Raw genomic sequence first — 62,458 nt, 5'->3', positions numbered from 1 at the left:
ATTAAATGATATATATATATATATATATATATATATATAAGGCTCCTACAAGCAAAATAACTAATTGAAAAATAAGGAAATAGGAAAGGATAAGAAAGAAAATAAGGATAAAAAATTAGAAAGAAAATAAGAGAAAAGGTGTTCGATTCGATTCTGCCATGATCGCAAGATCCGGATGCCACACTCCTGGCCACGAGATGGCAAGACTCCATACGCTTGCAAGGAAGATTTGCGCCTAAGAGAATTAACATCTCAAGAAACATTTAACTAGAGGTAATGGAGAATGAGGATCTCTAAAACATTAGGATGAGGTCACTATATATGTAAAGATATCTTTGACAATGCTTGCATGAGAGGAGACTGGGTCATACTCATCAAAACCAAAAAACAAAACAGCCTATTATGACTTTATATGTCCACACAAAAAAAAAAAAGTACACTTTGAATATAGCACCCATCATTGCAGAATCGGCTATTAAACTGGTAAGATGAAGCGTCCAGAATTGTGATAACTACAGGAAGAAAACTCATTTTATAATTTCCAATGTTCATCTTTCAATCCCTAATCGCCAATATTTTCCAAGTAAAATTCCCAAACTAGAGGACTACAGCACAAAAAGGATGCCATTTAAAAAAAACAAATATACTTTTTGAAGCACACTTCCATAAGGTTCCTTTGAAGAAAAATATGACTTTTCAAACGCCACAGAAAAATCCGTTTATTGAAGCCAGGGATCATATAGAAATATAAGAAAGCGTATGATGAGGAGCTTTGACTCCAAATATATTCAATAAAAACCGGTTTCAATCCAGATAGCTAGATAAGAACTTGCAACAACTGAATGGCATCAGTCATCATATGGAGCATCATAGATTAGAGAAAATGAAGAGTTCATCCTTCAACTTAGCTTGAGTAGCATGTGCTAGAATTAGGAATGACAAAACAAAGCCAAACCTAATGTTATCTGCTTTACATATCTACCTTTGAAGATATGCAGCTCTTCCATTGCATCGATCCTTTCAAGCGCACAAATGGAACAGTGCTTGAATTTTCTCAATAGAATGATTCAAACTAATCAGTTTTGGCACAAAAGAAATCTTCCTCCAGATGTCTTACGATCGAAGAAGTATGTTATTTTCAAAGCAACAAAGTAACAGAAGTCTAGCATATGTCAGTTTTGACAATGATCAAGAGTGTATACATCATGGATAATGTTTGAAAAGATGTAAAGCCATGCAAATGATTAAAAAGAGCTTCTCTCTTCTACATGACATAATTTAAGGAGCAATGTCGGGTGGAAGCTTTAAGTAGAAATAGAAGAACAAAATGGCGAGATTTCGTGGCACAAGCATGACTAGTACCAGCTACACAACAATGTTCTGCATACATCACTGCTGACCGAAATGAATATAAAAAAAAAATAAGTGCTGAGAGAAAATTGTCAAAAAAGTCCCAAAATTAATAAAAGTGTCAATTTAATCCCAGGCTTATATAATATGAGTTAAAATAATCTCTAATGAGGACTAATTTAGCCCCTATTAAAAGAGTATAGTGACTAATTTAGCACTTTTACAAACTTTGGAACTTGACCAATGCTATGAAACGGCTATACATCAAAGTTTTGCTAGGATAAATTTCTAAACAAAATGCACATATGCAGGTTATAGTTTTTGGATGGCATCACAGAGAATAACAGCAAAAAGAAAACTTCAGATATTACCAATGCCTCAAGCTGTCCAGTATAAGGTTCATTACCACAGGATGGTTACAATTCAGTGTGTTTCCTGGACAACAACAGAATAAATCATCAAAAAGGCTGAAAATACCGGTCCAATTCAGAAAATGGAGAGATCTACTCACAAATGTAAGGTTGAAGAGAAGATCATGGTTATTACGATGATTATAAAATTGAATTCCCATGCTATTTTCATACAAAAAACCATGGTTGTATCAATCAGATTCCCAATTCAAGGGATAGAATAAGATGAGTAATTGAAAAAAATTGGTATAAAATGAAATAGTACAATTTTCCGGCATAAATACCAAATTTCCCTTAACATTTGGCATATATGTCCTATGAATCTATTACATATGTGTTTCCATCATGTATTGGTTTACCGAAGCCATAATTCAAATAATGCTCAATAAGGTAAGAAATGAGATGCTTCAAACACAATATTTTTAGTTCCAGACTGTTGTTCCGGACGAGAAAATTGGAATTAAGCAAATGAATTGCACAAACTCTATAACTTCTAGCCATCAGTTAAAAAAAAAGGAAAAAAAAAGGAAAAAAAAACTTTATACAAAAAATTTGGGGTTAGATTTTTGGATAATCCTCCTTTTTATTACTATAAAGTAATTACAGGTCACTGTTTTAGCATAACTTTGCAAATTTTTACCTGCCTATTATAAACCTATAGCGTTTCACATTCAGAAAGAAGACAAACAAAGGATGTTTTCTGTGATGACAAACAAAATCTCATGAGTAAGTTCTCATCAAACAGAGGTTGCAAGTATGGTCCAAAAACTTTTGGCATAAGGTACCAACTCCTTCCACAAGTGTAAAATCTTTTTACACTAAATTATAACAACTAACATCAAATAAGCAGCCTTATCAGTCTCTTTTGACTTCAGACATGAATCCTGATCTGCCATACATTCTTGTTGTATGTGGTGGGAAGAAAGACCATAATAATTGACTTTAAGCAAAACGTCAAAAACAATTGACTTCAAGCAAGATAAGGTTGCAGTGGTAGGAAGAAAGGCCACAATAATTATATTGATGAAAGAATAATTACCCGGGTTACAATTTGTTTTTGCAGGTGAACAAAGAACTTAATTGCCTTAGCTACAAACAACCCACGCAGCAAAGTAAAATAAAGCAAGTGATGGACACTATTTTTTTTTTTAAATCAGACGGGAAAATTATGAGGCCTACCCAATTTGAAACAACTTTTACTGGTACTATATATGACTTGAGCTGCCCTTCTCTGAACTCAAAGAATGCAACAATACAGGGAAGATGTCAACACAAATCGAGAAAAAGTGGACTATTAATAGTATCATTGGTTTCAGCAATGAAGCAAGATTTAGTACCAAGATAGCCCTTCCAAAAGGTTAAGGCGGCACAACTCAAAGATGACCAAGGAACCAGCACTGAAAGCTAAGTTCGGAAAATAATACAGGGAATTGAATTGAAAGAAGTAAAGATTCAAGTTTCAAAGGTTCAAATATAATTGAACTAGGGGCTGAACCAAAAATTATGACAAAATTTTTAAAGGACATGATAATGATACAAATATGTGACATAAAATAAAGAGAACTAGGTTATGAGTTAAGATGAGCATAAGACCGACAACTTTGACAAGCTTTTAGCAAGTTTATAAGGCCCCCTTTACGGCCAACAATAATGTGAGCATTACAAAATCTACAAGCTAGCCTTAATTAAAAATTCTCTAGGGAGGGAGGTAAGAGAGAGCACAGAGAAAGAGAGAGAGAGAGAGAATTAATCATTTGAAATTATGCCTACGAGAAACCTAACTCCAAATAATAACTCATTGGAAAGAGTAAAATAAGGGACAGACTAAGGTTACATAGGTAGAATATAAGCAAAAAAGGCTTATATGAGCTAAAGCTAACACCTAATATAGCACTCCACATGAACGAAAGAAGGATTCTTAAAACTTACTACAAAGCTAAGAAAGGCTAATATGATGAACAATAATTTAATCACTGACAACATAGCAACTTAGGCACTTAGCATCCAAGTTGTAAAAAAAAGGATGCTCGTGATGAATAATTTGCATTTGGCCTCATATTTTGTATTAAAGTTTTGGTACAATTTCCTCTAATAAAAAACATAGTTACGTTTAGATGCTCTCTATATATCTGATCCTATTTTAGATGAATATATTAAAAAAACACCAGATTTATTAAGAAAATCAACTCATGTGAATTTTTAATAAGATCCTTTTTTTATCCCAGTTTCTAAAATATGAACAAAGTTTGCAAGGTGCATATAAAAATATAACATAATCAAATATCATGAAAGAAAAATTTTAATATAAATTTGCCAAATAAAATTTTGATGGGTTTGATGGAAATACCACAGCCAGAGTAATTAAGCATTTTGGCATTATTTCGCATATCCATCATGTAGTAAACCTACAAATAATAAAGAATACAAAGGTAATAGATGGAAAAAAAAAGAATGCTGTTGTATATCCATGTATTCATGAACGGCGCTGTTCAAAGATTCTTCAAAAGAGGGCCCAAGTCCTGAATTCAGCATATTAGAAAATTACTATAAAGTAATGCCAATACTCACCTTGTTATCAATACCACGAAATGAAGTGGTGTATGGGTCCTTAGCATAATCTACTTCGTTAGTATGGTTGTAAACTACATCCAAAATGACCTGTAAAACAGCATGTTTAATCTTAGCTGAACTGAAAAAAGAAAAATTTACATACATGCCACTCAATTCCTATGTATTTACATATCTAACACCAAATTTTCAATTTTTACATATGTGCCCCCTTATCTATGCATGAAAAGGCATCTTTTACCATAAAAGTTAAAATAGTGGTCTTTTTTTATGTGCTATGAAAGATTTGGGTGGTATTAATACAAAATGTAAAATTTAGGTATTAGATATGTAAAAACATATGAATTGGGTGGTATTGTCAATATTTCGAGCAAATAAGTTGAATGTTTTTTCCTTGCTTTCATTCCAATAAATAATAGTCTGTACAATCTATTTTAGGTACATAATATTCTGTATAATCTATTTTAAATAACTTAATGAATGCATTGTCCTAATCTAAATATTCAGCTAAAAGGAAAGAATCCGTGCAAATATAGTATTTTCATCTTTGCAGCATTGCGAAGAAGAAAACTCTTTATTTTATCTGATTTCATTTATTCATGTTTGATATCCCCCCTCAAATTGATGTTGGCTAATCAAAAAACATCAATTTGTTGACAAGAAACTGATAACGCTGTCGAGAAAGAGTCTTAGTAAATATATCAGCCGTTTAAAGATCAAAAGTAATATGAGGAAGAGATATAACACCATCCTCATAGGCTTCTCGAATGGAATGACAGTCCACTTCAATCCGTTTCAAGTGCTCATGAATGATGGAATTAGCAGCAATCTGGATAGCGCTAGTATTATCTGAATGAAGAAAAGTAGATTCAAACTGAGGAAAAGCAAGCTCAGCCAACACGCCCCGAAGTCAAATGATCTCGGAACAAGAAGAGGACATAGCGCGATATTCTGATTCAGTAGATGACTTGGACACTCGATCTTGTTTCTTGCTCTTCCAAGAGATTAAAGAGTTGTCGAGAAACATGCACCATCCAGTAATAGATCGGCGTGTATCAGAACAACCAGCCCAATCGGCATCACTATAGGTTGTTTAGGCGATAGGAGGCTCCTCAGAAAAGAACAAACCACGATGAGAAGTATCTTTCAAACATCGAATAATACGTCGAACTGCAGTTAAATGAAGATGTGTAGATTTTTGCATAAATTGACTAACTTGTTGCACAACAAATGAAATATCAGAACGCGTAATAGTTAAATGATTGAGACTGCCAACTAGTTGTCGATATAGAGATGGTTGAGATAGAAAGTCATCATTATTATGTTGATATTTGACATTTACTTTCAAAAAAGTATCAGTGGAGCGACCATCTTGAAGACCAGCCAAAGCAATGAATCCCTTCGTATACTTGTGCTGATGAAGAAAAATACCTGCGGCAGAAAAATGAACCTCGAGTACTAAGAAATAAATTAATGACCCTAAATCTTTCATATAAAAAGAACCCTGAAGGTGTTTCTGTAGCTGAGACATCAATTGATTGTCAGGTCCTGTGATGACAATATCATCAACATAAACTAATAATAAAACAATTTCTTTGTCAGTCTTGCAAAGAAATAATGATGAATCATACTGACTTTGAATGAAAGAGAAGCTAAGAAGGGTATTGCGAAACTTTTCAAACCAGGCCCGTGAAGCTTGTTTCAAACCGTATAGGAACCGTTTGAGCTTACAAACATCATGTGAAGGTGTAGAAAATAAGCCTAAAGGAGTCATATAAAAATCTTCTTTGAGATCCCCATGTAAGGATGCATTCTTAACATCCATCTGCTTTAAGAACCAGCCTTTAGATGCAGCAATAGATAACACCAGTCGGACAGTTGTCATCTTAGTCATTTTATCTTAGCCACGGGTGCAAATGTTTCTTCATAATCAATCTCGTATTCCTGTCGATTGTCAAGAGCTATCAATCTTGGCTTATATCTGTCAAGAGAGCTATCAGATCAGAGTTTAAGAGAATAAAATCATTTACAACCAATGGGTTTAACACCTGTAGGACATGAAACAATATCTGAAGTGCCTGAAGTTCTTCTTGCATGGCTTTGACCCAGCAAGTCTGTTTAGCAGCCCGAAAGTAAGATGTAGAAATAGTAGTGTTAGTTAAAATTGCAGAATACTCATATTTATCTCGAGAACAGATACGTTGGGTTGATCGTCGAATACTTATTGGAGCAATTTCTGGATCAGGGTCGGGGAGGCTTGAAGGTGAAAGGGGCAGACGTCTTGTGTATACAATGTCTGACTTGAACTGTTTATCAGCAGAAGAATTATCAAATTATGGAAGTATAACTATATCTGGTATCGACACATGATACTGAAAGTAATATTCATGCTCAAAGAAAATCACATTCCGAGAAATATGTCATCGATTATTAATCGAATCATAACACACAAAACTTTTATGATTAGGATTTTTTATGAACTTTTATGATTAGGATTGTACCCAATAAAGACACATCGTACTGACTGAGTTGCCAACTTATGACGTACATGAGCAAGTAGATGAACAAAACAAACACATCCGAAGGTATGCAGCGTATGATAATTAGGATGTTTATCAAAAATTTGATAGTATTGAGACTCATAGTTCAATTGTTGAGATGGTACACAATTAATGAGATAAACTGTCGTAAATAAAGCTTCAGTCCAAAATTTAGCTGGGACAGAAGATTCTTTTTTTTAAGTATCTAATAGAAGTCAATTTTTTCTTTCAATAATTTCATTTTGTTGTGGTGTATGGGGACATGAACGATGTGAAACAATACCTTTGTTAAGTAGAAATGCTTGAAACTCATGAGACATGTATTTACTGCCATTGTCAGACCGTAAGATTTTAATGCAAAAGGAGAACTGAATTTCAACATATGCTAAAAATGTTTGGAATACAGTAAATAATTCTGCTTTGGAAAGTAAAAAATAGATCCAAATAAATCAACTGTAATCATCAATAAATGCCTCAAAATATTTGGATTGAGCATGTGAAATAACGGGTGTGATTTCCCAAACATCACTGCGGATAATGTCAAAACATTTATTGTCATAAGTGCCTGAAATAAGAAAAGGTAATGCCTTACTTTTTCTAAGTTTACAAACTGAACAGTGAACTACTAAACTCTTATCTCTAGAATAAAAAACATCACTTTTACGTAAATGCTTCAACATCATATCATTGGGATAACCTAGTCTTTTATGTCAGATGCTCGCATCATTCTCAATAACTGAAGATACTAATGAAATATTCCGAGGAGCAGTAAATTGTAATGGAAACAGTTTGCCCACTTTATGTCGCTTCGCTATTACCTTCCCCGGCACCTGATCCTGCACAATATAATCATCACGAGAAAAATGCACGTCACAGTTATTATCCACAATTTGACCAACAGAGAATAAGTTAGTAGATAATTTAGGAGAAAACAAGACATGTCTGAGGAGGAGTTAATATCACCAACTGTCATAATTAGAATATTATTTCCATTAGCAACTTGAATATGTTGAGTACCAGTGTACGATTGTTGGTTATGCAATAGATCAGTTGTGTCAGTCATATGATTTGTGGCGTCTGAATCAACAAATTAAGGAGAATGAACGAAAGTAATAATTTTACCTTTCCCTTGAAAGCCAATAGCAGAAAAGGCAGAGAGGATCATCTGTTGAACCACATCTGGTGTGACAGCTGATTGATTATTGTCAGTAACTGTGGATGTCGTGGCAGGATTGTGAGTGTCGGATATCGTGGCATGAAGTGTTTATGGTTTGCGGTTTTGGGGTCGTGTAGGGCACTCCATAAGAGAATGTCCATTTTGTTTGCAATAAGTACATGTCTTATTTTCACAATTTCGTGCAATATGACCAAATTTCTTGCAGTTGTTGCGTTGCACTGACCATGTCCCTTTGGTTTTAGCAGCATATGTCATGTTAATTATTTAATCCACCTGTTATACTGATAGTAGCTTATGTCGCTAATCTTTGCACTTTGCGTAGTAATTGTCCAAAGCAAACATTCAAACAAGGAACCAGATCTCTATTCAGCAACTCAGCTCGAGCAGTTTCAAATTCAAGTCTCACCTTCATTAAAAATTGATCACGACAACTTTCTTCATGAATAGCTTGAAGACTAGCTAAGTTCTCTTTTGCACCTTAGCATAGATAATACCAGTATATTCGCTCCATAAATTTAGAAAGCCAGAAAAATATTGTTCAATTGAAAGATTACCCTGACTATAATTACTCCTGTCAAGTTCCAATTGGAAACGTTTCGCAGAATTATCTTGATTGTAAACGTGCTTCAAGTATTCCCACATTTTATTAGCTGTTCCCAAAGATCGTAAATTGTTCACCATATGAGCCTCAACAGAGCCTAAAATCTAGGAAACAATCTGAACATCATTTTCTTCTCATTGACCAAGATCTTTTGCTTCAATAGGAGCTGGGGAAGATCCATCAATATGGCCCCAAAGCTCCTTCCCTTTTAGGAACATTCTGAGCTGAAATTCTTATGCGGCATAATTCTTTTCCGTAAATCTGATAGCTAAAATTTCAGAAGACATTTTAAATAGAAATGTCGCTAATCGAATTCAACCAAAAAAATCAAATAAAGCCAAGATATCTAAAAAACATTATCCAAATTGTTGATCTTAAATCAACGAGAAAAGGGCACAGTCGGAAAAGAATGATCGCAATGGAAAAGGGATCGCAACAGACGCGGATGAGCAGACGAACAGGAATCGCGAATGAGCAGACGCGGAAAAGGGAAAAGAACTCGTGAGACGAGCAGAAGGATCGTGGGAAAGCGGGACAAACAGATAGAACGCAACACTAACAGACAAATCGCGATAAAGTGGATCGCAGCAGCAAATAGACTCGAATCGTGGCAGAGAGGATCCGGCTTGGCAGAGAAGCAGCGGTTTTCCTGGGACTCCGACGAAGGTGGACGACCATGCTGCAGAACTCAAGCAAGGACAAGAACGAGTGCTCCCAGCGAGGAAGCGGTCGAAAATGCCGGTGAAAATAACAAAGAGATCGATCGAAGTCTAAGATCCGCTAGCGGCAGAACTCAAACAAAGCGTACAAAGATGCCGCAAAACTCAAACACAAGAACGAGCGCTCCGACGAGGAAGCAGCTGAACGATAGAAAAAACTAGAATTCCAAAGATTCAGACCGATGAAAGCTCTGATACCATGTCAATATTTCGAGCAAATAAACTAAATATTTTTTCCTTTGCTTTTATTTCAATAAATAATAGTCTGTACAATCTATTTTAGGTACATAATATTCTGTATAATCTATTTTAAGTAACTTAATGAATACATATTCCTAATCTAAATATTCAACTAAAAGGAAAGAATTCGTGCAAATATAATGTTTCCTTCTTTGCAGCATTGCGAAGAAGGAAACTCTTTATTCTACCTGATTTCATTTATTCCTTCTTGATAGGCATGTATGTAAATGCCACGGGAAAAAGAAAAAGTAAAGAGAGCATGAAAACAAGTATGCATGGAACAAAGTGCCACTTGGATGATAAGAGATAGGCAGATTACCTCTATTCCAGCACAATGCAAAGCTTTGACCATTTCTTTGAACTCTCGAGCTGCAGCCAAAGGTCCAGCTCCTGTGCTAGCATATCGGCTCATTGGCGCAAAAAAATTTATTGTGGAATACCCCCATGTGTTGATCTAGCAAATTAGCATAATGTTGAATAATCAAATCAAAATAGCAGTAAACATTAGACCACAGTGAAAGCCAATAAAGCTTTACCACCACTACTATATTGCAGCTGTCTGGAATTTGGATCCACAACACAAAATAAAAAATAATTCTAGGGAATAAAGGTTTTTTAGTAAAAAGCAATAATTACTATTTCTTTCATTTTAATTACCATGTGATCTCTAGGATTTGGACGCCTCTGAAATTCCAGCTCATCAAACTCAAAAACTGGCAACAATTCCACAGCATTAACACCAAGCTCCAACAAATGTGGGATCTAAAATGTTGAATAATATTTATTAATAATTATGAAATCCCAAAACGCCTAGATTCAAAAAACTAAATATTCATTAATAAAAGTTAGAGGTATTTACATACATACCACGAAATTCCTATGTATTTACAAATTTGACACTAGAACTTTTGACATTTATACCATCCAAATCTTTCATATAACATAAAAAATGCCACGATTTTAACTTTTAAAAACATGAATACTCCATTTCATGCACAGGTAAAGTGTCATATATGTAAAAATTGAAGTTTAAGTGTTAGATATGTAAATACATAGGAACTGAGTGGTATGTACGTAAATCTTTCTAAAAATTAATATCGGTGCAAAACATGTCTCTGAAAAAGTTAGAATTGCATCTCTATGTAAGATGTGCAAGCATAAACATACTTATGGCTCACATAGTACGTATTAAACGATTGACGTGACTTTCTATACCAATGATTCCAACAAAAAAACATAACCTTTGATATGAAAAAATAAGACATTTTACCAACTCATAAGCATTAAACATTATGGCGAATCACCTTAAACAAGTAGTGCTAAAACCTACTATCATGTCAAAATATTGATTCATAAATCTTCCATTAGCTTTCAATTCAAATTAAAAACAGTTCTTTCAATTGAAAAAAATCAAGCAGGCCCCTCATAATTTACAATTATTACACATAAAGAATAAACAGACCTTCTTTATAATACCCAGATAGCTGCCACGAATTTCTGGATCGAGCCCGCTTGACTCATCAGCCGAAAATGCGCGAACGTTCATTTCATATATAACTAGATCCGTCTGCATGATAATAAAAGAAGTTATAACTTACATAAGGAATCACTCCATTCTAAGCCTAACAGCCAAGCTAATGAATATACCTCGGGTATATCTGGAAGTTTGTAATCAGGACCCCAATCAAATGGTAAATTACGAAAATCGTAAGTACCAAGGAATTTAGACCTTCTTTCTTTGACATCTCCAAAAATTTTGCGACCCGAAACGAATTTTGCATATGGATCTAGAAGAATGTTATTAATGTCAAATCGATGACCTTGATCCCATCGATGAGGACCATCCACACGATATCCATAAAGCACCCCAAAATCAGGCAAACCCTGAAATTTAGCACCAAATTTATAAATGTTGTACTACAAAAAATATTAGTTTACAATGCGTAGACAAGATTAGCAAATTTAGGTCAAGCATCCAACCAACATTACTAAATTGAGTCCTTGATTAAAAAAGCACATAAAATCTAAACCAAGTAATACAAATAAATTAACTAATTTTACTTAATTGTTACTTGATCGGGAGCATGCGTACAATTCATGGGAAAAATATTAATTTCTTCCAAAGAAGAAAATGAAATAATTTGACAAATTAGCAATTTAATAAGACAAGCTAGTGAAAAGAACAATATCTCTACAATGCAAACCTCAACAAAGATATGCCATATGTCTCCAGTTTTGTTCATTTGAGGATCTAATGGAACTTCTATCATGCCTTCAGGCTGTTTCCCAACATCAACCCTATGAATAAAATAATAGAGAAGTTTCTCAGAAGGTTCTAAGTAGAATTTACAGTGAAGCTGATCAAAAACAATCTCACAAAAGTAAACTTGATAAAAGATCCAAAAACTTGACTTTAGCAAATACACTTAAGAAGACCACAATTATGAATCAGAAATAGTTCGTACTAAGCAGTATGGTTTCGGTGTTAACTCTCAATTTATGATCAGCTTTCATCAAAATCGACATCAACTTAGCAGGGCAAAATTTAAAAATTTTATGGGTGCAAATAAAAGAAGAGCAGCATAACCAAGTTATAGGTATCAATGGGTAGAGATTAGTATACCCATAAACCTTCGAGTGATCTAAAAACACATTCAAAAAAAGTAAACTTGATAAAAGATCCAAAAACTTGGCTTCAGCAAACACACTTAAGAAGAACACAATTATGAATCAGAAATAGTTCGTACTAAGCAGCAGGGTTTTCGGTGCTAACTCTCAATTTATGATCAGCTTTCATCCAAATCGACATCAACTTAGCAGAGCAAAATTTAAAAATTTTATGGGTGCAGATAAAAGAAGAGCAGAATAACCATGTTATAGGTATCAATGGGTAGAGATTATTATACATATAAACCTTCGAGTGATCTAAATTTAATACGTCACAATCGGATCATTTTATGAAGAAGTATATGTTTACAATATAAGTGATACCGGAACTAGTATGAAAAATAGTAAAAATACAAAAGTAAACTTTTATTAATAGAGGAATAGGGTCACAGCACAACACAACAGAAAATAACAATACAAACACTAACGATGCAAGCAAACATCTCTAAGGCGTATACCAAGGGCGGTAGAGATCTCCTAGGTGGAGATGGTTGGTAGGCATGTTGGTAGCAAAGGAATACTGATGGTAGTGAACGGGAGGTGAAGAATTGCAGGGACAACAAGTATAGAGGTCGCAGGTGACGCATGACACTCCCCTTGCTTCAGCGCGTCAAGTCGACCCAACTTGGAGCTAGCTGGTCCAACCATTCACGCTCGACCGAACCGATCCTCGAAATTAAAATGTCGATCAATCTGATTCGCTCGCCCTAATCCATCCCGCATTGCATGCTCCCCCCGTGCCTTAATCTTACGCCTCCTCCTAGCCATTGTTGCACATATTCCTCCTCTAGCCGTTGCAAACCTTCCATTTCTCACCTCTTTCCTTCTCAAGATCTTGCTTTGGCTAGCTTCCCTCGCTCTTTTATTTATGCATGTTCTTTTCTGATGTCTAAGCGATATTTTTTCCTTGTGATTTCTGATTTCAAGTGTTGTCCCTAGTGTTCCCTCTATTCGAGTGTTAAATCGTTCGGCAACGTGAAGCTACGGCTGTATCCCGCCAAGATGGTATGTATCACCACTCCATTCCACCTTCCAGTATCATTACCTCTCCACCTCTGCACATCCATGACTCCCCCAAGCGTTGTCTTTCATTCCCGCAGTGTCTCCTATTCACCACGAAACTTCCAATTACCAAGCAGTCCTCTACTAGGCGTAGCCCTCCCTCCTGCCCCCCTTACAGTTAGTACCCGGTAAGTCAGGATCTTCATCCCAACACCCCTCTTATCGCCGCAGGTCTCCCCGATGAACGTCCAATCGTTGTTGACTACTTCCCCGCCGCCTCATTAACTTCTCAGTTGCCCGTCGACGCTAGCGAGGGTTGTTTCTGATATGTTCTTAAGCATATTTCCTGCAATCACTATCTTGCTTTACTGTTTGTATGTTTGTTTTATTGTCTATGTATTCATGTGTGTTGTTTTTTGTGTTCTCACTAGTTAGAAAGCGTCTTTCTAACCGTCTTTAACAATTTCAGCAATAAAAATTAATCGTGTTTGAGTCGTTGTTTGGGTTAACTTCAGAATCATTAGGCGACGCGGATTGGTGGCTAGAAGGTACTGGACTACAAGAGCAACGGGAGAGGGGGTGAGGAGCAGTCGATTGGGAGGGCCTATATGATTGAAAAGCCAAGGAGGCTGACAAGTGTGGGGATGGGGCTGGAATGGTGGGACGGCAAGGGGAAACAGCTGTAGGAGGATAGGCGGAGTGTAGATGGTGGTCGAGGAGGTTGGACATCAAGGTTGATGGCTGTAAGGGAACGCAGTACATGTGTGGGGATGGGGCTGGAATGATGGGACGGCAATGGGAAACGACTGTAGGAGGATAGGCGGAGTGTAGATGGTGGTCGAGGAGGTTGGAAAACAGGGCTGACGGCTATGGGGAGTGGAGGAGAACGGTTAGTGAAGACGTCAAGCATCACCACCTCAAAGTAGGATACAGCCTGAGCACCGTCATCTCCTCAGATACAACCCACAAAGACGAAAAAGACTCCACACAAGATTTCTGAAAGCAAACACAACAAAAACTAAAGAAAACTCTAAGTTTAACACTTCTAATTTATAATGAGGACTAGGACATATTTTAGACAATGTTTAAAATAAGAGAGAAGAACAAAGATAATCAGAATTTCAGATTAGGAAAAATAAGCGAGGGGAATTCATATTTGGAAAGGAAAAAATTTCAAATTTCAGATTTCATATTTGGAAAAGACTTATAATAGGGAGGTGCTGGGAAGGAAAGAAAGAAAAGGAAAGGAAAGAGGGGAGGGAAAGGAGAGGAAGAAAAGAAAAGGGGAGTCAGCAGCCCTCCCCCCTTGAGGACAGCCGGTCTACCCAAGCTGGACCGAACCCTAGGTCTCCTCCCAAAAGCGCCGTGTCAAAAAGTTTATGACAAGTACATGATAAGTAAATGTTCACTACATAAAGTACATGGAAATTTCCATATCCTACCTCCACATATCATTAGCATGTATGTATCTTCTAAAGAGCTAAATTTTAAAATTTTCTCCAACATACTTGATACAAAAAAGAAGAACATGCATAGAGGACAATTCTTATGTATTTACATATCTCACACCTGAACTTTCATATTTGCACATAGCACTGTAATTTTTAATATCAGATCAAAAGTAATAACCACTTTTTTAAAGTGAAATACAGATTTTCATGCATAGGTTTAAAACACCAAAGTATGATGTATGTAAATATCAAAGTTTAGATGTGAGATATGTAAATACATAAAAATTTTGTGCAACGTATGTAAATTTCCCTAAAAAAAGAAAGAATACATGGGTAAAATGTGAGAAAATAGTACCTCCCAGAGATGGATAAGCAGAGAGTAACTGAAGATGCATGCCGAGAAAATAAAGCAAAATTGATTCCACGATCAACTACCGATGCCCCGAGTGGATGAGCCTCACCGGTAGAATATTTCAGTGGAAGATCATTCTCCAACATCTGAGAATCTTTGTCCTGGTACGGTAAAGAATTTCAGCCATTGCTATATTGAGAAAAATAATGAATCATTAAGATGAAAACATTGCATTAGAATACACCCCACAGATACATAATAATTAATGATGACTAAAACAAAAGAAAATGACATTAACTTGCATTAAGAAGAATTTTAAGCTCAAACCGATGATCGTGTATTAAGGAGGTTGGAATGTCCAATTCAATTTCCAATATAAAACAGATGACCAGAATCGAAAAGATGTCAATTGAATTTCTTAACACCAGTATTATCACCACCAAAATCAAATACAGATTCAATGATGGATTTTTGCTAAGTTTCATTATTGCAACTCCAACTATTACAATTTGATGTGATTGTAGCAAAAATTTGTCTTCCTATACTAGAGTAGTTCCTTAATATCTTCTACCAAAAAAAAAGGTTCATAATATTTCTCAATCTATATATAAAATGTAAAATAAGATGGCAAGTGATGCAGGATGGTTGAAGGCTAGGGTTTCTAGATGATATTAATATGGCATTGACGCGAGGGCTCAGGAGGCTGTACTAGCTTATCGCTTCAGATAGATGGACAAGGGCCTAGCCGCCCTTGGTTTAGTCAGTTGATTCAGCTAGATCGACAAGGGCTGACCGGCTCTTGGTCTAGGCTAGGTTGGCCTCCCAATAGGAGGGGTCTCCCCCTTATTAGTTATCTACAACTATAAATATGCTCTTCTGTTTCTTTAAGGTTACCTTTGTGCTATGAGATTTCTGTCAAGACAGCCTTCGGTTCCTCTTATCCCTTTTTAGAGTTGTATCGAACAGCAAGAAGGTGATTTTGTTGTAACTAGTTCAGAAGTTGGTGTGTATCCTTCACTTTATTGCTTGTTGTCGCTCCTCTCTGTCAGATGCCATCCCACCTATGCGCCTCCCTTTTTTGTCTTTGATGACGCCATCCCTCTTGCACACCAACCTACTGCGGTTGAGCCTTCCAAACACCACATCTGCTGCCGCAAGCCCCTCCTGCAGCAAAACCTACTGTCGAAAATCATCTAGTAGCCTAACCTGTTATAGCCAACCCCTCCAAGCACCCCTAGTTGTTGCCGCAACCCCCTCCTACCCTCTACCCCATTGTCGCAACTCCCTCGTAGCCCTTCAGCTCCTACAACCACCTCGCAATCCAAAACCTACCTACTGTCCAACAGTCATCCACCACCATCGCTGTCGCACTTGGGTGTCTTTTATGTTTGTGTTGTTTTTTCTATTTTCTATTGTGAAGAGTTGTTTGTAACCCTATTGAATTTTTGAAATAAAATTTACATTTCTATTGTGGTTTGGGTTCATTCTGGTATCATTTCGTATTAGAGTAAGTCTAACCCTAATCAAATCTTAGGATTTCCTAGCATCCGCCTTACCCAAACCACCCCCCACCAAAAATTTCCTAAGTCAAAGCGAAGAAAGGGATGAGGATCTAAATCTGTTCCATAAGGAAGACGTCAGTGGTTAAGAATATAGGCTCTGACACATTGAAATTCAGTATCAGAAGAGGGCGAGAGAGAAGACCACATATGGGTGACACAGGGATTTCGACATCAAAGTATATCTACCTGAATTCAATGAAGGTATGGATCCAAACGACTTTATCAACTGACTGAAAACTGTTGAGCGAATTTTCGAGTATAAAAAAGTGTCAAATAAAATACATGTAAAGCTAGCAGCCATCAAGTTTAAGAAGAGCATCTCCTTGTGGTAGGAAATCTTGTAGAGGCAAAGAAAGAGAGAATGCAGTGATAAGATTACCAAGGAAAGAAATGTCAAGGAAATACCTACCACCCCATTACTGTCGGGATATGTTTCTGAGGCTCCACACCTGCAACAGAGAGACTTATCGATATAGGAATTCATGATGCAGTTTAGCAACTACAAATGAAGTATGAGTAGGTTGTGCCAGAGAAACATACCATAGCCCTTTAACCGGGGGGCTTGAAGCCTGCTGTTAGCAATCTTATGCAACTACAGTTTTATTGGTTACTAGAATATATCCAAACATTAGCATTGAAGGTGGAAAGAAAACAAAAATAGAACATGAACAACCACCAGTCATGTAGCGACCCGCAATTGGAGACACCAGTAGGATCACGCCCCAGGGAGTTGTAAAAAATGGTTTGGATAAGGACAGTGCCACCCCAAGTAAGAATAAGTCTGAGACGTGAAACAAGCCTACTACAGTACCCGCCAATAAATACTTCAAATGACATGGATTTAGGCACACAGCCTCTAGCTGCCCGACGAGCCTGAGTTGTGTCTTTTACCGGCAGAGCGCAGTGGATAATGTTAGCAATGAGGAGGCAGCTGAGAAACATGATGAGGTGTATCATCTTCCACAGTTTAAGGCAAGATACTCATGATTCAACAGGTCTGAAAGATTGAGGATACGAGGGATGCGCAGTGTCTTCGCCACAATATATTCTACACTCGTTGCACTATGAACAGGAATGTATGTAGTACCATCATCGATGGAGACAGCAATAAGAGTGTGGCGTCTACGCGAATGGCAGAGAAATTTAGTCTCATAACTCAGAGACATTCTCAAACGTATTATATGTTGTGGCATAAGAAGAAGAACAGGCCAAACATTGATCGGAGGTGCCTAGTAGAGTTTTCGATTAGGAGTCAGCCGCAGAATCATATGTGGTGCGACATGGAACCCAAGGATGTCGGTCACCTTTTGTTTGGAAGACCATGGCAATTTGACTGTAGGACTCAGCACAACGGATTCAGAAATACCTACTTCACCAAAGAGGAGAAGCGCATCGTCCTTCTAGCTTTGGTGGAGCCCGAGATCACAGGTCCCATACCAGCAGAGTAGCATAAGTGGGACCGACTTTGGTGACGACTAAGACACCAATTTCAAACATGATACAATCATGACATAGAGCATGTCAGGACATCACGATCGACACCTTACCTCCATGACTACCATCATTTAACGAGGTTCAGGTTACCCTTACTTCATATCAGGTTGAGTTGATCTTAGATTACTTTGAGAGGATTCAACAATATATGCATGAGAGGCAAACCCAACTCAGCTCAGTATTGGACCCCCATAAGGGTGGATCTACATGGATGTATACTCACAAATGGAGAAAACACCTCTAGTATTTTGAGAGACAATGTAGTAGATAGTAGAATCCAAAAGCTCCTCGGGCAGAGGTCGACGATCCTTCAGCCCCGAGAAGTTCAACAGCTCCATCATCATCACATGAAGATAGAAGATTTGATGAATCAGGTCGAAGCTCCCCAAAACCAATGAGATTGATGTTGGGGCTAGGGGAACTGAACCACCTAACCAGTTCAACTAAATAGGCAAGGGCTAACCGGCCGTTGGTCTTGGCTAGGTTTGCACCCAAAGAGAGGGGACTCCCTCTCCTTAGTTATCTATTATTATAAATATGTTTATTTGTTTGTTTAGGGTTTATTTTTTCTTTGAAATTTCTGTCAAGATAGCCTCCTACATTCTTTTTCCCTTTCTAGGGTATCCGACGGTGAGAAGGAACTCTGGTTGTTACTCGTCCTGAGGTGGTGTGTCTTCTTTTATTGATTGTCATCACTCTCCCCTGCTATCTATCATCCTCCCCGTGTGCCATTTTTTCCTGTCTCTGTTGCCACCAGCCCTCCCACACCCCAACTTGCTGTCACTGACCCTTCCAGCTAGTACATCTACTGTCGTCAGCTCCTACACTAGAACCAGCTCCCGACAACCTTCCAGTAACCAAATTTGCTGCCACAAACCCCTCCAAACACCACACATACTGCCACCAATCCCTCCAAACACCGCAAACTACTGTTGTAACCCCCTCCTACCCTCTGCCCTGTTGCCGCAATACCCTCACAGCCTTCCAACTATTGCCACCACCTCCCAATCTAAAACCTATCTGATATCCAACCGCCATCTAGTTTGTGTTGTTTTTTCTATTGTCAAGTGTCCTTATTTGTAACATTATTGAATTTCAGTAATAATATTTTTATTTTTATTGTGGTTTGGATTAACTCCGGTCTCAGGAATATAGTATGACTAGAAGCAAAGAAAATTCAGGATTTATAAATCACAAAAGTCATCAAAATAATTCGACCACTTACTTTTTTTAAATGTAAATAGAAGATACAACAACCACAACCCAACCAATAATGAAATGATTAAAGTAATTTGAGAAACTTGAAAATAAAGCGACGAGCATAATTTTTAAAAGAAAAACCAGGTCTCACAACAAAGCAAACATCAAATTCCCCAAAATTATGTAATCAGACTTTATATTGCACACCAAGCCTTGCATACATAATAATTATTTATAGACACCTCATCCCATATATTAGTATATGTAGTTCACATACAGTCAACTAAAACCATTTTTAACTTAACTCCTAAAAGATAATTTTTTTTTAAATCCCAAACATCCCAGCTATTGTGAACAAACAACAATAATTCTATCCCATCGTAACATGAAGTGTGTACTGCCTGAAGGTTATAACTCTTGGTCAAAAGTACTGCAAAAGCACAACAACACAACACCGTGCATGTGAATGCATACTATACAAAACACCCTACAAAATACTAATTCGCATGAAAAGTCACAAATTCTTCGGGTAAACAGATATTATATGCAAATAATATTCTAAATTACATGGACCAAATGCATAAGGCGTAAACCTGCTTCAAACAGTTGAGGTCACTATTTTATGTCACTAAACACCTTGAACAAGTTCTTCATACCTCTAAAACACTACCTTCAACACCTTGCTTATACCCCTGTCTGATGTGTCGGTTGACAAGGTTGCTTTTCCTAACCTGTCCAAATTAAAATTCAAATGGTTTGAAAAGAAAATGCCGACAAAATAAATTGTTATGGTAGAAGAAGATTACACAAAGCACATGCCTTGCTAAATTTTTCATGAGATTTTGATGAGATTATAGCTCTACACACTCGCACTCTGCATCAACATTTGGGAAAAGTTAGTGCTTTTACAAATATTTTCTCTGAACAAATACGGATAAAAAAAATTTTAAACAAGATATGCCAATGTTGATGTTTAAAGCAAGATTAAACATCTACATAATAATTATGGGTCAGAATTCTAATGATTTTCAGACAAACCAAATCCTATTTTAAATTACAAATGAAAATGCTCATGCATGTTTATCAAACAATAGCATAGGAAAATGGCTGCTACGCATATAATGCCCCATGTGGCACAACCTTGGTGTCTCAATAACGGTTAAATTTAAAAAGGTTTCATGACTTGGGCAAGTCCTGTACAAGAAGAAATCCAATGGTAAGCCCCATTTTATGCTTATTAGTGTTTTAGTCAATTTAACTGTAATCAACAAATCAGATGAAACTTCCTATTAATGAAGAGGGACCTTTACATACAAAACACACAATTCTTATCTATTTACAAATCTCGCACATTAAACTTTCATATTTATACACACAGCACTCAAATATTTAACATCTATTCAAAAATGGAATTATTACCACCTTTTATGAGTGAAAAACACATTTTCATGCATAGTTTTAAAGCACCAATGTTCTATGTATGTAAATATGAAAGCTCGGGGTGAGATATGTAAATACATATTAACTATGTGCTAGGTATGGGGAATGCTGGCAGCATAGCATAAACTTCCTACACTCTGGGGATCATAAACCACACTTCGTTTGACTCTAACTTCCCTTTTTTCCAATTAACTTCAAAAGACCAAAAAAGCTTCGTAGTTACCATCGAAGAACAGCATGCTAGGGTTACTAAAAAGCTCTAATCAAAAAACCATCACACCAGTATATAGAAATACAGTAATTGTACTGCGAAAAGCCTGTTATACTAAGCCAATTCATCCTGCTGCACTAATAAAAGAGAAGCGAGGAAAAAGAATGAAACCCCATGCCGAGTTCGAACGGCGAGTTAGAACCGTGACGATCATTAATGCCAGTAAGGGTCGAGACGATGGAGTTCACTCCATGGCTTGGAAAGCAAAGCAACCCCATGGAAGGAAAACAGAAGAAGAGACCAAAGAGAGGCGAGGGGTCTGCTCCGGCTTCGAAAGGGACCTGTAGATGATTAACCTTTTAGCTCCGCGGTGGCGATCCCGTCACTGGTTCAGCCACCGACCAACGAGGAGGTGGAGGAGGAGAGAAAAACAAAGAGCAACCATTCGACTACTATTATGACCATGATTATTAAGGAAAGATAATCATATTTTGATAAATTCAGATAATTGTAAATTTAAAGTTTATTGCATACAGACCACCCGAGATTTGCTATTTACAAATAAATCTCCCTCTTTCATTCATTTTTTTAATTTGCACTCAAATAAAACCCCAACCCACAATTTTTAATTTTTATCAGATTTTCGGTTGTTCAAAAAATTTATCTAGATGGTTAATTTGTAAATATTAATGTTTCAAATGGTCCATCTGTAATCATCCCAGTTTTTAATATATTAAGTTTGATTAAATGAATTAAATAAGTAGAATTACTAACTCCATAATGTAAATTATGAAGATTAGAGGACCTTGAGATCTCTAAATATTTGAGGTATGAATTGAAGTAGAGGCTAAAGATTTAAAAATATAATTTATTTGGGTTATTATTTATGTATTTAACACCTGCATTTTATTTTTTTTTTACAATTATACCGCCAATTTTTTTCATGTCACATAAAAAATTGCCACTATTAAATTTAAAAAAAGAAATGCAACTTTTATAAGATGACATAAAAACAAAAAAAAAATTATGAAGTTAGATGTGTAAATAGAGAGATTTAGTGGTATGCATGTAAATCTTTCAATAGTTTCATGCCAAAATAATTAATGGCCGCATGTTTATTACTTCATGCTTTTTAAGAGATAACACTCTTTTCACTAGGAATAAGCCAATCATTCCCCATCAAGCTTCAGTTTGCTTTTAGCCCAAAAAACAAAATAATTATAATTATAATTTTCCAAAATAATAATAATAATAATAATAATAATAATAACTAAGGTCATAAACTGCACACATCTCGAATGGGCAGTGACTAAATTTTTACTTATTACCATAAATAAAAAAGAAACCAAATTAAATCAATCTGATTAAAAAACTATGGTAAAATATAACTGTCTATCACGAACAAAAAATCTCACATTTGCTAGATATAGAACTGAAAAACAGTATTTAAGTTCTGGACTGCGCAAGAGATCTTTTAGGAGGTAGCACACCACTCAAAAAAAAAGAAATAGATCTCGATTGGTGATCAAGTTTTCATGTTGGCTGTGTGAAAATATTAATCTTTATTTAGCAAAAATAAAATAATATTTTAGTTGATGAATGTGAAAGATATATTATAATATTCTCTCGTTGAAATAACAACTGAGTGTTAGCATTTACGAAAATACATACCACATAATTCTAATGCATTTACATATTTAACATTTAAACATTCCTATTTACATACATACTACTCAAATATTTATCATATATTGATTCCCTCATATTGGTTGAAAATCCGATGTGCTTGATTCTAATTCGAAGAGCTCGTGCCACGAGATTTGAACCTCCGACCCGAGGGACTTATGCCAGAGGCCGCACCAACGAGTCGGGTCTTTCTCACATGAAATTTTCATATATATATATATATATATATATAATGTAATTATGGGGATTTATCAAATTTTATGAAAAATGTAAATTTAACAACCAACAAACTATATAAAAAAATTTATTTTCAGACAGTCATTTCATCAAGCCATACTGCAGCTATACTTCATTTTTTGAAACTCCAGAAAAATAAAATAAAATGGGTAAATTCTTTCCAGCCATACGATTATATTTTAAAATTTTAATCATTAGGGATGAAAAAAATAATTGAGCAATGATTAAAATTACAGATTTAATAAAAAAAAAATCTCCTAAAAATAAATCAGCTATTGTGGGTAAATCAATATAGCTCGTAGTATCTATAACTGGAAAGTTTCAGCTAAGCATGAGAAGATTGATTAGGAGCACAACAAGATGAGATGTCAATACCAGCAACCTCCATAGCATTGCATACCCATAATGGAACATCGCCTTTAGGAAACTGCTTCTCCAAAAGCACACAAAATTATAGCAACAATTAGAGATATAACATCAGACTTTACGTAAAAAATAAAAAAGCTTAAATTTTCATAAAGTGCTAATTGGGAGCAGTTCTTTCAGGTTATATCTAATATTGCTTCAGAAATATAACTCGTAGGTTTTTATAGAATGAAACTTTTTTTTTTTTTTGGCAATTAGATACAAAGCCAAACTTTAAATAGTTTCAAGAAAGGGTACAGTTAACTGTTATTTTGAACTATTAAACAGCCTATAGCAACTGGGTTGCCTTCTGTTACCAATTACCCTAAGTCTACCTTACAGCCCTGCAAAGAGAAATAAGTTCAATAATGACAATAATAAACTGAATTGTATGTGTTTATAATGTAAATTTATAAATTACTAGTTTCAATTTATGAACGTGGCCTCAATTTCTTGAAGTCGAAGTCTCGGACTTCATTAGTTCAAAGGAGGTTAAATTGTGAAATCGGCCTTCAATAAGAAGTCACATTTGAGCATGACATCAGCATTTAACAAAATCAAACTCTGATGCATCGCTTGGATTTTCAATGACATAGTCATATAGGTGAAAATGAGAATCCTTGCTTGAAGATTTCACAATCACATCAATGGTTTTTATGAGAATAAGTGAAATGATAGCACTGATGAGACTTATAAAATTCATTGCCCATAAATAAGGCTTATGCTTCATTTTTTCTTTTTTTATCTTTGCACCCATTATTATTGTGCTTGTTCTTTTGCTTCTATGTTTCGTATGCCTTATCTTCTCCTCCTCCATTACCCTCCTTCAAAGCTCTTCCAATATAGTTGGCTCAATAATAAAAAGTTAAAAATGAAGAGGCATATCATTGTGGGGCCCATTTACTCAATTAAGGAGAAGAATAAAATACAAAATTCAAAGCAAGGATCCAAATTTTAGAGCAATAATTTCTATGATTTCACATCAGATTGATGATCTAATCATTCCTGATACAGTATTTTTTTAATCTCTACAGTGATCTGAGAATCACAGCAATCAATAATTCTCATGGAGAAATCAGACCATAAGGCTTCAATGAACACAGACTGATGCGAAAATTGTAGTAATAGTTGATATGAATAATTACCTATAAGATCTAATCCCATAATTGCCCATCAGGTCACAACATAAGCTTATGGCAGAAAATAGCATATGGTGCAAAAATAAAGACCATTTTGTCAAACACTCACAAAGGACAGCTCCTATTTTGACCATTTAAGGAAAAACGTACATCATATATAACATAACTCATTCATTGCTAGGACTTCTTGAATTTATATGTAACTGGTAATTAAGAATAATGGTGTCAAATAACAACTATTCAAGTCAAAGTATAAGCTAAGCTTGTAATCATCACAATTAAGACAAACCTGTGTGCGTAGAAATCCTTGCACGAACCTAACAAAAGATCACACAGCCAATAAAAAACCAATGTACAAATATATGTAGAAGAGAGCACCATTAGAAACTTCTAATTAAAACAAAAAGAGCATACTCTGGGAACCGGCCCTCTAGTATTGATGAGTGAAGATCCCGGCTTAGCTGCACGGCAAGATTAATTTTATCATACTGAAACAAAACGAACATAAGAAAATCTATGGCAAAGCTGAAAAAGAAATAATCACAGATATAAATATTTTAAGACAGTTGTTTCTAAAGGAAAACTATTTAAAATGAGCCAAACAGGATGACAATCTATCAAATGTGACATTGGGTGGATCAAACTGGTGTCGAATATAGCGGCATATGTAGCCCAAATTGACCTAATAACTTTGATCAGGGTTTCCTAAAAAAAATCCCCTTTTTTCATACCAACAAAATCCCACAGAAAAAAAAAAAAAAACGTCCCGGAGCTTTTTCCTCAATTAGTAATTGATACTCGTCAAGGAGAACTAAAAAATAGAAAAAACACCTTCCCAAGTATATAATTTATTCTCCCACATTAGAAACCAAGCAGAGCTGTAAGCTTGAGGAAGAAGGAAAAAATTATGCTTACCCTCATCATATATGAAAGATTGTGATATGATAGAAGCTGAGAACCCATGGGATATTTTGTTACGAGACAGTGAATGTAAGCTCGTGTATAATTCTTACATACCTGCAATGAAGTATGTCAAAAAAATAAAGGAAGATTTATCAATTCATATGTATTTACATATATAACACCTACCTATGCATGAAAAGTTGTACTTTACTTTTTAAAAGTTAAAATTGTAGTATTTTTTACGTGATACGAAAGATTTGGGTGTTATAAATATAAAAAGTTTAGGTGTTAGTATGTAAATATATAAGAATTGAGTGGTATGTCAGTAAATGCCCCAAAAGTAAAAAGATGACATGACAAAAATAGATATAATCTATTGTTAGAACGCTCACCATACAAATACATGTACTATCAATTGGACGCTCATCGCTGGCCATTGCCATGTGTGTTAACTTCAGTACACCCTGAAAAAATAAGCAATGGAATAGCTTATAAAGAGATCAAATTATTTCCCCTAATAGGATCAATATCTGGAAATATCTGACGCTGAGGATGAAATAGAAATTTCGGGCAATTACATACAAACCACCGGAAACTTGGTATTTACAAATCAACCAACCTCTTTCATCCATTTTTCAAATTCTCACTCAAATATCAAAATTCCTGGTAAATCCCCAACCCAATTTTTTCATATTTATTAAATTCTTAATAGTTTGATCGTGGCACGCATAAATACATCGGTTTGGTAGTATGAAAAAATCACATGGGTAATTAATTTGTAACTATCAATGTATGGGGTGGTCTGTATGTAATTATCCCTAGAAAATAAGGCATGACATGTTATGAAACTTATGCAGCATGCATTACAACAACAACACATTCCAAAGTTTGCAAATTGTGGAGACCAATTTTCAGTATAAATCCCCACTCTGAAAGTATAAAATAAATCCCTTGTCATTCGTTATGAATGCCACGACTTGAACACAACAATCAGGAAAAAGGCATCAAATCCCTTGGGAAGGATCAATTTTTTGCAACAATTGTGTCGAATTAACATACCCAAATGGATAATTTCTTACAATATATACTAATGGCAGAACAGTGTATATTTTTTTTATACTAGGAAACAACTTCCACATTTTCAGCCCAACCATCGTAAGAAGTGGATCAATTTCTTTGAGGAACGGTTACAATTTTCCAATGGTTTTGCTTGCATTAATGATTTAAATTGCAACCAACAGCTGATACAGGTCAACAGCTAAATTATATTCATTATATCACTTTTTCTATAGAAAATGTAGGTTATTCGCATGGTTTCATTTGAAAACCAGCATGCCACTAATTATCATTGCAGCAACCAATCAACTTTGGATGTTCTTAGATAATTTGCCAACTCCAAATCACTCTCTTTTTTATATATCATTGTTAACTTACAATTTTATAAGTCAACTTTAAAAAATTCTTGTATGCTTGATGTTAATTATTCAAAAAAAAAAAAAGAGAGAAAAGAGTTCACCTCAGGTATGAGTGCTGTGCCAAAGCGGGCAGTACGTGTAGGATAAACACAATCATACATGTCTGCACCTAAAGCGCTGCAAACCACAATATCAAGCGGATAACCAACACCCTGCAAAATAGCACAGATCTATTCTTAAGGCAGATATAGGCTTCAAGGACATCATGAAAAAGTTTATTCATTTTATTAAACCGTTTTCAGATTATAAAAAGAAAGAAATACATATATACCACTCAACTATTATGTATTTACATATGTAACATCTAAACTTCACTTTTTACATGTAAACCACCAATGCATTAAAAGATTTACTTCACAATTCAAAAGTTAAATAGTATTATTTTGCTGTGATATGAAAGATTTAAGTGGTATAAATGCAACAAGTAAAAACATAAGAATTGGGTGGTATGTATATAAATGCCCCTAATAAAAATGCATACCATCACATAACGAGGCTTATCCTCTGGAAGGGCAGCAGTGCATTGGGCAACAACACGCCAAAAGGAGTCTTTATCTTCTCCTCCTGCAAGACCGCCAATAGCATAGCTGTCAAGAAACCAATCAAAAACTGTTCCTCAGCTGTTCCAAATGAGTTCTGTGAACAACGATAAAACATTATCTTTTACCAATATTTTATGAGTGCAATAACGAAACGGCGAATAATCTGTAACATCATTATTTTCGCATTTTAAAATTAAAGGAAATTCACATACTTAGCACAAAATTCTTGTGTATTCACATATCTCACACCTAAACTTTCATATTTACATATCTAGCACAGATACAAGAGTTAACTAAAACTTGAAACAATGGAAGAAGATTTTATTAAGCAAATGAATAGGGTTACAATCACGACTCCAAAATAAAACGAGAACAACAACATCCGGCTAGGGTCGGGTGGGAAAATTCAAGGACAGTGGTCGTTTGGGTGTCGTGGTGGAGGGCTGCAAGGGGAGGAGAGCTCGGTGGGGGGGACAATTAGGTGTGAAAACAGGCGGCTGGATCTGCAAGGAGGGAAAGGCCGGGGACGGCGGCAACCCAGAAGTGTGGAGAATGGGAAGGGGAGTCGGAGAGGATAAACTCCACCTCAAATAAGGTACAGTCGGAGTACCATCTGTCCTCATATAAAGCCCTAGTAGGGGAGAAGACTTCTAGCAAAACTCTGAAATACAACACATACATAGCTCTAATTCAACAAACACATATATAGAAGAGGAATAAATGAAAAATGAAGAAGGAAGATGAATAATGATTGGGTAAATCCCGTGTAATAACCGGTTTTGAGAAAAGTGGGTAAAAATTTTTACAACTTTAAAATTTAACCTAAAATTCGCATTCCTCAGATTTCAGCCGAATCAATTTTATAAAATTTTATCTGTCAAAATGATCAATTCCATATATAATAAGATATGTGAATTATTACAAGATTGGAAGATTTAAAAAATTAGAAGTAATAAGTTTAACTAAACTTATTTAACCCTTAATTAACCCTCCCAAATCCCACTTTACTGTTTCCCACCAACTTACCTCGAGATTTTAACCCTTTGTATGCGTTGAATGGGGAGATCCTGATTCCAAAGCCCCTAATCTCTCTTTCCCCTCTCGGTTTTGCTCGCACGTCCCTCCCTCCCTGTTCGATCGGTCTTGGCAGAAGGTTCTAGCGAGAGTAGTGATCGCGACATTGTATCAGAGGCATGATCACAGCACAACCACGAGCCTTAGTTGCAATCCGCATCAAGCGAGCAGTCCGCCGAGTGCTGCAGCTCACGGTTTTGACAGGGGGCGAAATCGACAAGTGTGAAAACTCATTTTAGAGATATTTTCAACCTTCTTTTCCTGCCTCACATTTCCATCTTGAATATTACTACAAATTGTGCATCTTTTTCATTTATGGTCGTCGTAGTGGAGACGAGGTCGTGTCGAAAGCAAAGAAGTTGGTTTGTGGGTTTCCGTAAGGGCTTCTAACATGAAATCAATAAGATTAAGGGAGGAGTAAACAAAGATAGGAAGAGAGAAGAAGTTTTGGCAACTACAGTAAATTCGTTTAAGCTAATCAATTAAATTACCTTAAGAGCCAAGATATACTTACATTCTAAGTTATTAGAGATTTTAGGTTTTTTGCCCGAGGTAGTGAGTTCAAGCAAAGCGTGTGGAAGCTAGTTGTAGGACGGTTCCGTAAATGTAGATAAATTAATCTTAGCTAACTTAAGAAGAATAATTTGATTAACGAAAATTGTTTGAATCTTAAAGTTTGAGTTTTATTTTATATGTTACTAATATCCATATAAAATTTACCGTAACGTCCAGCTAGTTACCGAAGATTGAGAATCTAGCATCAACCGAGATGAGTAATTATATTGTTAAATTTCAGTAATCTTTTTTTTATTTTAAAACGTATGTTTGACTCCATGTATGCACTAGTTTGTTAAATTTTTCATATTGTTATATAGAAAAAATATGCACAACAAAAAAGATATACAACAAATGCATAAAAGATATATATGAGATGCATGATATGTATAATATACATGATATGCAAGATATGCATAATAGAAAAAAATGTATGATATAAGAGAAATGCATGAGATAAGAGATATGAATGATATGAAAGATATTGATGATATGAGAGATATGCAAGATGATTAGTTGCACAGTAGAATAAGTATGTGTGTTAGTAAATGCATGAAGATGTCTCAGAAGAATGTATGGTATGAAGGATAAAATAATATATATATGAATGCTTGTATGTGCATGTTCAGAGTTCACTCCTAATGATACAGGCAGAGGACTCAAACAAACCCGCGCGCGTAATTTTTCTACCACTCAAAATAATTGTGATGATAATGTCACTAATTGTTATACCGACGAGATAATTCAACCGGAGGCGAATAGACCAGAGCTTACCTCAAACAATTGTGATTTTTATATTGTCAGACGTTGTGTCGACAGGATTATATCGACCAGAGATAGGAAAGGGTCTTTCTATCATAAACAATTGTGATGTTTAGATTATTAACTGATGTTATGACATCATAATATTGGTCAGGGGTGTGTTAAATTTTGTTCACGAAATTATATCGACCAAAGCTAGGAAAATACTTTTTCACTCTAGACAATTGTGATGTTTAGATCATTAAGTGTTGTCCGACGGGATAATATCAATCGTGTGTTATATTTTGTTGACACTAATTCTCAAATAGACAAATGTGTATGTAAATAATAAAAAATAAAAGTAAAATTAAAGCAAATGCATATAGAAGATTTAAATATTTTCATTTAGAAATGTCACTGATATATGCAATAACATATATAACATTTCTTGATATACTATAAAATTTCTTATAGAGATAAGAAAGACCAGCATGCATATTGATATTTTTTCTTTGGGACTGTAGTTTAGAGGTGTTATTACTATTGGGTTATCTTAGATAATTCATTTTGGTTTAATATTTTTTTAAGTTTTAAGCTTTTGAACAAGATGAATAGAAGATAATTAAATGTATATAAAATGATAGAACAATCAGAAATGTACAAATTTCAAATTGTTAATTAAAATATTTTATTTAGTGACTCTTTCATGAATATTTGAATATTAAACTGTTATTGATAGAAATAGAGTAACAGAGAATCGATTTTTACCGTCCGACTATTTGTTCTAGTTTTGATTAATTCCAAGCAACAGGCAGAGTCGTGGCATCCCGCCCCTATGAAGGTCAATCAGTCCAGCAGGAGGTCGGCCATCTAGCAAGATGGTTCAGCCGACCTCCCAAAACCCTGTGTCAGCTACCTGGGGTTGGGGGAGCTTCGAGTCCTCGAAGTAGGATGTCAGTTCTGCGACATTGAATCTGATTGAAATGCTAGAGTCCCCTGACAGATCGATCTTGAATGCATTGTCATTCAGCTTCCAAAATAATCTTAAAAATTCATCTACTCTAGGCTTAAGTTTCTCAAATGCTCCCACTGGAAATCTCTTCTTCAGCCGAATCCATATGAGGTCGCCTTCTTGAAACATAACCTTATTCTTGGACTTATTTGTTTACGCCTGATATGTGTGGTTCTGCTTAGTAATCTCTTTTCCAACCTCCTCATGAAGTTTCTGAATCTCGTGAACCATTCTTCAGCATCCTTACTAACCTCTAATGTCTGCAAGAGTGGTACCAACTCAAGTGGCTTGAGCAAGTTGCGCCCGTACACAATCTCAAATTGAACTTATTTGTTTATCGTCGGATTTGTATTCGATTGACAACCGATGCAAATTATTTTCGTCATAAAATTTTGACATAAATTAGACGAAAATAACATTACAGACTAATTAACGGCAAAAAAAAAAACTGATGTAAATCAAACAAAAATCCATCAAACAAAAATCCAGCGATAACCCTTAAATATCATTGGTTTTGCGTCTGATCTAACCATCGCAAATATGTTTAATACTTGTAGTATGGGTTCAACATTGATTGTCACAAAAGTTAACATATTCAGAAAATTACATATACACAAACAGATGTAAAATTAACATATAGATATATGCTTGTTCACCAAAGAAAAGTATGATGATATCTAGCTTCGTCCTGAAGTCTATTCAGTCATGGAGAATAAATTTGTCAACAAAAAGCTAAAAAAGAAGACAATTGAAGCTACAGAGGCATGATCGACACAATTTAATCTAGCGTTGACTTATAAACCTGTCTGCACAAAAAAATTGAAAAATCATAAAAAAAAATGGTTGAATAAAGCAGGTAAACAAACAGTTGCTAGAAGGGTCGCAGTTTTGAAGAAGTTCCTGATAGCCAAATATCAATTTACTTAGCATTACTTGGATGCAACTATTCAGCTAGCCAATATAGACGGCAACAAACAGATTAAATCTAAAAAAATACAAGTTAGTGATATAGGTAGCAGTTGTCCTTTTATACAAAGCCATCACAAATTATGGATCTGAATTAATAGTCACATTCCGTGTGAGACTATAGTACACAATGCAACTATAAAGAATTTAGACGAGAACTTCAAGAATATAATCTACCTTTTACATTCCACCCCCATTTTGATATTACTAAGAAATTTCATCATTTTGTGCAAAATTTGACGTTCAAACATTGACAAATCCAATAAGGCCATTGAAAAACGACCAATAATATAAGCAAAATACAAGAGCAAAATGAATAGTATATCATACCCAGGTAAATTGCGGCTAACAAGGCCCTTCACACATGTATCTCTGGAAATTTCAGTTCATTAGTACAAGTGAAACAAAAAACCGGAGTCCTGAAATCTCATTAAAACTTCCCAATAATTTTTAGCATATTAAATTCATTCAATCACTGTTAACATCCGAGATAATTAAAATTTACCTGAGAGTCGGATCAAGTCCTCCTTGTACAATACCGAATAAGTTTTGCACTTCAGGTCTTTTATGAGCTGCATTTCGTGCATGCCAAATAGACAAAAAGGTCATCAATAAAACACTATCAATAGAGAATGTCATTGCACTACATCTCCCCTCATCAAAATAGATTTAATAGTTCATAACTGAAAAGTTTGAAAAAAAAAGAAATGGCACCACAAATGAAAACATAACTTTTCATCTAATAGTAATTTTTAATTAAACTAAAATCGAACAATTAAAAATATATCACTAACCAAAAAAATTTTGTAAGTGACCATACCCGCAATGCATCTGTCAATCCAACGAAGAGTTCGATTCATAGCCTCCTCAATTCTAGGGCCAGTGATTGTGGTCCTTACAACATCATCAAGAGCCATTATGATATCAGCTCCAATTTTGTTCTGCATGAAAACAAATAGCAAAATAAAATATAGCCAATGAAATGCTACTCACACTGTCTAATTCGACTTGCTAAGAGAATTACCTGTCTGGCCATTGGACTAATGATTCTGGTAAAACTTGAATTTTAAAAAAATGAGCGATAAGTTCAGATTGGAGTCTTAGCAACTTCAAGTTCACAAAAGAAAGAAACCTGAGGTGCATGGAAGTAATTATATTATTAGCCTTATCCCAGCTATTTGAGGTTAGCTTTATGAATCCTCACTTTTCATTTATTCTAGTAAATCTCCTTTTAGGGGTAAAACAAATTCTTCGTGATTCATTTTGCATAACTTCTATCCCTATAACCTTGAGTTTATCACTTCTCCATCCTAATTCACTAATACCTGATTTTACCTACTTCATGTAATAAACACACTTTTACCCTTCATAATACATATACAAATCACCTAAATTTATTTTTTATTATATTCCCTTCAATATATGTCACTCCAAATGTCCCTTCAATATAATCATTCCTTAATTTATCATTTTCTAGTACTCCTTGCATAAATCATGAAATTATCATTTTTATGATGGTCAAATTAGGAGTGAATGATTTTTTTACCACCAAACATTCAAATACTTGTAACATCATAAACAACCAAATTCCAGATTTTTAAAATTTATCTTTAATTCTATAAAGTATCCCCTAAGGTATCCTCTTAACATACAAAACTATCATGGCATATTTATAATTTAATCGTCAAATCTTAATTATTTAATTACATGATTATTGAAATCTTCATTCTCCAATAATACTAGATCTAAATTACTTAAACATATTAATATGTGTGTGTGTGTGTGTGTGTGATTTGGTAGCTCCATTTTGTTCTCATTTTTGAAAGTATGTGATTCCTATTGAAAGACCATAAATTATTGTAAAATCAAGTATGGTATCTATGATTGCCAGAGATGTGAGCCAAGCAGGCCAATGAACCGGCTCAAGCATGGCTAGAAGCTCTATAAGCTAACAAGTCAGCCCTGACTTAACTTGTTAGCTGATGAACTAGCTCGTTTCAAAAAATATTAACATAAAATATACCTAAATTATATTAATTTTCAATAATTTATCTTTAAATTATTAAAAATATTTTAAAATGATATTTTACATTATATATCAAGTTATTTATTATTATTTATCTCTTAATTGTTCATTCTATTTATCATTTTATTATAATACTAGCTTTAATTAATATTATTTTCTCTCTTTTATAATAAACAAGCTGAGGGTGGTTTGAGCTCAACTTGACTCGACTCGACTCGTTTACACTCCTATTGATTATACTCTGACATACCAGTTCATAACTACAATAAATTATCTCATAGCAATCCTACGAAAACCTATATGCCCATTTAAACTTCCAATAATAAATATCATTTATTCATCAGGTATACATTGATTATGTTCGATAATTCATCAGTTTCTTCCAAAAAAAAAAAGATCTCATCATCTACTAATCCAACTTGAGCAAAAATATTGACCGGATCCATAATGTAAAAATTATCTAAATAGAAAATCACACTATAGCTAACTCCATTCACCTCGACAAATTTATCTTTCAATTCTTATCTCAACTATATTTTTATTGTTAATCTTTTCAATATATGATAGCTTATAATCTTTCCAAATACCCTTTGATTTTTCATCATTCCATTAAGTTTATTGTAAGCACCCAATTTTACTCTTCTTCTAGTTATTATGTCAGTCAATTCTCCAGCATTCTCATTCAACATCTTGAAATTTAATATAGTAAATTGAATCTTAGATTTAGAACAAGTCTAACTTAGCTTACTTCCCACCGCAATCAGCTAAAGTTGCAGTGTGTAAGTATGGGTGACGTTCAAGTCCACCCTTGCCTGCAACTTGGAATCATTATAATGGTTTTTAGATGACCTGCTCCCAATTTAACATCAACACTCAATATTCTCATCCAGGCTACAGCCAAACAATCACGGTTATCAAAGCACAAAAACAAAACTTAAAATGATAATAATAATTGAAAAAAAAAAAAGATGATGCAAAATAAAAAACAAGCTGTTAACCAATGAGTAAAATAACAGCATGGCAATGGTTGTTGAAACAGATGTGATACTCACTCATACACCTTTTGAAGAAGCATTCCAAAAGAGAAATGGATCATGGTCCTAGAAACTTTTCGATCATCCTACATAAAATTTATCATGGTACTCATACACCCTTCAAAGATCAATAATTACAAAGATCACTTGTTTCTCTTCCATTTTCTCATTACTCACATTAAAATAAAAAAATATACATATCCTATATATTTTATCTTCTAAGAAAAATACAATACTAGTTATCCTAGACCAATGAACCTAAACCCATTTTCCACTACACTCGCGCGTAACTGCACAAATTTCATATCAAGATTTAGAAATAAAAAATTCAGCTTCTAATTTCTGATGTAACGCTCTAGCATTATTCACAACTTACAAAATGTTGTTATTAGAGCCGATACTTCAAAACAAAAAATAAGAAAAAAATGATGACATGTTGTTGACTTTATTTTTAGCGAGGTCTAGTTTTCTTATTAAGGTTTAGGGTCTAGTCTTAGGATTTTCTCTTTGACTATCCTAGAGCCTTAGAAATGGGACCCGCCTCATTTTAGAAATTCAACATACTTCTTTACTCTTTTAGAGTTTCGCATGTGTGGTATTGGTCTCTAGCACTTGAGATGTTGAAAACCAACATGAGGAAACCCAAAAGAAATTCCTATAGGACCATTAAGCACTAGGATTGACTTTTTCACATTTTGCACCTCTGGGCACAAACTTCGCGATTCAGATAGTTGACACGTTTGATCACTACAATTCACATCGCCTGCACCGTTATTTGTCAAAAGCTTAAATAAAATTTTTAAAACGATCGATGGGAGACTCAAAATTTTACTAAAATCAAATTCGACGCATTTTTGACTCGATTGTCGACAAAGTTGTCTGGACAACTCCGGATAATGAAACGGACCGCACCGACGCATCCGGAACGTCAATTTTAGCTATGAAGAACACCCATTTTGTTAAGACGTCCAGCACGAATAAGTTGCACGAAATTTGATGTTTTAAAATAAATAGAACAAAAACCTAATTAAATCCATAATCCCTAAACCTACGCTCACGCCTCTCCTTTCTGTCCACAAACCAAGCCAATTCTTGCCATTTTCTCTCTCGGTCGCGAACCGAGCCAGACCGAGTCTCTTCCTCGCGAACGATCGGCCCGAGGTCCCCTCTCCCCGTGCTTTACAAAGCTTCCGCCTACCCTCGCCACGCTTCGGCTTTCTGCTTGCCTCTCCTAATCCTCTGCGATTCTTGTCGCTTCGGCCCCGTCCCTGTTGTGCTCGGTTCACCGCCCAGGTGAGTCGATGGAATGTAACTCCTCTGGCTATAAAATCCCCACCTTAGGGAGGATTTCAGGGCTGAAATTTTTGGTGCCTTGAGGAGGATCTGTCGGATTCGTCACTGATTTCCTTTCCTTGGAGCTAATGTTTTTTTTTTTTTTTTGGTTTGCAGCAAGTGAGGTAATTCTGTCATTTCCTCCTTCGTTCATTGCCAGATTTCTCTAACTTTTTTTTTAGTCGAACAAAAAGTTGCATTTGTTTGTTTGGAAACCACTTGTTGCTATATTATTTCTTTTTTCGGAATTCATAAAAAAGAGCCATTTACTTTAATCGTATTGCTGCACCTCTAAAATCTGCATGAGTGATCTATACAAAACTGCTGAAATCAGTAGAAGCTAAAATCATGCCTACAAATGCATTATTATGGTCTCTCATTGAAAAGTACTACATAACAGAGGCTTGTATTCGTTTCGGTACCCTTAAATATGGGATGTTAGCACCATTTAAACTTTTTTTTACCACTAAAAAACAAGTTTTATCAAGTTTTTTTGGTGTGTTCCGATCAGGCCTTTGGTCTTAAAATTCTTTTCTCATGCTTTTCATGTGTTCTGGAAATGTCACTATTTAGGAGCTTTGAGTTGAATCATGCCTTACTTCATTTTTTTTTTACTTCCATGTCTTGGATTGATTTCAGTATATTATGCATTCATGGATCAGTTTTTGAATTATATTTCTTACTATTTAAATCCTGTATAATGGTGGCAGTTCCTTCATCTTGTAATACATAAGCGTGTTTAATGTGAGGTTTGTTGCATAAGGCTGGGTGTTTCTCTTGACAGAGATACCCTTGCTGGCTTCACTTCAGGAGATAGATTTGAGAGTATAGGAAATATGTGGTTGGCTCTTTACCTCCAGGGAGAGAGGAACACAAAGATGCCGTAACAAGGAAACCTTTCTATATTGATCGTAACGCACAAACTTCTATTTATTTACACATGTGCAACGCAATTCTCTTGCATTTCCATACCAAAGCACAAAATAGTATCTAATGCCTGAACTTTGAAACTTGTATATGAGATTGTTTAATGCTCACATATTCACATATATAACATCTAAACTTTGAAAGCAAGTGTACAGATTTTGCAATTCATCAAGTATTTACATGTCTAGCATTTCTACCTTTCCTTTTACATTTATGCCACCCGATCTTCTATATCACATTAAAATTATCGAGTTGTATGTGAATAAATTCAGATTATGTGGTATGCATGTAAATTTCCTCTAATTCATTTCATTGCTAGCTCCATGTATTTTATTGGAATGGATACTTTTGATGTTTTGATTTATTACAAAATACATATGGCATTGCCTGTGGGGGAAATCCCTATGCAATAATTCATGAAAGTCGGGATGCTTCACGATGCTTAGATATTAATATATATATATACATATACTTGTTTTTGAAATTCATACTTGTAGCACAGTCTACTTATCAGTTTTAGCTTGCATATGCTCATTGTTTTAAGATAGATCCAGATATTGTTAAATGGGCTCAACATTCATTGATTTGGAAAACCTTTAAAACACTGATTTTTGGATTGGTTTGTGTTGTTTGGAAGGTCTTAAATGCCCTATTTTGGGACTGATTTGATCATTATTTTGAAAGAATTTAAATGTCTTTAGGCCGATTCACTTGTGGTTTTGCCCCTTGGTTGATTTTTCTTTTAGAAGTGGGTCAGCCTCCTTCTCCTTTGATTTGTTTTTGTTATCATGGTTAAGTCAAAAATGAGAATTTCTGATTTAATTATTTGGAAAACACTTAAAAAATATTTGAGAATTAATTGGAAAACACTTCATTGAAAGCAAAACACCTTAAATCACTTCAAGCACAAGTTAGAGGCATAAGCTTCCTAGATTTTAGAAGCACACCCTAGGTGAGAATTCATCTACTTAATTTTCAAATGAATGATGAAATTAAGCACTTGACATCATTCCACAAGTCGATTAAAATACTAAGCATAAGGATACACGAAGATGTGGTTCATAACTTCTTTTTAATTAAATCAAGTATTGAAATTCCCGCCATGATTTAACCTACAGTGAAACACAATGCTCTGGGATCTGAGCTTGAGTCTTATACTCAAATCCTCCTGGCAATTGGAGACATTCTTAATGTCACATATAAGTCACATACTCCTGGTTCATTATACGTGGCATCATGTTTTGTTTTACTCATTTTTTTATACCGGACTTTCTAGCAATTTGTTTAAGTTTCCTGCAATTTGCCGTTCTTTTTATTGAAATATTTACTTTAATGCACTTGCTAAACTCCTTGGGTAGAAAACCGTAAGACATTCTAGGAGGTACACCGGGCCCTTAAGACCCAACAATAATTATACTTGCAAATATAACACATAAACTAAACCTGAAAGTGCTACGACGTGGAGCTTGGAGCTTGAACAAGTCTTCTTGGGCAACAAAACGGAGAAGCAGCAGGTGGAGGATGACAATCTACAACAACAAACATTTTTCTTAGAATTAAATAACAAGTCATAGGACTTCGAGGTAGTTTGTCTAGTGCGATATAAATTCTCACTTTATCTTTTAGGTCTTTGCACAGTCAGTTTGTGTAATCTAACCCCTAACTCGCTTTAGGTTCCGAGGTTGTCGTCCGATACGACGTAAACCCCATATCTTCCAGGTCATTTATATGACCGTGTCATACAAATATAAACTCTAAATAATAAAACTGGCAAGATAAAACATCAAATAACATCTTCTCAAAATTGAAGCCAAACAATAAAATAGTTTGGGAAGTCACTGAGGTTTCCCTCAGGATCCGTGACATCCCGTATTTTTCTTTCCTCTGACTTCAGAAATAAATGTTCTCATTTGGTCTCTTTCCCCACTTGACTTTTCTATGTCTAATCTTGAAAATCCTAAATTTTGAATTCATGAAGATTGATACATCTAATCATCATCGAGAGTTCTCTTAAGTGACTTCAGTCATTTGAGAGGTAATTAACTATAGGGGTTTGTCTCTATAAGAAGCTTTAAGAACCTAGGTAATATAAACTATATCTAATTCTTAATATTAAGTATGGAATTTGTCAGTCAAAATAAAAGGTTTGCAGGCTAAAACGGATCTCATAAATTATTTAGTTTATTTAATCAAGCACCACCAGCAAGTTGTGTATCTATCTTTCGAGGCAGATATATTGCTTGCAGTTGTGCTCGATCATTTAAACTATTGCAGATATGAGATCGGTTCGGTCTTGTATTTTCAAAAAATAAAATATTATTTTTTCTAAATTATATATATAAATTAAATTAAACAACTTTTAAAACTGGGCGTCAGGATATCCATTCCGGCGGCCAAAAATTTTCAAATTTTTTAAACAACCGACACATGCACAATGAAATACATTTTTTTCCCATGGAATCCAAATAAATTGTAAAGCATACAATAATTTGAAGAGCATTAACAAAGGGAGTTTTGCAAAGGTTTAAATGCATGAGGATTCAGCTAAGCGACTCAAAACGTATTCCAAAACAGAAACGGATAAGCATCCTGGAAAACTTTTTGATAATCCTACATAAAATTTATCATGTTACCCATTCATGCACCCTTTGAAGATCAAAAAACACAAAGATCACTAGTTTCTCTTTTTTTTTTCTCGTTATTTGCATTAAAAGAAAAAAAATCTCCTGTAGATTTATCTTCTTAGAATAAAACTCCATCAATATGCTATACCAATGAACCTAAACCAATATTCCATTACACTAGCTCATAACAATGCAGATTTCATATCAAGGTTTAGCATACGCCAAAAAAACATCAGCTTCAAATGCTCTAATGTAACGCCCTAAATGATTAACTTACAAAATGCTGCTGTTAGAGCCGAAAGTTAAAACCAAAAAAATAAAAGTAAGGCGACAAACACAATGAAATACATTTTTTCTTCCCAAGGAATCCAAAATTTAAGCAACTAAAGCATCATAAAGTGTTACCTGGATTCGGATTGATTCTTCTGGAGTTAATAGCATAGGCTTCCCATCAGTAGGAGACTAGCACAATAAGCATAAAAACTAAGGGTTACAAAGGAAAGCAAGAATCGGCAGAAAATCAGAAAGTTTTACCACTTTGCAAAAAAAAAAAAAAAATAGTAGGAAAGTGAATTCACAGTTTATTAATTTATAACTCCTTAGAAATGCATTAGTTACCAGTAGCACTAAGAAACATTAGGCGCCTCAGCATATATCTGCATGGCACTACTAAGATGAGATTACAGTTCTAGGAGTTATGCTAGTCTACTTTTGTAGAAAACCATTCGTTGATAGCCAAAAAAAAAAATTCGTGTATTAAATATTCAACATCGCAAGTCACTAAATATTATGACAACAAAGAGTAAATAAGGCATATCAGGTTAGTATTTACTCATTTAAGTCGATAATGAAAACATATAAAATGATTGAAGAAGACTTTCTGGTAGCCTGGGAAGTATAAAGTAAAGGATGAGTCAATAACAACTTCAGCTTTTGCATTCTAAGATTTTCATAAAGGCTTCTTCCAGAAGACTTCACATTATAGCTAAGAAGTTGGAAGAGGAAAGGTGTGTTCATTGGTGTGTGCAAAAGAGAGAAAATTGAGAGTACCTGAAACGTAACTCCCTCTTCAGTAATGTCAGCCAAATGCAACAGGGAAACCTACGCAGAGAAAGAAAAATGCAATATCACAACATGGTTGCAATCGCAGTCGATCTTTCCAGCACACACAAACGGTTAGAAAAATCTTTTGGAAGATTTACATGCACAACACTCAATTCTTATGTGTTTACATATTTAGCACCTAAACTTCAATTTTTACATATGTTATCTTACCTATGCATGAAAGAATGTATTTCACCTTTTAAAATTTAAAATAGTAGTATTTTTATGTGATAATGTACAAAAGCAAAGTTTAGGTGTTAGATATGTAAAAATATTAAAATTAGCCGGTATGTATGTAAATGCAAATTGTTTACAGCAAGAATTGTGTAAGAACTAAGAACTGGTAATTTACAACTTTCTGCAAAATTCAAGTGCATTCTATTTATTGGTACGGGAGGGAGCCTCAAACTATAAGCACTGACTGCAATAGTAAGCGGTTACCACAAATGTTCCTAATCTCTAGAAATATTTAATCAAATCTTAAAAAAAGAAAACCTTGTAAAGCAAATAAAGATTAAAAAAACTACAAATTGCTAACACTGTAAAGGAACAAAACAGCGCAAAAATTGCAGTTTAGCAACTTCAAGTGGAGATCGAAGAGTTATAGAAGTAATACAATTGCAACCAATAAAATATATCAGTCACAGTCAAATAAAAGAAAATATACATACATTCTACACAATTCTTATGTCTTTATATATCTAACACCCAAAGTATCATTTTTTACATTTATAACATCCTTGTGTCATAAGCCTACGCATGAAAAGCTGTCTTTCACTTTTAATAAGATAGTGATAGTGGAATTTTTGATGTGGTGCTAAAAAATTGAGTCGTATGTGTGTAAATAGAATGTTGAGGTGTTACATATGTAAATATACAAGAATTGTGTGGCACTTCCGTAGATGTCCCTTGAATAAAATGTGCAACAAACCAAAAAAAATATAACAATCACCTATTTTAGAAGAGTCAATTACTTCAAGCAGGCAAGATTAAAACTCAACATGCAATTACCAAATTCCACAATCCAAAAAACAAAAGTAGCAACTATAAAAACAAACTTCAACCTCCAACACGAGTCAAGCATCCATGATGTAACTGCTCATAGGCTAACAAATAATTCTCAAGAAAAAAAGATAACTTCTAATATAATGTGCCTTAGCGAATTAGATGTTAAAAACCTAGATGATAATGATTGAGTGTGCACTAAAAATGGATAAACTAGAAAATAAAAAATTAGTGAATAAGAACATCATATATCAGAAAGTATACTTGACCTATTTGTCCAAAATAAATCATTTATAAAAACCTTAGTTCTGAAATTTGGATGCTTAAATATTTACCTTCTCTGTGAATTACCATCAATATGAAATTGTATAGTCTAATGAGCGCTTTCACATCATTAAATCCAATACACTTCGGTTTTGTGTACTTTCAAGAACCCAAAAAAAGCTATGGTTGATTACTAACAAAATATAAATTTGGCATATTTGCAGATAAGCCCATTGTTTTTTAAGAAAGTAGATCATCGCTATTTCCCTAATAGGAAATTAGATTCATTTGACAATTTAGTGAATTTTATTGCTTTTTAATTTTTTTTTTTTGCAAAAAGAACTACAATATTGTCTCTACCCAATTAAATTTTACTCCTCATTTGCTCATCCTTCGAAAGCTCATCAACATCCCAAGCACCCTCTCCCTCCACTATAACAAGAAGCAGAACAAGCAAGGAGCGACAAAATATTACAACAAACTTGTATATTTTTGCCTAAAAAAAAACCTAATGGCAAATAAATAAGTTTTAAAATTTTTGAAAAAGACCAACATGCCTACCACATAAAAAACTAGGAATCAACTATGGGAATCTTCTAAAAAAAATGAAGGTGGCAACACGAGGCAAAAAAGAGGGATCAATAATTAGTAATTTGTATTAAACACCATTGAACCAGAACATATATATCAAGATCAACCTACAGATCTAACCACAGTGAACCTTAACCACCCCGGCGTGGGCCGTGCACGGTGTGCTGCCATGGCCGGTGCCGTATCAGCGCTCTTCCTACTCGACATCAAAGGCCTCATTCTCGTCTGGCACGGCTACCGCAGAGAAGTATCCGCTGTCCAGGCCGAGCGGTTCTTTACAAAGCTTATTGAAAAGGAGGTGGATTCGGATTCGCACGATTCGGTGGTGTACGATAATGGAGTGACCTACATGTTCATCCAGCACAATAATGTTTTCTTGATGACTGCTGCGAGGCATACCTGTAATGCTGCGAGCATAATTCTCTTTTTACATCGAGTTATTGATGTTTTCAAGCACTATTATGAAGAGCTAGAGGAGGAATCATTGAGAGATAGTTTTGTTTCAGTTTATGAATTACTTGATGACATGATGGACTTCGGATACCCTCAATATACAGAAGCTAAAATTCTTAGTAAGTTTATAAAGACAGATGCTTACAGGATGGAGTGTCTTGGCGTAGTGAAGGGATAAAGTACAAGAAAAATGAAGTTTTACTGGATGTTGTGGAGAGTGTGAATATTCTTGTCAACAGCAATGGACAAATCATTCGTTCAGATGTTGTTGGAGCATTGAAAATGAGAACATATTTAAGTGGAATGCCGGAATGTAAGCATGGTTTGAATGACAGAGTTCTTTTGGAGGCTCAAGGTCGATCATCAAAGGGAAAGGCCATAGATCTGGATGATATCAAGTTCCACCAGTGTGTGCGTTTGGCTCATTTTGAGAATGACAGAACCATATCCTTTCATACCACCTGATGGCTCTTTTGATCTGATTCCCTATAGATTAAGCACACAGGTGAAGCCTTTAATTTGGGTAGAAGCTCGAGTTGAAAGATATTCAAGAAGCCGTATTGAACTGATGGTGAAGGCAAGAAGCCAATTTAAGGAAAGAAGCACTGCAACAAATGTTGAGAATGAGATACCTGTGCCGTCGGATGCCACTAACCCAAATGTAAGGACTTCCATGGGTTCGGCTGCATATGCACCAGAAAAGGATGCACTGCTTTGGAAAATAAAATCTTTTCCTGGTGCGAAGGAATATATGGTGAGGGCAGAATTCAATCTACCCAATATAACGGCAGAAGAACTAACACCAGAGAAGAAGGCTCCAATACGTGTTAAATTTGAGATCCCATACATCACTGAATCTGGAATTCAGGTGAGATACCTGAAAATCATTGAGAAGACTGGCTATCAGGCCCTTCCATGGGTTAGGTACATTACAATGGCTGGTGAAGATGAATTAAGGCTCATGTAAGTAGTTCACTTTCACCCCCTCAGTAACGTACGAATTGTTGCCAGAAATGGATCTCTTATTATAAACTATGGCCTTACTGGTTATTTGTAATGTTATACCTTATTAACCTGTAAGGGCACTGCAGATGACTGTGATCATTAGGTTTTTTTTTTTCGGTTAATGTGCCAAATTTCTCTACTCTTGTAGCCAAGGAGATGGGTGGGTTTGTTTTGCTTGATGAATAATTCTCAATGAATGTAATTTTTGTATGCTATTTGAAACCCTGAGGTTAAGAGCTTCAGTTGGCTTGCTGTTAATATATATATTATATATATATATATATCTACACACACACACACGAAGAAAATAACCCCATGTTAAAAAATAAGTTTCGGGTGTTATGTATGACGGTATGTAAATGTCCATAAAGTAGAGCACGGTCTTGTGGACTATTTTACGGGTGAGATCTGTAAATACATGAGTTGGGTGGTATGTATGTAAATGCCCTTAGCAAGTGTTGACGTTTAAAATAAACATAAAATTATTAAAAATTAATGTTATTAATTAGTATGATTAAACTCAATTAATATATATTAATTAGGTTAATTAAACTTAATTAAAGAAATTCTCATATGTCTGCTTGCTCCCACTCTCTCTCAAAGGCATAACTGTTCGAGGTTCCATTTGAAGTAAAAGACGCATGATAGGTTTGGTAATCCCTCATTCGCACTCATTCACATTATTTTTGTTCCCATTCTTCCCCTGCCGTTCCAAACCCTCTCATTCTCCTTCCCTGTTTGAAACCCTTATTCTTCACATCGTCTTCTCCGCTTCATTTGTATTCTCCGGTTTGCAACACAAAAAAAGTCACTATTACCCCATTTAATTCGCGCGTCTAACTCTTTTGTTCTCTATTCATTTCGAAAGATCACAATTGTAAGCAACTTACCCAAATTCTCCTCTTTGAGTGCCAAATTGTTCATAAAAATGTCGTTCTTCCTCTTCTTTCCTCCACGCAAAGAGATCACGGCAACTTTTATGTTTGATCCCTATACGCACGAATTCATTGTCCCTCCCCCATCAATCTTGCCCACAATGTGCACGCCTACTCTATCTTACACCAAGTTCGCAATTCACCAACCCACTGAAATATGCACAGTGTCATTCTTGCTTGCACTATCATTTCCCAATCGCGAAGCCCTCTACCTATTCTTCCCATACAAAGCCAAATTTCACTGTGTCAAAATCTCTCGTCGATCTTCAGTGTGTCGCGATCACCCATGTGTTTCAACCTGTCGAAGCCGAACAACACCTCCCTACACAAAAAAGGGTGTGGTTCTCCCTGCCCTAGCCTATGCGATCCCAAGCCTGAGCACTCATCTTCTTCTCAATCGCACGAAGGATTCCTACTGCGCCTCCCTACCGCGTTGAGTATTCCTACTAGGCTCTTCTGCTCTATGTCACGATCTTCCTAAGCCACGCAATCTCCCCTGCACTGAAAGCCTTCACATGTCTCCCCTTCCTTGTGTGATTACTTGCCCTAGCCTGCGCGCTGGAGTTCCTCTCCCGTACGATCTCCTATACCCTAACCTATTTCATTTCTGTTAATCAAATGAAGGAAAACTATGTTATGCTAACCTTAAGAATTCCTTATTTGATTTCATAAATCCGAATTAACTTTTCTGCAGCTGTTGCACGAACCGATCCCCTACTTAAAGCCTTTTTAATGTTTGTTTTTCATTTTTATTTTATTTTGTGATTATGCATTGTAATAAGAAAAATATATGTATGGTATTTTATATCCCGACGACGCCGCCAGAACTCAAAAGGTATGATGTGGGGTAATTAGGAAGTTTTTAAAAAAAAAAACCTCATACTCGTAAATTGTGAACTAGTCTGGAGAATACTTTTAAAATTGGGATTTCGCTTTCATGCTTGTACAATATTTGGTCAATTGGAAAATTTTTAAGACCTCCATTCGAGGAGAGCAAAGTACTTGTTAGGCGAGGAAAAACATGAACTCGTCTAGAGAATTCTTTTTAAAATTGGGGAACTCTCTGCTTATGATTTGAAATTTTCTACAAGTACATTGAAGGCAAGTCACATCTTTTGAGATCGCAGGTTAAATATTCTTTTTGCTCCCCGAGCATAGTGTCTTACAACACTAACCAGTGATTCTTTCGAGAAAGCTGGAAAGGTTGGCATTTTTTCGTGCCCCTAACGGGGGCTAGCGCCGGAAGGCTACCGAAATTTTGGGTGAATTTGGACTTGTAAATAATTTAAAAAAAAGGATTGTTTAGACTTTCAAAATGATTAATGAAATTATAAAAAAATGCATGTTACAAAATACATACTAACACTTAAACTATATTTGAAGTCATTTCAAGAGAATAAATTATATGCACTTGAGACTTGCATAAGATTCATAAAAAATTGGATGACTCGCCAATTAATATAGTTAGACTTTTCTTTGACATCAAATTCGATAACATTTGAAAGGTAAACAAATGAAAAATCTATATCCAAGTACAAATGAATTTGTATATGGTATATTTAAATCCATAAATTGAGGCTTAGCTTAATTAGCCTAAGCTTAAGGGGCTAAACTTAAATTAAATACCAAATTTTATAAATTAAGGCCTAAACTTCACTTAAATATGAAGTCATACTTTGGAAGTTGAGCCTGAATTAAATATAAAGTGTAATAAATTAGAGCTAAAGTTTGATTTGGTCTAAGCGTAGGAGCTGGCAAATTGACTCAAATATCAATGCATAAATTAGAGTTAAATCTAAGAATATAAATGTCATTTTTAAATGTTAAACTCTGACTTATTCGTCAAATTCACCACCAAATTCGCAATACACTTGCTAGCAAACAAAAGGCGGTCCCTCTTAAGGCCTGAAGATACAACATTGCATGTAATCCAATAAAATAAAATCCAAACAAGAGTTTATAGCTTCAAATAGCATTAAAAGTTTTCAAAGCATATAAAAGCTTCATGGGGATTCCCCGAGTCCAATGAAATATCTTGGAACCTTCAAGCTATTCAAATACATAAATTAAATGTTTGCATGTGCTCCAACCAATATAATGAATGCTCAAATACAAAGTTTGAGAATATTGTGCGGGCTAATTGGGTCGTCTTCTCTATAGAATAAGATCCTAAGTTTCACCCAACTAGTTTAATTATTCTCCTTGCAAAGACTGGAGTTAATGAGTATGGTAATTTTAAAATAGATGTCTAAATCCTGAAATAAAAATTTATAAGTCCAAATCACCAAACTAGTAAGATCCTCCTCTTTGTAAGAATAGGAGTCGACAAGACTTATACCCTAAAATTTTAAACTGACAAAATTAAATGCCTAATACCCTGATGATGGCCGAGTTGAAGGAATATTTCAACCGGATGAGTTAATCTTTAAAATAAAGCTTTTCAAAATAACAAATTAATATGTAGTTAAAAGTAAATCACTAAAAAGCTAAAAGCAAATTTTATCCACTCTTCGCAACAATTTGTTGAGGGTAACAAGCTTCTGATCGACTTTAGCTCACAAAGAGTGAATTTAATATCAAATGTATCAATATATTAACAATCAAAGTAATTGCATGTCAGTAAAGACATCGCCCGAGTCCTCTGCTCGCGTGGTTCTCCAACGACACCATAAAATAGCAATTACGACCGAAGCCCTCTGACCGGATAGTTGCCACCAAATAACATCATTATATTACGGTCACGGTCGCAACCCGTATGATCTTCAACGGCTTTCTACCCTTTGAGTTGTGAATCATAAGGGTACAATTGATTGGCATAAAGTCCTTTGTTAACTAAGATCAACTTAAATTAACACCTTGGACAAATAACCACCCCAGATCTACAATGGTACCTTGGACAACGCAACCCGTGGCTACTAACAAGGATTCTTATTTCAGGTTGGGTTCACTACCTCCTCTGACTACGTAGATAAGGGATCATAAGGACTTGAGATGACATAATCATGGGAACTTGATCAGGTTTCGTCTTCATTCCCCACCATCTGCTTTAAGCTTCAAGTGATGAATTCTACAACTTAAATCTTGTGTCTGTTAATATTATAAGTTGAATATTCAATTCTTATTGACAAGCCTTAATCGAAAATGCTCTCCTGTTATCGAGGGGTAATTAGCTATAAGGGCTTACGCCTATGGGAAACCTTGAACCCCACATCAAAATGTCCTCACAACATGAGGGCGAAATCTGTGGGTAATGTCTAATCTAGAAAGCTCTCACAACAACTAAAATAAAAACAAATGCAGAGAGTTGTTTTGGGGAGCAGTCGTTAATTTTCGAAGCCTACAGCAAGTTTTAAAAGATAATCCCTCTTGCTGCTTTGCATATGTTTTGTCCCACAAGAAAAGTTTGAAAAAAAACGCTTTTCCCATTGCCGTATAAATATAGAAATGAAGCCAAAGTAAATACTACTTTTAATCTTCACTTCCCAGCATAATCATACAGTTAATTTTCACTCTTAATTCATTAACATATAAAAAAGTAACCCAATGCAGATATCAGAAAGAAATTGATTTGCAAGCCCATTTGCAAACAGGACATGTCTGTAACTCAAACCCATTAGCTCATGACCTCCATAACAAATAGAGGTAAACTAACCAGTACTATAAGCCTACCCGAAATGTCATTAACAATTAGCATTCCTATCATTTAACTCGTATTATAAACCCTTCACATAAATCCAAACCATGCCAATTGCAGCCTTCAATAGCATAACCAATATGATAATTTAAAAAGCAAGGCGCAATGAGATCTAAACTAGAAGAGCACTAAACAGCTACAGTTAATATCACATGTCAGGTGATTTAAAAAAAATCTTAAAGAGAAATCAACTACCATTTGAAAACCACCAGAATCAGTAAGTAATGCTCTTTTCCAGTTCATAAATTTGTGTAGACCACCCATATCATCTATCAAGTCCGCACCAGGACGAAGAGCCAAATGGTAAGTGTTCCCCAAAATAATCTGACAGCCAATTTCCTCCAGCTGGCTATTAGTTAAACCTTTTATGGTACCTTATTGAAAAAAACAATGAAGTTAATTATAATGAATAATAAAGCTCGTATAAAAAGAAAGAAACAGAGGTCAAAAACTCACAAGTCTGCCATATCATGCATGGAAAGTAGTAGAAAAAGGACCATCCCGGCACTTTCAGAGCCGGGCAAAGTGCAACAAAGAAAATAAGGGACCCGGGTCAACACTAAGCATTCAAAGCCAATTTAAGTGTGCATGAATACATCTCTGAAAAGTAAACTACATAAAGGTAGTAACCTCCAAAAAATGTTGGCGGGGTGAGTGGAGATGGCAGAAAATGGCCTGAGTGGTGCACCAAACAAAATGAGTATTACGCACACAAACAAAGTAATAAATATTTATAAACAATAAGGTCATTTAATTAATATTCTGATAAAATTATTAGATAAGAGATTTTGAGATTATGCCAGAACTATTAACTCATCAACGATAAGGGAATTTAATAAATGTCTTCTGCACGATTCTTGCAAATTTACATCATGAATGCAGAAAATTTGTCAAAGTAAATATCAAATAATAATAAAGCACAAAAAAGTTTTAGATTTTAGCATCCAACTACCAGAATAAGCATCTTCATGATTATAACTTGCTAGAGATTTAAACCATAATCAAGTTGCAAAAGCTACAGAAATATAGTGTGTAACATTCATTAAGCATGAATGACAGCCTATTGAACATTTCATATCAAGTAATAAATACAGGATTTTCAACATTTTTCATATAAAGTAAGAAATACAGGATTCGCAGAAAATCATGCAGATGGAAAAAAAAACCAATTAAAGCATGCAAATTATCTCCTCTGTTCAAATGAAACAGTCTCCGACCTTCATAAGCTAAATTTCAATTTATAAAAGATGTTTGGATACTGAGGTATGAAGTTTGCGTGAATCTCAGATAATGAAAGCAATTCTCTTAGACTTAAACCAAGGAAATCGTATCCAAATACAGCAAGATATTGAATTCTATAATGGATTCAAAGGGGCACTATCCTGACACAGGAATAAGGACAAGAAGAAACATGTAGTATTGTGTGATCCCTTGTTTTTCAAATTTGCAGTCACATCTTGAATCTATTTATGTGATTGGAAGTCAAATGGCGCAGAAGAAAAAAGGGTTGCCGTTAGACTTCATAGGAAAAACTAAATTGGAAGTTAGAAAGGGTTGCCAAGTAACTTTAAGTTGCATCAAGTTTTTACTTCATAATGCATGCATCTACACAAAATAATGCAACTGACCAGATCAGCGTATCAGGATGAAGCAAAAAAAAGATGATATAAATTATGTAGAAAAAATGGAGAAACAACCTCAAATCCACATAAACGGTAGAATATCAAGCTTTTTTTGGCTAACCTTAGAAGGACTTGAAACTTAGAGATTTTAGAAATTTACAAAAAGGATAATAAGTTTAGAGCATAGTAACCTTGTGTGCCGACAGGCATAAAAAGTGGTGTTTGGCATATAAAATGAGGGAGTGTTAGTTGAGCTGCTCGAGCGCGGTTAAACCTACCAACAATCTGCCAAGTAAAATGAAAAAGAAATAGTTAATTTTTAAGAAAAAAATAAGTTCATTCTGTGAAAGGAAAGCAATGCCATAAACTGTTCTATACCATTTTGCATGATAGAAGAACAAACTACATCTAGATCCATAGCATGTAATGTTTAAGTGACATTGGATTAACAAGGGTCGCACAAGAGCTAGATAAGGAAAATTTTAGGCCACTGATTCATTGCTTATAAGAAAATGCCTCTCTCGAGGATTCATTAACAAAAAAAAGAAAGAAATGGCCAGTTTATTGATCCATTGACATCAATGGGCGATCCCTAGATGATCAAACGACGATAGCTAGAAGCATTTTTTACGTGTTTGTTATTATAATTATTTATTTCCTTTATTTATTTATGTCCGGTTTTGTATATAAATACTTACTGAAATAATGAACAATCCAAGCTTTTCAGGCCACTTCTTTTTATATATGTAGGGACATATCTTTTATAATGTATCAAAATAATTCAGTGAAAGATAATGGAGGCAATGGATGAGATAGTGGATGAGAGAAATATGTGGGTGGCAAAAGTCCACCACAGACAACCTAACCCATTTTTTTTACTATTGTACGGATTTGAGTGAGAGAAGCTAAAAACTTCACCAAGCAATTTCAATAATGAGAAGGAGAACTAAATAGAAAGACAGTGAAACAGAGAGAAAGGGGGAAGATGAAATGCAAAGGGCAAATTAGTTAGGATAACGCAATAAAAATAAACAGAACAATGTCATATGATAAGTCGATTTAACTCCCAAAGCCAGCATATCCTAATTTAGTTTGATTTTTCTTTTCATTAATGCCTCTAAGAAATCAAACCAATAACCAAAATTCTAATCCATAATTTAAAGGAAAAATACAAACCGTAATTAGAATACTAGAGTAGGCAAAAAAACTAAAAACCCAATCAAAAATCCAATCCAGCACAAACTAAAATTTTGATTCAAACTATTCGGGATATTGGACTACATTTGGATTTTGGTTTGAGACAGTCCTGGCCAAAGTGTAGACTGGTTAGTTGGTTTTAGTTTAAGATTGGTTTTTGGCAAGCTTGGTTTCAAGCATGACATAACCGAAATAGAGACCAATCTAATGAATCAAAATGATTTTTCACAAAAATATAACAAGTTTTAAGAAGGAAACTTTGGTATTTTTTGCAATTATGGTGTTGTTGACAATAAGGGTCATCTTTCAGGCATTATAGCCCAAGAGGTTAAGTGAAATGATCGAATGAAGTTCACGAATCTAGTAAAATATTCCATAGTTAAGTGATTACTCCAAATTTTAGAGTCATCATAGCACCGCATTTTTTATTATCAATGCTCATAAAATGCCACAAATAGTGAGGAATTGGTGAAAATAATATTTTGCTCCATTGTTTGAAACATAATAGAACAAACAACTGTTGTAACTTATCATTCTTATATGCATTTTATAAACCTATTAATTATGAGTATTTATTGAAGCTAATAATAGAGTTATATTTTCTATTATGATTTCTATATTTGATGATATAGCCAAATGGCACCTTAACACAACATCTCGGTTATCTTAAGACAAATAGATTAAAAAATAGTGTTTTCAAATAGTGCAGCAGTATCCATCCCTCTTGCTCGGAATTTTAAATCATTTTAGACAGTATATTTGAGAAGCGATACAAGGCCGACTAATGTAAAAACTTAAATTAAAATTGCTAGGTAGAGGTGATGGCTTGAAATCATTACGAGAAAGCATCATAAACAAATAGCATCCAAATCACTATAAAATCCTACAAGCATCTTTATTTTTGTTGCCCTCAAAATGACATCCAAGTGGCCACCCCTTCCAATGCTCTTCCCTACTCTCACACAAATCTTAAGGTCATAATTAAGTGTCTGAAAGCTTCGAAATCCAACAACATGCGGTCCACCAAATGATGGAACGAGACGTTCACCAAGAGGCCCATATTGACAAGGATCTCATGATTGTTGATTATTACCCGGATTAAGATGGCTTTGTTACAAGTACTCCAAGCAGAAGATAAGTAGGCATATAAAACGAATTGCAAAGGAAAATGAATTATCAGTGCAATTAACCTTAGAATAAAGTTGTTACTAACTTCAACTTCAGTAATCCCAATGAGATGCACAATGATTCAAAACTTATAGGTTGTTGCAGACGAAGGTAGGTGATGCCAAACAAGTGGATTCGACAAATTGATCAAATGATGATTGAAAGCAAGTCTAGGTAGATCAACCATCTCAACACATTGTATTCCTAATAATGATGTCAATCAAGTTCAATGTTTGTCCGCCTATGAGAATGACAAATTTTAATACCCACTTATGCCACATGAATGATCTTAAATGTGCTTGATACATAAATGTCACTACCCACTCCAAGGCTAATATAAACTAGGATTTTTCCTAATGATTAAGGCGATATAAGAAAAAAAATATGTGATTTTGATTATTGTTTGGAAAGGTTGTTTGTTGACTATCGAGAGTTGTTGGACCGCCCATGACGTTCTACTCATCAAATTTGAGCCCAATGGATTGTTTTGAGCCCAATGGATTGTTTTTTTGCTTTATCTAAATAGGATATCAACACTATCAAATCCTTGGCCTCGTTGTTAAGCACAGGTTGTTATCAATGGCAACTTGATTGCTGCCTCCTGATTCACACACTATTACACCCTTGCCTCTTGTGTCAAAATACTCTTATGCTCTGTGTTAACGTTTACTTAATTTCCCAATGAGCGCACAACCAAATGGTTAATGCGAGGATAAAGGAATCTATGGAGTGGAAAAATAGAGTGTAATCTTCAATATTCATTTCTTCAGATGAATATATCTTAATCATAGATTAATATCAGCATCATCATATTAAAATACCCAATTTCTCAAAAGTCATTCTCAATCACAAGAATCTTCTTGGCTATGAAGCATGGACACGGGGCACAGGGACATGGTATAATTGCAAAATATAAGACACGAGACATCACGAATACATTTAATATTTTTATTTTCCATTATTCTTTATCAAAGCAATACAAAACAAAAACGCAAAGTTTAATTTTATAAATCTAACTTATATTATGAAATGTCAGGCACATAAAAAATAATTTTAAAATTATACATAATACGTTTCAAAAAAATTCTTCCAACTTATATACATCAATTTAAAACGTTTTACTATTACACCTTCTTTAATTAATTAAGTTAAAATTTAACTATTTAGAATAAGAATAAATATAGATTTATAAATATTGATTCATTAAGGAGAAATAAAATAAAAAGCATTCCTTACAAAATTAAAGTGACTTTGAGCACTAGGCTTCGACAAATAAAAGCTTCAGTGCAAGAGTCGCAAAGTTCACGGGATATTTGGATTAACTTCAAGGAACAGGTATTACTCTTACTCAACTCGTAACAAAGAAGCTTACGGCTTCGCTTTAGCTAGTGCAGGTTGGACTTTGATAAACAAAACTGAATTACAATGCTCGACTTCAAAAAATGAATGATGGACATTTGATGCTCGACTTTGACAGACAAATATGAAACCACTAATGCTTGGTTTCAACGAATATTGGATACACTTTCGATGCTCATTTTTGACGAATATTAGAGTGAGATTTTACATAACAAAAGAATAGGGGCTTCGACTATGAATTATAATTATGGCTATACATATATTTATAATTTTCTACTTCACTTGTCCCATTTTTTCTCAAAACATTTTGAGCTCGTGTTCGGCGTCGGCTCGAATCCAAAAAAAGTTTAGCCTCGTATTTTGAAGTGTCTAGCAAATGTAATAGCATATCAAAAAGGTATTGGTGTCTGATACGTGTATGACATGGGGATACCGGAGTTAACCCAAACCACAAAACAATGCACAAATTTACTATTGGCTTAAAACAATGTTACAATGAAGACTCAAAATAATAAAAGACAACACTCAAAACAAAGCATAAAACAAAGGCTTAGAACTAATGACTTAACAAAAAAGACAACAAGCTTGAAGGAGGGAGTCCGGCTAGGGGAGGTTGGATTGGCAACTGCAATGAAGGTCGAAGACGTAGGGGCTGTTGTGGAAGAACTAGGACAGCAGGTTGGCGATAGTAACAGCGTCGAACGACACCTGAAGAGAAGCGGGAACGTTTTTGAAGGCTGGATCGGCGGTTGTGGTGAAGGCCGAAGAAGTGAGGGATGTTGTGGAAGAAGTAGGACAGTAGTTGGAAAGGTTCGCCGACACTTTTGGAGGGTGGATAGCGAGTGGGGAAGCACTAGCAGCGATGGGAAAGGCCAGAACAGCAAAGTATCTGCTATAGGGGTGCACGCGGGCTGCCAGGAAGGGTCGAGAAGGGATGGACAGCAACTGGAGGAGGTCCGGGAGGAAAGAGCAATGCTGGCAGCCGTGGGAGAGGGGATGCAGTGGCTGGACAGAATTAGAAAAGTGGTTGGCAGCAACGGAAGAGGGGCGGTGCTGGCTGGGTTCGTAGCTGTTAGCAAGGAAACGGACGTAAGGGGAAGAAAAATGCATCGTCGGAGTCGAGCTACAGTTGGTGCACCACTCGGACCCTTAGACAGGGTCACTGCCTCGAACGAGGGACAGTCGAGGCACTACCTTGACGTCGAATATAGCCGTCAAGGGGGAAAACACAGACAAAACTGAATTCAGACTTCCATAAAAACCACCCCCTAACTCTAAGCACAACCTCTCCTCTTTATAAAGAGACATGACCTATCTTAAGAAACTTTTAAAATAAGGAGAAAAAAAATTAAATTTCATATTTTAAAAAAGGTCTTTTAAAATATGAATGAAAAATAAAAATAAGATTTCATATTTTAGAAAAAAGGCTTTGTAAGATACTAAAGAATAATAAAATCAAATATCATATTTTAGAAAAAGGATTTAAATTTAGAAAGTGTCTAGGAAGGAAAATAAAAAAAAAGGAAAGGAAGAAAAGGAAAGAAGAACAAAAGAAATGAATGGGAAAAAGAAAAGGAGTGAAGAGAAAGAACGGGAAGGCAGCCCCCTTCCTTGAGGACAAGCCAGTCCTCCCCCGAGCCCCGCATGTCTCCCAGAGATAAGGGATCTTAAACTTCATCTATCGAAGCTTCTGGTTCCTTGACTTTAATCCTGGCAGCACCCGGATCCTCATGGTATGACGTTAAGTCCCCTGGTAGGTCGATCATGTCAGTGTTGTCATTCCACAACACATTCTGGTAGAATAGGTAACCATCCTCTTTCGACACATCCTGAGTTAGATATGCATATAGAGGAGAGTTCTCGCAATGCAATTTTCGAGCCCTTACATTTGAAATCTTCTCTTTCCACTTCTCATGTCCACCAAGAGGTGGTTGAGTCACAAGATTGAGAGGAGAACTCAATTCGGGGATGAAATCTGTGGCAGGTCGTGCCACTCTCACTAGCGGTCGCTCAAAAGAGACATCTTCTTCAATGGCAGGACCTGGATTTCATTGAAGAATTTTCCTCCCCTTCAAGTTACTATGGCACATCTAGAAGTCGTGGTTCGTTCTTTCTGTATGCTGATGGGTATCTTGTTGAGCTAAATCTAACATCTGAAATACTTCCTATAATATTCCAATCATGGCACAAAATGACTCATCTTCGGACATGTTGGACCTCCCTTTATAGGGGCAACTCAAGAGTGGGTCTATAAATCTGAAATATTTGCATTTTCCTTATCTGCGGTGACCATGTATCAGATGTCGGCTACTCAGACTCATAACTCTTGTAGAAATCCCAAGTCGGTCCTACTAGTGTTCCTCTCAAAGTTTGCAAAATGCTAGCTCAAGGCTCCATAATAGCATACACTGTTGTATTGTCCATTATCTCATAGTCACTATCTTCTAGAACAGCAATTGTTACCTTAGAATCTCTATGTCGGGGTCAACCGGGGTGTCTCTTACTCGTTGGTTGAAAAAAGAGAATCTTTTCTGAAGTTTCTCTTCTTCCTGGTCATCGTTCATCTCCTCAACTGGAAGCTAGTACTCGCTTATGTCCTCAACTGGGTGTACTACCAAGAGGGGTCGCTTGGTAGTACGGTCCCTCCTCTTGGGAAGCTAGAGTCTGCAAATTTTTACAGTAGTAAGTTGGTAAAAACCAGCGCCGAGTTTTCTGTTTCTTCTTCATATCTTCTCGTTCCTCCCTTCGACTTTCCAGATCACAGCTGAAGGTAACTTTCCACTGAATTTTCTCTTTAATATTCATAAGCATTTGTTGAAGGCGACGGAATTTTCGTTGCATCTGTCCCCAGGTAGGCTCGGTCATATTTCTCCTTGGTGGCATATTTGAAGATTTAGAATCTGTGAAAGGAAAAAAAGAATTAACAAAGAAGACAAAAAAATAAACGAAAGAAAGAAAATAATTTGGTGTAGTGGACTAGATAGAGGCGGATACTAAAAACCAGAGGATGGCAGTTAGGTTGAACTAGCACTGATTAGGGTTTAGGGTTAGAAATCAGAGGATATGAATTAGGTTGCACTAGCACTGATAACAAATGATATCGGAATTAACACAAACCACGACACAATACACAAATTTACTACTGACTTAAAACAAGGTTATAATGAAGGCTCGAAATAACAAAATACAACACTCAAAACAAAAGCACAAAGCAAATAATTTCAACTAATGACTCAAAAAATAAGACCCAACATACTTGATGAGGAGGTAGTCCAACAGAGGGGAGGATAGATTGGCGGCTGCGGTGAAGGCCGAAGAGGTGGGGGTTGTTGTGGAAGTGAGGCAGCAAGTTGGCAATAGTAATGGCGTCAAACCGCAACTGAAGATAAGCAGGAACGTTGTTAGAGGTTGGATCAGCGGCTGCGGTGAAGGTCGGAGATATGGGGGCTAATGTGGAAGAAGTAGGACAGCATCTGAAAAGGTTCACTAGCACATTCAGAGGGTGGACAGCGATCGGGGAAGCACTAGCAATGATGGAAAAGGCCGGGACAGCAGGGTAGCTGTTGTAGGGGTGTCGATGGGTTGTCAAGAAAGGTCTGATAGGGATGGATAGCAACTGGAGGGGGTCCGGGAGGAAGGAGTGCTGACAGCCATTGGAGAAGGGTTGCGGTGGCTAAACGGGAGCAGAAAGTGGTTGGCAGCAGTGGAAGAGGGTCGACGATGGCTGAGTTTTGAGCTGGAAGCAGGGAAGGGGAAGATAAGTGTCTCGTCGGGATTGAGCTACAGTCAGAGTATCACTCAGACCCTTGGAGACGGTCATCACTTCGGACAATGGACAGTCAGATCACTACATTGACATTGGATACAGCCCTCAAGGGTAAAAAAACCCTGGGACAAAAACTAAATTCGGATTTTCGTAAAAACCACCTCATAAAAATCACCCCCTAACTCTAAGCACACCCTTTCCTATTTAAAAAAAGACATTACATATCTAAGGAAACTTTAAAATAAGGAGAATAAAAATTAGATTTCAGATTTTAGGAAAGGCCTTTTAAAATAGAAAGAATAATAAAAAACAGATATCATATTTTAGGAAAAGGCTTTGTAAAATAATAAGGGAGAATAAAATCAGATCTCATATTTTAGGAAAAAGATCTAAGTTTAGAAAGCGCCTAAGAAGGCAACTAAGAAAATAAGGAAAGGGGAGAAAAGGAAAGAAGGACAAAATAAAAGAAGGGGAAAAGGAAAGAGGTGACAAAAGAAAAGAAGGGGAAAAGGAAAGGCGGGAAGAGGAAGGAGGGGGCGGCAGCCCCCCCTCTCTTGAGGATCGGCCTGTCCTCCCCCAAGCCCCGCGTCACATGGTACGACACATGTTCAGTGTGATACATGGATTCTTGGGCCAATAAGGATTCCTTGAAAATTGCTCTCGTATGTTGAGAAGTCCTTCCTTTGATACCCCGTTTGGGGCAGCTTATTTGGTGTGGTGCGTTCTCAAAACGCACCCAAGACCGTTTGGGTAAACTGTTTTTTGGCAACTTATTCAAAACATTGCATTTTCAAATTGCTGAAATCAGTGCTTTCACACTGTTCCTGGCTAGGTGCGATGACAGCTTTTTAGTTGTTATTTCCAAGAAAAAATGGTAATAGTAACCAGCTATAAGCTATTTATTATATAATGCAAGAGGGATGAGGGAGTCGCTGACATATTTCAAGTTCTGCAAACACAGACATTAAATTTTTTTTTAAAACAAAAAATAACATATTGAACAGCAGCAGCCATCTAGTAATGAGGATTGCCAATCTTACCACGCTCAAGAGGCTTAACTAAAATAGTGACATCAAAACTGTATTGCACTTGACCACTAACCGCACAAAGGCTATAAGTCTGGGGAACACCAATAGTACATTCTATCTTTGGTGTCCTTTTCTTAAACAACATGCCGAGATAAATCCAAAAATTAAGAAACCTAATAAATAATAGGCAGAATAATAAAGCTCGGACTCGCATGAGAAAAATACATATTATCCAAGTTAACAACTCATCAAAGTTTAATTATAGAGAAGTTTGATTTAACTACATGCCTCGAATGAAAGCGCCATCGGAAGACAATTTCACCGAAGTCAGCGTAGAAGTAACATTAGCTCGCGTGCTTCCACTCAAAAAATGAATGAAAGTTTGATGACTGGAAAGGTTTCATCGACCTTTTTTTCCTGAAAATCAGAAATGAAGCTGGTTAAAGACAGGGGATACTTACAAAAAAGTTATTAGGGTTCCAAGTGCCATATTAGGGGACAAAAAACAATCATAATGAGAAAGAAATACCTCAGCCCGGAACTAAGTATGAATCAATGGAGAAGGGATACAAAATAAGACATTGATCAATGTCATAAATAGACGAAAATAACACAAAAAGAGACACTGCTGAGATTAAAACACTCACCGATCTTAAAAACTTACAGGTTTATCGAGCTTCCGTTTGCCGCATTTTTTTCAACGAGGAAGGAAGGAAGTGAGGGTAGAGAAAGCTGGAGGAGAAGAGCCACTAGCAAGGACGGCGGCTACAGTCAGTGAGGGGAGGAGAAGGGATCGGGGACAGCTGATGAGCCAAAGCATTGGCGGCTCCATCAAATTTTTAGAAGATTTGCATACTTACCACTAAATTTTCATGTATTTACATATTTGACACCAGAGTTTAGTTTTTAGGTATTGGTCACCATATATATTTCATTTTGATAAGTTAAAATGGTGATAAATCTTAAAAATTTTGGAAGATGTAAATATAAAAAGCAAAATTTAGTTATTAGATATGTAAATATATTAATTGAGTGGGGTGTATGTGAATGGCCCTTTATAAAATTGTTAACCTCTTATCTTTGTTTTCCAAATTGCCATCTAACTATCATGTTTTTTAATAAAACTTCAAAAAGTGTGTTTTTCTTCTATCAATTTTCCAACATTTATATAATACCTACATACCTGTTAAAATAAATTATTTAGATGTTGGCTTAATAAATAGTGAAGATTTCAGGGGTTGGTATGTAATTATCTCTTCATCATTATACTTTGTTTTTGACTTTATGTGCCTCATAATACAGGAAATTAACTAAATATTTTATGTGTATTTTGCTTGCATATGGATACCAAAATATTCCATTTTTATGAAATTACCCAAGATAAAAGATAATATCTTAGAATCATAGATTGGCCTTTAGTTTCATAAGCCATTCAAAATCAGTATAAATTTTAGTAGAATTTAAACTAATTTATATTTAGTATTAGCCTTTTTTTTTTTTTGGACCAGACCCTTGAGTGTGAAGTTCGATCAAAAAAAAAAGTGTCGCCCTTTCTACTTGTACGAAGAAAAGAATAAGAATCGCTTATGTTATAGGGCTTCTCATTTAAGGTTTGTTTGGGGCAGCTATTGAGTATTTATAATCTGATGATAAGCAAATTATTCTGATAATCTGATAATCTGCAGATTATCAGAACAAGTTGATTTGCTGTTTGGGGCAGCTCAGTGTTCCCTGGGTGTTTTGGCTTACGGTAGGAGAAGAATCATACCGTTGTTGTGTGGTGGATCGAAAGGTTTGTCTTCCTCTTTTCTTCTTATTCTTCTTCGGTGCTGGTGCTCACAGGTAAAAATAAGAGAACTAAGAGAGAGACAAATGAAGTAAGAAATTCTTCTTATAATTGTCGACGTGATCGACAACGGTGCAATTCATCGAGTAATAAAATCTCCTACAACTCCGTGAATATAGGCAATTTGTCGAACCGCACGAATCTGTGTGTTTCTTTTTTGTGAATTTTCTCATACTATTCTTTGCTTTCTTCACCGATCATTTTATATACCATAACAAGTCTCTCTCTTGTTTATAATTCTCAGAAAAGACGAACCTCCTGTGCATCGACAAAACTCATAACATACAGAGGAAAACAATTTTTTTCAAATTGAGGCTTGTTCTGGTCAAACATTAACGAAACCATTATTATGTGGAGAGGAGTTTGTAGTGATAGCTCATTAGCGACATACATCCATGGGAATAATTGCATGTGAGGCTGAAGTTAAATTAGTGATAAAGGCTAATTAGAAATAAGTATTGATGGGAAGGTCATCATTCATTAGGTATAATTTCAATAAACCCTTTACAAGGTTCAGCCGGTATGGACCTGAATCGGGCAACTTTAACTTCAATAAAACCTTTACAAAAATTAGAGGTCATCATTCATTAGGTATAATTTTATCCTAAATAAACATTTGAAACTATTTCACCAAATAATTATTTAGTCGAAACATCTTACTAAATATATATGTTACGAGTAGGGCTGTCAATTTAGCTCGTTGTTCGCGAACAGCTCGTGTTCGGCTCGTTCGTTAAGCTTAACGAGTCGAGCAGGAACAAGTTTTGAAGCGCGATAAACGAGCCAACAAGAACAAACATTTGTTCGCTCGTGTTCGGCTCGAATTGGCTCTAAAAGAAATAAATATATAAATATATACACACACATATAATACATATTCATAAACTTAAATATTATAAATTTTAATTAATTAATACATGTTTGTGAATTTAAAAATAAAAATGATAGCAAACATACCTCAAATTTTTTTTTTAATTACTATTATTATTATTTTTTTAAAAGAGTGGTCAGAGGCCATAATTTAAGCCAGCAACCAATCTTATATATCTAACCAAACCACTTTATCCCATGCTGAAGACAAATACACTCAGATGGGCTCCAACCCGTGACCCCAAGAGATTCGCGACCGACATAACAACTGTCAACCAAAGAGTCACAGCGAGCATCATACCTCTTAATTCTTATATATTTATACATCTAACACCTAAACTTCAAATTTTATATATATGCCTCAGTTGAGCAGGGAAAAAGTATTTCTTTTTAAAAATTCCCTTTTTTTGTGTGAGGTGAAAGATGCGAGTTAAAAATGTATCAATACACAAGAATCGAATGGCATGCATCTAAATGCCTCTTCATGCTACTCATGGCAGACAATTAAAGCAGACAAGAACAATAAAAACGGATGTTTGAAAATAATTTAAAATTGGCACAGAAAGGCAATGAGTTTAATATATGCTCATTGGCTCAGGGCCGGCAGCAGCGGATGGGAGTATATCAAGCAAAGAGTTGTGAGGTTCTAACTCTTCGTGCCATAGTGGAAGCGAGTCCACACTGTAAAAGTTCCTCGTCGCTCCTTCACCATTCACCTGCAGGTATAAGAAGATGAAAGGCACTTTTCATCCACTAAATATTTCTCGTTACAAATTGAATTGTATGTAAATAAAAGTAGAGGTGAGCATTCAGTCGCTTTGGATGGGTGACCGGTTTTCAAATTGGTCAAACCGCTTATAAGAAGCTGTCGGTCATCGGAATTGAAATCC

At 35.4% G+C, this 62,458-nt stretch overlaps 2 protein-coding genes and 1 pseudogene across 3 annotated transcripts in view; 1 reads left to right on the top strand and 2 right to left on the bottom strand.

Moving 5' to 3' along the window:
• Positions 1-21,434, bottom strand: part of LOC110025087 (isoamylase 3, chloroplastic) — a 92,627-nt gene extending 71,193 nt beyond the window's left edge. The window contains exons 1-12 of the mRNA XM_020725355.1: positions 21,156-21,434; positions 20,153-20,207; positions 19,990-20,064; positions 15,081-15,238; positions 11,810-11,903; positions 11,253-11,489; positions 11,068-11,172; positions 10,263-10,367; positions 9,925-10,059; positions 4,329-4,418; positions 4,108-4,165; positions 1,722-1,785 (exon numbers count right to left, since the gene is read on the bottom strand). Of these exons, the coding sequence (XP_020581014.1) occupies positions 1,722-1,785; positions 4,108-4,165; positions 4,329-4,418; positions 9,925-10,059; positions 10,263-10,367; positions 11,068-11,172; positions 11,253-11,489; positions 11,810-11,903; positions 15,081-15,238; positions 19,990-20,064; positions 20,153-20,207; positions 21,156-21,262 (1,283 nt within the window). The 5' untranslated portion in view covers positions 21,263-21,434. The remainder of the gene's footprint in view (positions 1-1,721; positions 1,786-4,107; positions 4,166-4,328; positions 4,419-9,924; positions 10,060-10,262; positions 10,368-11,067; positions 11,173-11,252; positions 11,490-11,809; positions 11,904-15,080; positions 15,239-19,989; positions 20,065-20,152; positions 20,208-21,155) is intronic.
• A 1,679-nt stretch (positions 21,435-23,113) lies between these two features.
• LOC110025016 (queuine tRNA-ribosyltransferase catalytic subunit 1-like) lies at positions 23,114-59,669 on the bottom strand. 2 transcript variants are annotated; one of them, XM_020725244.1, is made up of 16 exons: positions 59,500-59,669; positions 59,141-59,269; positions 50,527-50,620; positions 48,909-49,087; positions 40,713-40,763; positions 40,068-40,124; positions 32,540-32,660; positions 32,225-32,291; positions 32,050-32,091; positions 27,311-27,416; positions 26,871-26,981; positions 25,747-25,818; positions 25,367-25,468; positions 24,866-24,912; positions 24,741-24,768; positions 23,114-23,334 (listed from the first exon to the last, which is right to left on the bottom strand). In XM_020725244.1, the coding sequence occupies exons 2-16, from the start codon at positions 59,156-59,158 to the stop codon at positions 23,233-23,235; spliced, it is 1,197 nt and encodes a 398-aa protein (XP_020580903.1). In that variant the 5' UTR covers positions 59,159-59,269; positions 59,500-59,669; the 3' UTR covers positions 23,114-23,232. The 2 variants fall into 2 exon arrangements, with proteins under 2 accessions (XP_020580903.1, XP_020580902.1); XM_020725243.1 differs by having other exon boundaries at positions 59,517-59,669.
• On the top strand, positions 42,796-44,046 carry LOC110025014 (annotated as a pseudogene).
• Positions 59,670-62,458: the final 2,789 nt, after the last annotated feature.

Source organism: Phalaenopsis equestris, unplaced genomic scaffold (assembly GCF_001263595.1).
Source record: "Phalaenopsis equestris unplaced genomic scaffold, ASM126359v1 Scaffold000287, whole genome shotgun sequence".
NCBI lineage: Eukaryota > Viridiplantae > Streptophyta > Magnoliopsida > Asparagales > Orchidaceae > Phalaenopsis > Phalaenopsis equestris.
This window is presented reverse-complemented; position numbering and strand designations above follow the sequence as displayed.

Bases quoted from the DNA above. Each gene is read 5' to 3' on its own strand.
- LOC110025016 (XM_020725244.1), bottom strand. The intron at 32,661-40,067 runs GTAACACTTTAT...GTTTTCATGCAG, and splicing joins AAGAATCAATCCGAATCCAG to AACAAAATTGGAGCTGATAT. The intron at 23,335-24,740 runs GTTTGTCTTAAT...TTGGAGAAGCAG, and splicing joins AAGGATTTCTACGCACACAG to TTTCCTAAAGGCGATGTTCC.